A 57,881-nucleotide genomic window follows, 5' to 3' on the forward strand; every position below is an offset into this window, starting at 1 on the left:
ACACTAGATCGCGTGTTTGTTTGTAAACACAACACGTCTGGTGTGTAACGAAGCGATGGGAAACAAGGAAGAGGCATTTCTGTGAATGTAGTGATGCAACAACGAATTCATTTGAGGGCTATCCGTTTCTGCAATTAGTAGGCGTGAGTAATTTATTGAAAGTGCCGCTACTACGCGTCTGTCAATGTAGAACTATGTGTGTTACAGAAGGCACTGTTCGGATATTTTGTCAGTGAGTAGGGAGAAATTGTGTTTTTAATTACACTTGTTACAGAGAGAGAAAAAGAAGAGTTTTATGTTATTCCCATTCCATTCGAAACGCGTCTGTTCTCACTCCAAGGGCGCCCATACGAGAGACAGTTTGTACAGGGCGTGGGGGCCGGCTGAATCTGGAGGTATGGTGTACTTTTAATATTTTGGAAGACGATTAGCGAGCTTGTAAAGTAGCCATAAACAGATTTGAAGTTCCGAACCTGTGTTAAAGACGTGTGTAATACAGACTTTTTGACTCTATTTCTTGCAAGAAAAACACCTGATAACACTGCGTTTTCTACTTTCCCTGAGAGCCCCGAGTACAGGCGCCCTTGTCCCACTCAGCTACCACCAAAGATATTTCCTGCGATCACCACGCCGATGTTTGTAATTGCACTTGGCCGTTTTTCGTCCTCCCAGTGTTGTAACTGTTCATTACCAAGCCTTAACTTTTTTTTCCCGGCGTCTGCAAATTTGTCACATGAAACACAACGTCTGCGACGACAAGACATTCCTTACAGAAAGTAAACGCTCACTGTCGTGGCCTAATAAACAGCCTACAGCGGTTCTCGTCCCATCACCGAATTTAAGCAACGCTGGCCCTTGTCATCGTGGCCGCCTGCTAGCACAAGCTGCTGTTGCCTAGAATTTCTCTTCCCCGTTTTCGGTACAGTTGGCCACGTCATTTCACATCCCAGCAAGCTCGTCAAGTGCCGCAAGTCTGCAAGTCTTGAGACGCTACGCTAGACGCTTGCTTCCCGCCCCTCATGTACCTGGCCACAGGCGACACAGCGTTCGGCTGGGCGACGCCTCGTGAACGCCGGCTCGCGCCACCGCGGTCGCCGTGCGTTCAGGGAATGCCGCGCCGTCCAATTGCGTTTGGCGCGCATTCCCCTGATGGACAGAGAAAGCCAAAAGTCGCCGTACGACCATTAATGGGGGTGTCGTACCAGAGTTAGACCGCTTGTGCCATCTCGCGGCTGCCGCTGCTACTAGTGGTGCGCGTCCGCCGCGCTTATCGAACAGACAGTGTGCTCTGGCTCTGGGTTTGACGCCAGGTCGACGCAGACGTGTGGTACGCGCCTAGCGCGAGTGCTGCTGCGTGTGGCAGTGCCTTGCAGCACACGTTGGTGGCCGAAAGCTCAGACGCACTGGTTGCCGACTGCTATCACAGAATACTGCTTTTGCAATTGAAATAAACACCGGGACAGCGCGAACGCAAGTCCCGACTACCAAAAATTATGCGCCCGAGTTACTCACATTTGGAGTAATCGCGGGGGTCAGCTCGACCGAAGTGCAATGGAAGAGCCTCACCCCGGAGGAACCGCCTTCATGATCACGGTATCCCCTACGCCAGGTAAGTATGCTTTGGTCGCGCCACAGGCGAGAATTTGTAGTGCCTCGCGCCATCGAGATGTAACGAGAGCTCCCGACGTTTTCGCAGTCGGTGAACAGAATGGTGACCGTCCATGTACCTGTCTCCTTACAAAAGAGCTATTGGCTGTCGAGTTAGATGGCAGACAGTCGCAACAACGCTCCTCTGCCGAGAAAAACGATGCATTTTGTGCGAGCAGCGCCACACTGCTCGCGGCGCCGGCCGCTGCTGGGGTTAATTTACCGTTCCCTCCGGAAGATGGCGGGCCAAGTCCGGGCTGCCGCCTCCGGGCCCTCCTCTCCGTCTCAAACGAGCCCTCTTTCTCGGCTGTTGAAACCGCGAATGAGATCTGCGCAATGAGTGCTTTTTGCAGCCACACTTTACTTTCGCTCCTTCCAGCAGAGCCCTTAGTGCTAGCAAATACGGCAGCATTGTCGCGCACGGTCGTCTGTCGCCGAGCAACTGAAGGACCACAGCTCACACTGTCAGATGTTCTAAGAGAGCTGGATGCAGTCGTGAGTGTTGTGCGCGACGAACAAACAGGACGGCCGTGAACTCCAAGAACGAACATCAATCGGCACGTTCGACATTCGACGCCGAGTAACAGAAGGCACTTAAAAGGTAACACTCCTTTTTGCTTCTCCTTCCGAGTAGGGCGTGGAAAGCTCGATCGAATATTTGTGCAGATATTTTCTATACGCATAAGAGAGAAAAAATAAAGTTTCATTCATGGCAACATTTCGGCGGGCTAATTTCGAAGATGCAGATTAATTTTGCGGTATTTGGTAAACTAGCCATCTTTGCTTAGAAGTAGATTAGGTAAGGATAAAACCAAATTGCTTTTTGTTTGTAAACACAACACGTCTGGTGTGTAACGAAGCGATGGGAAACAAGGAAGAGGCATTTCTGTGAATGTAGTGATGCAACAACGAATTCATTTGAGGGCTATCCGTTTCTGCAATTAGTAGGCGTGAGTAATTTATTGAAAGTGCCGCTACTACGCGTCTGTCAATGTAGAACTATGTGTGTTACAGAAGGCACTGTTCGGATATTTTGTCAGTGAGTAGGGAGAAATTGTGTTTTTAATTACACTTGTTACAGAGAGAGAAAAAGAAGAGTTTTATGTTATTCCCATTCCATTCGAAACGCGTCTGTTCTCACTCCAAGGGCGCCCATACGAGAGACAGTTTGTACAGGGCGTGGGGGCCGGCTGAATCTGGAGGTATGGTGTACTTTTAATATTTTGGAAGACGATTAGCGAGCTTGTAAAGTAGCCATAAACAGATTTGAAGTTCCGAACCTGTGTTAAAGACGTGTGTAATACAGACTTTTTGACTCTATTTCTTGCAAGAAAAACACCTGATAACACTGCGTTTTCTACTTTCCCTGAGAGCCCCGAGTACAGGCGCCCTTGTCCCACTCAGCTACCACCAAAGATATTTCCTGCGATCACCACGCCGATGTTTGTAATTGCACTTGGCCGTTTTTCGTCCTCCCAGTGTTGTAACTGTTCATTACCAAGCCTTAACTTTTTTTTTCCCGGCGTCTGCAAATTTGTCACATGAAACACAACGTCTGCGACGACAAGACATTCCTTACAGAAAGTAAACGCTCACTGTCGTGGCCTAATAAACAGCCTACAGCGGTTCTCGTCCCATCACCGAATTTAAGCAACGCTGGCCCTTGTCATCGTGGCCGCCTGCTAGCACAAGCTGCTGTTGCCTAGAATTTCTCTTCCCCGTTTTCGGTACAGTTGGCCACGTCATTTCACATCCCAGCAAGCTCGTCAAGTGCCGCAAGTCTGCAAGTCTTGAGACGCTACGCTAGACGCTTGCTTCCCGCCCCTCATGTACCTGGCCACAGGCGACACAGCGTTCGGCTGGGCGACGCCTCGTGAACGCCGGCTCGCGCCACCGCGGTCGCCGTGCGTTCAGGGAATGCCGCGCCGTCCAATTGCGTTTGGCGCGCATTCCCCTGATGGACAGAGAAAGCCAAAAGTCGCCGTACGACCATTAATGGGGGTGTCGTACCAGAGTTAGACCGCTTGTGCCATCTCGCGGCTGCCGCTGCTACTAGTGGTGCGCGTCCGCCGCGCTTATCGAACAGACAGTGTGCTCTGGCTCTGGGTTTGACGCCAGGTCGACGCAGACGTGTGGTACGCGCCTAGCGCGAGTGCTGCTGCGTGTGGCAGTGCCTTGCAGCACACGTTGGTGGCCGAAAGCTCAGACGCACTGGTTGCCGACTGCTATCACAGAATACTGCTTTTGCAATTGAAATAAACACCGGGACAGCGCGAACGCAAGTCCCGACTACCAAAAATTATGCGCCCGAGTTACTCACATTTGGAGTAATCGCGGGGGTCAGCTCGACCGAAGTGCAATGGAAGAGCCTCACCCCGGAGGAACCGCCTTCATGATCACGGTATCCCCTACGCCAGGTAAGTATGCTTTGGTCGCGCCACAGGCGAGAATTTGTAGTGCCTCGCGCCATCGAGATGTAACGAGAGCTCCCGACGTTTTCGCAGTCGGTGAACAGAATGGTGACCGTCCATGTACCTGTCTCCTTACAAAAGAGCTATTGGCTGTCGAGTTAGATGGCAGACAGTCGCAACAACGCTCCTCTGCCGAGAAAAACGATGCATTTTGTGCGAGCAGCGCCACACTGCTCGCGGCGCCGGCCGCTGCTGGGGTTAATTTACCGTTCCCTCCGGAAGATGGCGGGCCAAGTCCGGGCTGCCGCCTCCGGGCCCTCCTCTCCGTCTCAAACGAGCCCTCTTTCTCGGCTGTTGAAACCGCGAATGAGATCTGCGCAATGAGTGCTTTTTGCAGCCACACTTTACTTTCGCTCCTTCCAGCAGAGCCCTTAGTGCTAGCAAATACGGCAGCATTGTCGCGCACGGTCGTCTGTCGCCGAGCAACTGAAGGACCACAGCTCACACTGTCAGATGTTCTAAGAGAGCTGGATGCAGTCGTGAGTGTTGTGCGCGACGAACAAACAGGACGGCCGTGAACTCCAAGAACGAACATCAATCGGCACGTTCGACATTCGACGCCGAGTAACAGAAGGCACTTAAAAGGTAACACTCCTTTTTGCTTCTCCTTCCGAGTAGGGCGTGGAAAGCTCGATCGAATATTTGTGCAGATATTTTCTATACGCATAAGAGAGAAAAAATAAAGTTTCATTCATGGCAACATTTCGGCGGGCTAATTTCGAAGATGCAGATTAATTTTGCGGTATTTGGTAAACTAGCCATCTTTGCTTAGAAGTAGATTAGGTAAGGATAAAACCAAATTGCTTTTTGTTTGTAAACACAACACGTCTGGTGTGTAACGAAGCGATGGGAAACAAGGAAGAGGCATTTCTGTGAATGTAGTGATGCAACAACGAATTCATTTGAGGGCTATCCGTTTCTGCAATTAGTAGGCGTGAGTAATTTATTGAAAGTGCCGCTACTACGCGTCTGTCAATGTAGAACTATGTGTGTTACAGAAGGCACTGTTCGGATATTTTGTCAGTGAGTAGGGAGAAATTGTGTTTTTAATTACACTTGTTACAGAGAGAGAAAAAGAAGAGTTTTATGTTATTCCCATTCCATTCGAAACGCGTCTGTTCTCACTCCAAGGGCGCCCATACGAGAGACAGTTTGTACAGGGCGTGGGGGCCGGCTGAATCTGGAGGTATGGTGTACTTTTAATATTTTGGAAGACGATTAGCGAGCTTGTAAAGTAGCCATAAACAGATTTGAAGTTCCGAACCTGTGTTAAAGACGTGTGTAATACAGACTTTTTGACTCTATTTCTTGCAAGAAAAACACCTGATAACACTGCGTTTTCTACTTTCCCTGAGAGCCCCGAGTACAGGCGCCCTTGTCCCACTCAGCTACCACCAAAGATATTTCCTGCGATCACCACGCCGATGTTTGTAATTGCACTTGGCCGTTTTTCGTCCTCCCAGTGTTGTAACTGTTCATTACCAAGCCTTAACTTTTTTTTTCCCGGCGTCTGCAAATTTGTCACATGAAACACAACGTCTGCGACGACAAGACATTCCTTACAGAAAGTAAACGCTCACTGTCGTGGCCTAATAAACAGCCTACAGCGGTTCTCGTCCCATCACCGAATTTAAGCAACGCTGGCCCTTGTCATCGTGGCCGCCTGCTAGCACAAGCTGCTGTTGCCTAGAATTTCTCTTCCCCGTTTTCGGTACAGTTGGCCACGTCATTTCACATCCCAGCAAGCTCGTCAAGTGCCGCAAGTCTGCAAGTCTTGAGACGCTACGCTAGACGCTTGCTTCCCGCCCCTCATGTACCTGGCCACAGGCGACACAGCGTTCGGCTGGGCGACGCCTCGTGAACGCCGGCTCGCGCCACCGCGGTCGCCGTGCGTTCAGGGAATGCCGCGCCGTCCAATTGCGTTTGGCGCGCATTCCCCTGATGGACAGAGAAAGCCAAAAGTCGCCGTACGACCATTAATGGGGGTGTCGTACCAGAGTTAGACCGCTTGTGCCATCTCGCGGCTGCCGCTGCTACTAGTGGTGCGCGTCCGCCGCGCTTATCGAACAGACAGTGTGCTCTGGCTCTGGGTTTGACGCCAGGTCGACGCAGACGTGTGGTACGCGCCTAGCGCGAGTGCTGCTGCGTGTGGCAGTGCCTTGCAGCACACGTTGGTGGCCGAAAGCTCAGACGCACTGGTTGCCGACTGCTATCACAGAATACTGCTTTTGCAATTGAAATAAACACCGGGACAGCGCGAACGCAAGTCCCGACTACCAAAAATTATGCGCCCGAGTTACTCACATTTGGAGTAATCGCGGGGGTCAGCTCGACCGAAGTGCAATGGAAGAGCCTCACCCCGGAGGAACCGCCTTCATGATCACGGTATCCCCTACGCCAGGTAAGTATGCTTTGGTCGCGCCACAGGCGAGAATTTGTAGTGCCTCGCGCCATCGAGATGTAACGAGAGCTCCCGACGTTTTCGCAGTCGGTGAACAGAATGGTGACCGTCCATGTACCTGTCTCCTTACAAAAGAGCTATTGGCTGTCGAGTTAGATGGCAGACAGTCGCAACAACGCTCCTCTGCCGAGAAAAACGATGCATTTTGTGCGAGCAGCGCCACACTGCTCGCGGCGCCGGCCGCTGCTGGGGTTAATTTACCGTTCCCTCCGGAAGATGGCGGGCCAAGTCCGGGCTGCCGCCTCCGGGCCCTCCTCTCCGTCTCAAACGAGCCCTCTTTCTCGGCTGTTGAAACCGCGAATGAGATCTGCGCAATGAGTGCTTTTTGCAGCCACACTTTACTTTCGCTCCTTCCAGCAGAGCCCTTAGTGCTAGCAAATACGGCAGCATTGTCGCGCACGGTCGTCTGTCGCCGAGCAACTGAAGGACCACAGCTCACACTGTCAGATGTTCTAAGAGAGCTGGATGCAGTCGTGAGTGTTGTGCGCGACGAACAAACAGGACGGCCGTGAACTCCAAGAACGAACATCAATCGGCACGTTCGACATTCGACGCCGAGTAACAGAAGGCACTTAAAAGGTAACACTCCTTTTTGCTTCTCCTTCCGAGTAGGGCGTGGAAAGCTCGATCGAATATTTGTGCAGATATTTTCTATACGCATAAGAGAGAAAAAATAAAGTTTCATTCATGGCAACATTTCGGCGGGCTAATTTCGAAGATGCAGATTAATTTTGCGGTATTTGGTAAACTAGCCATCTTTGCTTAGAAGTAGATTAGGTAAGGATAAAACCAAATTGCTTTTTGTTTGTAAACACAACACGTCTGGTGTGTAACGAAGCGATGGGAAACAAGGAAGAGGCATTTCTGTGAATGTAGTGATGCAACAACGAATTCATTTGAGGGCTATCCGTTTCTGCAATTAGTAGGCGTGAGTAATTTATTGAAAGTGCCGCTACTACGCGTCTGTCAATGTAGAACTATGTGTGTTACAGAAGGCACTGTTCGGATATTTTGTCAGTGAGTAGGGAGAAATTGTGTTTTTAATTACACTTGTTACAGAGAGAGAAAAAGAAGAGTTTTATGTTATTCCCATTCCATTCGAAACGCGTCTGTTCTCACTCCAAGGGCGCCCATACGAGAGACAGTTTGTACAGGGCGTGGGGGCCGGCTGAATCTGGAGGTATGGTGTACTTTTAATATTTTGGAAGACGATTAGCGAGCTTGTAAAGTAGCCATAAACAGATTTGAAGTTCCGAACCTGTGTTAAAGACGTGTGTAATACAGACTTTTTGACTCTATTTCTTGCAAGAAAAACACCTGATAACACTGCGTTTTCTACTTTCCCTGAGAGCCCCGAGTACAGGCGCCCTTGTCCCACTCAGCTACCACCAAAGATATTTCCTGCGATCACCACGCCGATGTTTGTAATTGCACTTGGCCGTTTTTCGTCCTCCCAGTGTTGTAACTGTTCATTACCAAGCCTTAACTTTTTTTTTCCCGGCGTCTGCAAATTTGTCACATGAAACACAACGTCTGCGACGACAAGACATTCCTTACAGAAAGTAAACGCTCACTGTTGTGGCCTAATAAACAGCCTACAGCGGTTCTCGTCCCATCACCGAATTTAAGCAACGCTGGCCCTTGTCATCGTGGCCGCCTGCTAGCACAAGCTGCTGTTGCCTAGAATTTCTCTTCCCCGTTTTCGGTACAGTTGGCCACGTCATTTCACATCCCAGCAAGCTCGTCAAGTGCCGCAAGTCTGCAAGTCTTGAGACGCTACGCTAGACGCTTGCTTCCCGCCCCTCATGTACCTGGCCACAGGCGACACAGCGTTCGGCTGGGCGACGCCTCGTGAACGCCGGCTCGCGCCACCGCGGTCGCCGTGCGTTCAGGGAATGCCGCGCCGTCCAATTGCGTTTGGCGCGCATTCCCCTGATGGACAGAGAAAGCCAAAAGTCGCCGTACGACCATTAATGGGGGTGTCGTACCAGAGTTAGACCGCTTGTGCCATCTCGCGGCTGCCGCTGCTACTAGTGGTGCGCGTCCGCCGCGCTTATCGAACAGACAGTGTGCTCTGGCTCTGGGTTTGACGCCAGGTCGACGCAGACGTGTGGTACGCGCCTAGCGCGAGTGCTGCTGCGTGTGGCAGTGCCTTGCAGCACACGTTGGTGGCCGAAAGCTCAGACGCACTGGTTGCCGACTGCTATCACAGAATACTGCTTTTGCAATTGAAATAAACACCGGGACAGCGCGAACGCAAGTCCCGACTACCAAAAATTATGCGCCCGAGTTACTCACATTTGGAGTAATCGCGGGGGTCAGCTCGACCGAAGTGCAATGGAAGAGCCTCACCCCGGAGGAACCGCCTTCATGATCACGGTATCCCCTACGCCAGGTAAGTATGCTTTGGTCGCTTTTTTTTTTTTTTTTTTTTTTTTTTTTTTTTTTCCTTTATTGTGATTTTAATACCTGTGACAAACAGGTAGGCCGGCAGCGGACCAAGTATGCCGCTCTTCGGCCTCAGAGTATACACAGAACAGAGATGAGTGAGATATAAAAACAATCAAGACGGCGGGGTACAAACAGTAGACAAAACAGAGTTAAAACGGAGTCGGTCACGTGCGTAGCACAATGGATAAAAGCGGAGAAACACGGTGCACAAACGCAGATGGCAGATGGCCACACGTGAACCAGCGGAGCACAAACGACGAAACACAAACACACTGCAGGAGAATCGAGGCACAAACACATGCGATGGTCTTCGGCGTAGGACGATGAAAGTAACTGATGGAAGACAGCAGAGTCGTGGCCTGCCAAGGGGAAAAGGTGTGGGGAAGAGGAGAGAGAGGGGGAGGGGAAGATGCCAGTGGAGGAGAGGGATGGAGGAGAAGGGGGAGGGTAGGGGGAGTGGAAGCCCAAGGAGAAAGGGGAGGGGAGGGAGGGAGAGAAGGGAGAGAGGGTGCCCACAGGAAAAGGAGAGGAGAGGGAAGGTAAGGCTCAAAGTTGGTAGGAGGGGTAGATGGAGGGGAGGAGGGCATCATCAGGGAGGGGGAGTTGACGGAAGCCACCGAGGGAGAGGGTGTGGAGGGTGTAAAGATGGAGAGCAGGTGGGATATAGGAATGCAGGCGCGGCAGCGGGTTGGGGTGGGAGAGGATGGGAGAGACAAGAGGGTGTGGAGGATCAAGCTTGCGGGAGGTGTAGAGGATCCGTAACCGTTCGAGGAAAAGGAGGAGGTGCGGGAAGGGAATCAGGTCATAGAGGATCCGCGTGGGGGAAGGGAGACGGATGCGATAGGCGAGGCGGAGCGCATGGCGTTCTAGGATCTGAATGGACTTGTAGAAGGTAGGAGGGGCAGAGATCCAGGCGGGATGAGCATAGCAAAGGATAGGACGGATGAGGGACTTGTAGGTGTAGAGGATGGTGGAAGGGTCCAGACCCCATGTACGGCCAGAAAGGAGCTTAAGGAGGCGGAGGCGGGAGCGTGCCTTGGCTTGGATCGTCCGGAGATGTGGGTTCCAGGAGAGGCGACGGTCGAGGGTGACACCAAGGTACTTGAGAGTAGGTGTGAGGGTGATGGGACGGCCATAAATAGTAAGATAGAAATCAAGGAGACGGAAGGAACGAGTGGTTTTGCCTACAATGATCGCCTGGGTCTTGGAAGGATTGGCCTTGAGCAACCACTGGTTACACCAAGTGGTGAACCGGTCAAGATAGGATTGGAGAAGGTGCTGGGAGCGTTGCAGGGTGGGAGCGAGGGCAAGGAAGGCAGTGTCATCGGCGTACTGGAGAAGGTGTAGGGGAGGTGCAGGTGGAGGCATGTCTGCCGTGTAAAGGAGGTAGAGAAGAGGGGAAAGGACGGAACCTTGGGGCACACCGGCGGAGGGGTAGAAGGTGTAGGAATCAGTGTTGTGGATGGTGACATAGGAAGGACGGTGGGAAAGGAAGGAAGCGACCAGACGGACATAGTTGAGAGGAAGAGCAAAGGTTTGGAGCTTGAAAAGGAGACCGGAATGCCACACACGGTCATATGCGCGTTCGAGGTCGAGGGAAAGGAAGATGGCGGAACGACGGGAATTGAGTTGTTCGGAGAGGAGGTGAGTGAGGTGAAGGAGGAGGTCATCGGCTGAGAAGGACGGCCGAAAGCCACATTGGGTAGGGGGGAGGAGGCGGTGTTGGTGAAGGTGCTTGTGTAGGCGGCGGGTAAGAATGGATTCCAGGACCTTGCTGAAGACCGAGGTAAGGCTGATGGGACGGTAGGAGGAGACAGCGGAAGGCGGTTTGTCGGGCTTGAGGAACATCAGGATCCGGGAGGTTTTCCACAGGTCGGGGTAGTAGCCGGTGGACAGGACCACATTGTAGAGCCTGGCCAATGTGGAGAGGAAGGAGGCAGGAGCTTCACGGAGGTGACGGTAAGTAACACGATCGTGACCGGGAGCAGTGTTGCGTTTAGGGCGAAGTGTAGCAATGATATCTTGAGTGGTGATTGGGGTATTTAGTTCTGTGTGAGTGATGTTGTCCAAGTACTGGAAGCCAGGAGCAAGCGGGGGGACAGAGGTATCAGTTCGATCACGGACATCAGGAAAGAGGGAATAATCGAACTGGGGATCGTCAGGGATGGTAAGGATATCGGAGAGGTAGGAGGCGAAATGGTTGGCCTTACTAAGGGCATCAGGGAAGGGGTGGTCATCATGAAGGAGAGGGTAGTAGGGAGAGGGTTTAGATCCGGTAAGGCGGCGGAAGGCTGACCAGTACTTGGACGAGTTGATAGGTAAGGTGGCATTAAGACGGGTGCATGTCTGTCGCCAGTCCCGGCGTTTCTTTGCCGTGAGTAAGTTCCTGATGTGTCGCTGTAGTTGCCGGTGGCGTCGTAGTGTGTCCTGGTCACGTGTGTGAAGGAAGGCACGGTAGAGCCGGCGGGATTCACGCAGGAGAAGGACGGCCTGTGGGGGTAAGGTGGGGCGGTGCGGATGGATGGCAATGGTAGGGACGTGGGCCTCCACGGCCTCAGACAAGGTCTGCTGGAGAAAGGAGGCAGCACGGGTAACGTCATCAGGTTGGTGGTAGGTGAGGGGGTGGCTATCGACCTGGAGAGCAAGGGAGTCCCGGTAGGCATTCCAGTTGGCACGGGAGTAGTCATGGACATATTTCGGGGGAGGGTCATGGCGCGGGTCGGGACGGGGGCGACGACCGTCTGATACAGTGAGGAGGACAGGGAGATGGTCACTGCCAATGGGATCAAGGACGTCCACCGCTATGCGGCCAAGCAGGGTGGGGGAGGCTAGGACGACATCGGGAGTGGTATTGGATTCAGGGCGGGTGTGTTGGGGAATTGGAAGGACGTCGCCGTGGAGGGTGGCAAGGAACCGATGCCACCGCCGTAACTGGGCGGCAGAACGACTATGGATGTTAAGGTCGGCGGCGATCACGTAGGAGGAGAAGGTACGGTCGATGTGGGAAAGGAAGTCGAAAGGAATAGGTGCAGCGGGGCGGACATAGATGGTGGCACAGGTAAGGGTAAGGCCGGGGAAGAAGAGACTAAGGATCAAGTGTTCTGTGGGGTCAGGAAGGAGGGGTTGGAGCCGGACAGGGATCTGGCGGTGGTGGCCAATGGCAACTCCGCCACGCGCTATCTGGAGTGGATTGTCAGACCGGTGAAGGAGGTAGGGCGAGGTGTGGACGGTGTGGTGGGGCTGAAGAAAGGTTTCGTTCAGAAGGAAGGCATTCACACGGTGGATCGTAAGGGTATGCATAAGGAGGTGCTTGTTGGTGGGAAGGGAGCGGATGTTATTGAACAGGATACGGTGCTGTCGTGCCATAATGGGAATTTAAACGAGGGTGTCGAGACGGGAGAAGGTGAAATGGGCCTGGTTGTGGGAATAGGTGGCGTAGGTGTTGAGGTGGAACACGGAACGGGCAGCGAGGGAAATCTGGTGGAGGGTGTGGGGACGCTGAAAGGGATGGACGTTCTGGAGCACTATTGTGACGAACCTGATGATGTCCTCTGCGGTGGGGGGAGGACGGAGGGAATTGCCAGGAGGGGTGGGGTCATCCAAAGGGCGGAGAGGAACAGTGAGTTCAGGAGCGGATGGAGGAGGTCGAGCCTTGCATTTCTGGGAGTAGGTAGGGTGTTGGAGGTTGCAGGTATTGCAGGAGGGAGGAGACTGAAGGTTGGGGCACTGCCGGAGGAAGTGCGCTTGCTTACAATGCGGGCAGACTGGGGCCTCGCGGCACTCTGATGTTGGGTGTGCGTTATAACGCAGACACCTCTGGCAGCGAATGGATTGTGGTGGGGAGCGGGAGGGGTCAACCTTATACCGGCGGTGGAAGAGGAGGGCACCCTCCTTAAGGAGATGGTCGATGGAGGGAGCGTGTTCGGAGAAAACTCGCATAAGGCGAGTGGGGCCCGCAGAGTTGAAAATGCGGCGAACAGCTCGCACCTCCAGGTACGGGTGGGCCTTCAACTCCGCCAGCACCTCCTCCTCCGTGATCGTCGGGCTAAGCCGAGTGATCACGGCGGTGAGGGTCGGCGGGCGACGTGGGGGTTGGGGTTGACGGGGGGAGGAAGGGGAAGGAGCAGGGGCAAGGGAGGCATTAGGTCCAAATCGGGTGAGAGGAATTCGGGAGAGGATGTCGGAGTGTAGGGTAGGGCTTGGGGAGGTGATCAAGACAGAGTCCCTACGGGGGGTAAGAAGGGAGATGGGGGCTGCAGGGAAGTATTGGCGGAGGAGCAAGGTCAGGTTGCGGGCCTCCAGGAGAGAGGGATCAGGACGGGAGAGGAGATACTTGTAGGAGGGGGAGTTAGAAGAGGAAGTAGAGGGGGCTGGAGGGGAGACATCCATGGCATCTAGGGGTGGGGGAGGGGGAAGATGCTGGGACTTCTTGGGTGCAGAGGAGGCGGGGGTGCCACTGGGACGCTTAACAGCGGGGACAGGATGGGAGGAGGCGTGGGGCACAGGAGTGACGGGGAGATGACGGGAAGCGGCAGGTCCCGGTGTCGGTGCTGGTGCTGGTGCTGCTGTTGGTGCTGCTGTTGGTGCTGCTGCTGGTTGTGGCGCTGCTGCAGGTGGTGGTGCTGGCGCCGGCGATGGTGCGGCATGGGTCGTAGCCCGACGAGACACAACCCTGGCAGGGGCCGCATGAGTGGTGTGGGGGAGTGGGGGAAAGGGGTCGTGTGTGGAGGCTTGGGGAGAGGGAGCAGGGGATGGGGCGACAAAGGGAGCTGGGGTGGGAAGGGTGAGGAGGGGCGGGATATAGTAGGACGGGGGCGACTGAGCACACCAAGTAAGAGTAGTGGCAGCGAGGGAGGGCGTCGTATAGACGATGGCGGTGGTAGTGGCGGTGGTGGTGGGGGTGGTCATGATGGCAGTAAGGAAAACTGGAAACACAGAAAAGAAGAATGGGGACAGACAAGGGACAAAGTCAGGAACAGATTACAGATGACAGATGAGAGACGTCGAGGAGCGAAAGGATGAAGGCAAAGACGAAGACGAGAATAGCGACGACAACGAAAGCAGGAGAGGAAGACGAAGCACTGGGTCCTGGCGGCGGCGGCGGCGGCGGCGGCGGCGGCGGGGGCCGGAAGCTGCAGGCGGCGGCGGCGGCGGCGGCGGCGGCGGGGGCCGGAAGCTGCGGCGGCGGCGGCGGCGGCGGCGGCTGGGTCCGGAAGCTGCGGCTGGGTCCGGCGACGACTGCTACTGCAAAACTGGCGGCACTGGAAACTGCTGCTGCTGCTGCTGCTGCTGCTGGCGGTTCCGGAACTGCGACTGCGACTGCGACTGCGACTGCGACTGCGACTTCTGCGAAGCCCTAACACTTCGATACGTAGCAGTACTCTGCAAGGTATCGAAGGGCGGAACTCTTCCGAGGTCCGCCGAAGAATGCTTTGGTCGCGCCACAGGCGAGAATTTGTAGTGCCTCGCGCCATCGAGATGTAACGAGAGCTCCCGACGTTTTCGCAGTCGGTGAACAGAATGGTGACCGTCCATGTACCTGTCTCCTTACAAAAGAGCTATTGGCTGTCGAGTTAGATGGCAGACAGTCGCAACAACGCTCCTCTGCCGAGAAAAACGATGCATTTTGTGCGAGCAGCGCCACACTGCTCGCGGCGCCGGCCGCTGCTGGGGTTAATTTACCGTTCCCTCCGGAAGATGGCGGGCCAAGTCCGGGCTGCCGCCTCCGGGCCCTCCTCTCCGTCTCAAACGAGCCCTCTTTCTCGGCTGTTGAAACCGCGAATGAGATCTGCGCAATGAGTGCTTTTTGCAGCCACACTTTACTTTCGCTCCTTCCAGCAGAGCCCTTAGTGCTAGCAAATACGGCAGCATTGTCGCGCACGGTCGTCTGTCGCCGAGCAACTGAAGGACCACAGCTCACACTGTCAGATGTTCTAAGAGAGCTGGATGCAGTCGTGAGTGTTGTGCGCGACGAACAAACAGGACGGCCGTGAACTCCAAGAACGAACATCAATCGGCACGTTCGACATTCGACGCCGAGTAACAGAAGGCACTTAAAAGGTAACACTCCTTTTTGCTTCTCCTTCCGAGTAGGGCGTGGAAAGCTCGATCGAATATTTGTGCAGATATTTTCTATACGCATAAGAGAGAAAAAATAAAGTTTCATTCATGGCAACATTTCGGCGGGCTAATTTCGAAGATGCAGATTAATTTTGCGGTATTTGGTAAACTAGCCATCTTTGCTTAGAAGTAGATTAGGTAAGGATAAAACCAAATTGCTTTTTGTTTGTAAACACAACACGTCTGGTGTGTAACGAAGCGATGGGAAACAAGGAAGAGGCATTTCTGTGAATGTAGTGATGCAACAACGAATTCATTTGAGGGCTATCCGTTTCTGCAATTAGTAGGCGTGAGTAATTTATTGAAAGTGCCGCTACTACGCGTCTGTCAATGTAGAACTATGTGTGTTACAGAAGGCACTGTTCGGATATTTTGTCAGTGAGTAGGGAGAAATTGTGTTTTTAATTACACTTGTTACAGAGAGAGAAAAAGAAGAGTTTTATGTTATTCCCATTCCATTCGAAACGCGTCTGTTCTCACTCCAAGGGCGCCCATACGAGAGACAGTTTGTACAGGGCGTGGGGGCCGGCTGAATCTGGAGGTATGGTGTACTTTTAATATTTTGGAAGACGATTAGCGAGCTTGTAAAGTAGCCATAAACAGATTTGAAGTTCCGAACCTGTGTTAAAGACGTGTGTAATACAGACTTTTTGACTCTATTTCTTGCAAGAAAAACACCTGATAACACTGCGTTTTCTACTTTCCCTGAGAGCCCCGAGTACAGGCGCCCTTGTCCCACTCAGCTACCACCAAAGATATTTCCTGCGATCACCACGCCGATGTTTGTAATTGCACTTGGCCGTTTTTCGTCCTCCCAGTGTTGTAACTGTTCATTACCAAGCCTTAACTTTTTTTTTCCCGGCGTCTGCAAATTTGTCACATGAAACACAACGTCTGCGACGACAAGACATTCCTTACAGAAAGTAAACGCTCACTGTCGTGGCCTAATAAACAGCCTACAGCGGTTCTCTTTTTTTTTTTTTTTTTTCCTTTATTGTGATTTTAATACCTGTGACAAACAGGTAGGCCGGCAGCGGACCAAGTATGCCGCTCTTCGGCCTCAGAGTATACACAGAACAGAGATGAGTGAGATATAAAAACAATCAAGACGGCGGGGTACAAACAGTAGACAAAACAGAGTTAAAACGGAGTCGGTCACGTGCGTAGTACAATGGATAAAAACGGAGAAACACGGTGCACAAACGCAGATGGCAGATGGCCACACGTGAACCAGCGGAGCACAAACGACGAAACACAAACACACTGCAGGAGAGTCGAGGCACAAACACATGCGATGGTCTTCGGCGTAGGACGATGAAAGTAACTGATGGAAGACAGCAGAGTCGTGGCCTGCCAAGGGGAAAAGGTGTGGGGAAGAGGAGAGAGAGGGGGAGGGGAAGATGCCAGTGGAGGAGAGGGATGGAGGAGAAGGGGGAGGGTAGGGGGAGTGGAAGCCCAAGGAGAAAGGGGAGGGGAGGGAGGGAGAGAAGGGAGAGAGGGTGCCCACAGGAAAAGGAGAGGAGAGGGAAGGTAAGGCTCAAAGTTGGTAGGAGGGGTAGATGGAGGGGAGGAGGGCATCATCAGGGAGGGGGAGTTGACGGAAGCCACCGAGGGAGAGGGTGTGGAGGGTGTAAAGATGGAGAGCAGGTGGGATATAGGAATGCAGGCGCGGCAGCGGGTTGGGGTGGGAGAGGATGGGAGAGACAAGAGGGTGTGGAGGATCAAGCTTGCGGGAGGTGTAGAGGATCCGTAACCGTTCGAGGAAAAGGAGGAGGTGCGGGAAGGGAATCAGGTCATAGAGGATCCGCGTGGGGGAAGGGAGACGGATGCGATAGGCGAGGCGGAGCGCATGGCGTTCTAGGATCTGAATGGACTTGTAGAAGGTAGGAGGGGCAGAGATCCAGGCGGGATGAGCATAGCAAAGGATAGGACGGATGAGGGACTTGTAGGTGTAGAGGATGGTGGAAGGGTCCAGACCCCATGTACGGCCAGAAAGGAGCTTAAGGAGGCGGAGGCGGGAGCGTGCCTTGGCTTGGATCGTCCGGAGATGTGGGTTCCAGGAGAGGCGACGGTCGAGGGTGACACCAAGGTACTTGAGAGTAGGTGTGAGGGTGATGGGACGGCCATAAATAGTAAGATAGAAATCAAGGAGACGGAAGGAACGAGTGGTTTTGCCTACAATGATCGCCTGGGTCTTGGAAGGATTGACCTTGAGCAACCACTGGTTACACCAAGTGGTGAACCGGTCAAGATAGGATTGGAGAAGGTGCTGGGAGCGTTGCAGGGTGGGAGCGAGGGCAAGGAAGGCAGTGTCATCGGCGTACTGGAGAAGGTGTAGGGGAGGTGCAGGTGGAGGCATGTCTGCCGTGTAAAGGAGGTAGAGAAGAGGGGAAAGGACGGAACCTTGGGGCACACCGGCGGAGGGGTAGAAGGTGTAGGAATCAGTGTTGTGGATGGTGACATAGGAAGGACGGTGGGAAAGGAAGGAAGCGACCAGACGGACATAGTTGAGAGGAAGAGCAAAGGTTTGGAGCTTGAAAAGGAGACCGGAATGCCACACACGGTCATATGCGCGTTCGAGGTCGAGGGAAAGGAAGATGGCGGAACGACGGGAATTGAGTTGTTCGGAGAGGAGGTGAGTGAGGTGAAGGAGGAGGTCATCGGCTGAGAAGGACGGCCGAAAGCCACATTGGGTAGGGGGGAGGAGGCGGTGTTGGTGAAGGTGCTTGTGTAGGCGGCGGGTAAGAATGGATTCCAGGACCTTGCTGAAGACCGAGGTAAGGCTGATGGGACGGTAGGAGGAGACAGCGGAAGGCGGTTTGTCGGGCTTGAGGAACATCAGGATCCGGGAGGTTTTCCACAGGTCGGGGTAGTAGCCGGTGGACAGGACCACATTGTAGAGCCTGGCCAATGTGGAGAGGAAGGAGGCAGGAGCTTCACGGAGGTGACGGTAAGTAACACGATCGTGACCGGGAGCAGTGTTGCGTTTAGGGCGAAGTGTAGCAATGATATCTTGAGTGGTGATGGGGGTATTTAGTTCTGTGTGTGGGATGTTGTCCAAGTACTGGAAGCCAGGAGCAAGCGGGGGGACAGAGGTATCAGTTCGATCACGGACATCAGGAAAGAGGGAATAATCGAACTGGGGATCGTCAGGGATGGTAAGGATATCGGAGAGGTAGCGGTTCTCGTCCCATCACCGAATTTAAGCAACGCTGGCCCTTGTCATCGTGGCCGCCTGCTAGCACAAGCTGCTGTTGCCTAGAATTTCTCTTCCCCGTTTTCGGTACAGTTGGCCACGTCATTTCACATCCCAGCAAGCTCGTCAAGTGCCGCAAGTCTGCAAGTCTTGAGACGCTACGCTAGACGCTTGCTTCCCGCCCCTCATGTACCTGGCCACAGGCGACACAGCGTTCGGCTGGGCGACGCCTCGTGAACGCCGGCTCGCGCCACCGCGGTCGCCGTGCGTTCAGGGAATGCCGCGCCGTCCAATTGCGTTTGGCGCGCATTCCCCTGATGGACAGAGAAAGCCAAAAGTCGCCGTACGACCATTAATGGGGGTGTCGTACCAGAGTTAGACCGCTTGTGCCATCTCGCGGCTGCCGCTGCTACTAGTGGTGCGCGTCCGCCGCGCTTATCGAACAGACAGTGTGCTCTGGCTCTGGGTTTGACGCCAGGTCGACGCAGACGTGTGGTACGCGCCTAGCGCGAGTGCTGCTGCGTGTGGCAGTGCCTTGCAGCACACGTTGGTGGCCGAAAGCTCAGACGCACTGGTTGCCGACTGCTATCACAGAATACTGCTTTTGCAATTGAAATAAACACCGGGACAGCGCGAACGCAAGTCCCGACTACCAAAAATTATGCGCCCGAGTTACTCACATTTGGAGTAATCGCGGGGGTCAGCTCGACCGAAGTGCAATGGAAGAGCCTCACCCCGGAGGAACCGCCTTCATGATCACGGTATCCCCTACGCCAGGTAAGTATGCTTTGGTCGCGCCACAGGCGAGAATTTGTAGTGCCTCGCGCCATCGAGATGTAACGAGAGCTCCCGACGTTTTCGCAGTCGGTGAACAGAATGGTGACCGTCCATGTACCTGTCTCCTTACAAAAGAGCTATTGGCTGTCGAGTTAGATGGCAGACAGTCGCAACAACGCTCCTCTGCCGAGAAAAACGATGCATTTTGTGCGAGCAGCGCCACACTGCTCGCGGCGCCGGCCGCTGCTGGGGTTAATTTACCGTTCCCTCCGGAAGATGGCGGGCCAAGTCCGGGCTGCCGCCTCCGGGCCCTCCTCTCCGTCTCAAACGAGCCCTCTTTCTCGGCTGTTGAAACCGCGAATGAGATCTGCGCAATGAGTGCTTTTTGCAGCCACACTTTACTTTCGCTCCTTCCAGCAGAGCCCTTAGTGCTAGCAAATACGGCAGCATTGTCGCGCACGGTCGTCTGTCGCCGAGCAACTGAAGGACCACAGCTCACACTGTCAGATGTTCTAAGAGAGCTGGATGCAGTCGTGAGTGTTGTGCGCGACGAACAAACAGGACGGCCGTGAACTCCAAGAACGAACATCAATCGGCACGTTCGACATTCGACGCCGAGTAACAGAAGGCACTTAAAAGGTAACACTCCTTTTTGCTTCTCCTTCCGAGTAGGGCGTGGAAAGCTCGATCGAATATTTGTGCAGATATTTTCTATACGCATAAGAGAGAAAAAATAAAGTTTCATTCATGGCAACATTTCGGCGGGCTAATTTCGAAGATGCAGATTAATTTTGCGGTATTTGGTAAACTAGCCATCTTTGCTTAGAAGTAGATTAGGTAAGGATAAAACCAAATTGCTTTTTGTTTGTAAACACAACACGTCTGGTGTGTAACGAAGCGATGGGAAACAAGGAAGAGGCATTTCTGTGAATGTAGTGATGCAACAACGAATTCATTTGAGGGCTATCCGTTTCTGCAATTAGTAGGCGTGAGTAATTTATTGAAAGTGCCGCTACTACGCGTCTGTCAATGTAGAACTATGTGTGTTACAGAAGGCACTGTTCGGATATTTTGTCAGTGAGTAGGGAGAAATTGTGTTTTTAATTACACTTGTTACAGAGAGAGAAAAAGAAGAGTTTTATGTTATTCCCATTCCATTCGAAACGCGTCTGTTCTCACTCCAAGGGCGCCCATACGAGAGACAGTTTGTACAGGGCGTGGGGGCCGGCTGAATCTGGAGGTATGGTGTACTTTTAATATTTTGGAAGACGATTAGCGAGCTTGTAAAGTAGCCATAAACAGATTTGAAGTTCCGAACCTGTGTTAAAGACGTGTGTAATACAGACTTTTTGACTCTATTTCTTGCAAGAAAAACACCTGATAACACTGCGTTTTCTACTTTCCCTGAGAGCCCCGAGTACAGGCGCCCTTGTCCCACTCAGCTACCACCAAAGATATTTCCTGCGATCACCACGCCGATGTTTGTAATTGCACTTGGCCGTTTTTCGTCCTCCCAGTGTTGTAACTGTTCATTACCAAGCCTTAACTTTTTTTTTCCCGGCGTCTGCAAATTTGTCACATGAAACACAACGTCTGCGACGACAAGACATTCCTTACAGAAAGTAAACGCTCACTGTTGTGGCCTAATAAACAGCCTACAGCGGTTCTCGTCCCATCACCGAATTTAAGCAACGCTGGCCCTTGTCATCGTGGCCGCCTGCTAGCACAAGCTGCTGTTGCCTAGAATTTCTCTTCCCCGTTTTCGGTACAGTTGGCCACGTCATTTCACATCCCAGCAAGCTCGTCAAGTGCCGCAAGTCTGCAAGTCTTGAGACGCTACGCTAGACGCTTGCTTCCCGCCCCTCATGTACCTGGCCACAGGCGACACAGCGTTCGGCTGGGCGACGCCTCGTGAACGCCGGCTCGCGCCACCGCGGTCGCCGTGCGTTCAGGGAATGCCGCGCCGTCCAATTGCGTTTGGCGCGCATTCCCCTGATGGACAGAGAAAGCCAAAAGTCGCCGTACGACCATTAATGGGGGTGTCGTACCAGAGTTAGACCGCTTGTGCCATCTCGCGGCTGCCGCTGCTACTAGTGGTGCGCGTCCGCCGCGCTTATCGAACAGACAGTGTGCTCTGGCTCTGGGTTTGACGCCAGGTCGACGCAGACGTGTGGTACGCGCCTAGCGCGAGTGCTGCTGCGTGTGGCAGTGCCTTGCAGCACACGTTGGTGGCCGAAAGCTCAGACGCACTGGTTGCCGACTGCTATCACAGAATACTGCTTTTGCAATTGAAATAAACACCGGGACAGCGCGAACGCAAGTCCCGACTACCAAAAATTATGCGCCCGAGTTACTCACATTTGGAGTAATCGCGGGGGTCAGCTCGACCGAAGTGCAATGGAAGAGCCTCACCCCGGAGGAACCGCCTTCATGATCACGGTATCCCCTACGCCAGGTAAGTATGCTTTGGTCGCGCCACAGGCGAGAATTTGTAGTGCCTCGCGCCATCGAGATGTAACGAGAGCTCCCGACGTTTTCGCAGTCGGTGAACAGAATGGTGACCGTCCATGTACCTGTCTCCTTACAAAAGAGCTATTGGCTGTCGAGTTAGATGGCAGACAGTCGCAACAACGCTCCTCTGCCGAGAAAAACGATGCATTTTGTGCGAGCAGCGCCACACTGCTCGCGGCGCCGGCCGCTGCTGGGGTTAATTTACCGTTCCCTCCGGAAGATGGCGGGCCAAGTCCGGGCTGCCGCCTCCGGGCCCTCCTCTCCGTCTCAAACGAGCCCTCTTTCTCGGCTGTTGAAACCGCGAATGAGATCTGCGCAATGAGTGCTTTTTGCAGCCACACTTTACTTTCGCTCCTTCCAGCAGAGCCCTTAGTGCTAGCAAATACGGCAGCATTGTCGCGCACGGTCGTCTGTCGCCGAGCAACTGAAGGACCACAGCTCACACTGTCAGATGTTCTAAGAGAGCTGGATGCAGTCGTGAGTGTTGTGCGCGACGAACAAACAGGACGGCCGTGAACTCCAAGAACGAACATCAATCGGCACGTTCGACATTCGACGCCGAGTAACAGAAGGCACTTAAAAGGTAACACTCCTTTTTGCTTCTCCTTCCGAGTAGGGCGTGGAAAGCTCGATCGAATATTTGTGCAGATATTTTCTATACGCATAAGAGAGAAAAAATAAAGTTTCATTCATGGCAACATTTCGGCGGGCTAATTTCGAAGATGCAGATTAATTTTGCGGTATTTGGTAAACTAGCCATCTTTGCTTAGAAGTAGATTAGGTAAGGATAAAACCAAATTGCTTTTTGTTTGTAAACACAACACGTCTGGTGTGTAACGAAGCGATGGGAAACAAGGAAGAGGCATTTCTGTGAATGTAGTGATGCAACAACGAATTCATTTGAGGGCTATCCGTTTCTGCAATTAGTAGGCGTGAGTAATTTATTGAAAGTGCCGCTACTACGCGTCTGTCAATGTAGAACTATGTGTGTTACAGAAGGCACTGTTCGGATATTTTGTCAGTGAGTAGGGAGAAATTGTGTTTTTAATTACACTTGTTACAGAGAGAGAAAAAGAAGAGTTTTATGTTATTCCCATTCCATTCGAAACGCGTCTGTTCTCACTCCAAGGGCGCCCATACGAGAGACAGTTTGTACAGGGCGTGGGGGCCGGCTGAATCTGGAGGTATGGTGTACTTTTAATATTTTGGAAGACGATTAGCGAGCTTGTAAAGTAGCCATAAACAGATTTGAAGTTCCGAACCTGTGTTAAAGACGTGTGTAATACAGACTTTTTGACTCTATTTCTTGCAAGAAAAACACCTGATAACACTGCGTTTTCTACTTTCCCTGAGAGCCCCGAGTACAGGCGCCCTTGTCCCACTCAGCTACCACCAAAGATATTTCCTGCGATCACCACGCCGATGTTTGTAATTGCACTTGGCCGTTTTTCGTCCTCCCAGTGTTGTAACTGTTCATTACCAAGCCTTAACTTTTTTTTTCCCGGCGTCTGCAAATTTGTCACATGAAACACAACGTCTGCGACGACAAGACATTCCTTACAGAAAGTAAACGCTCACTGTTGTGGCCTAATAAACAGCCTACAGCGGTTCTCGTCCCATCACCGAATTTAAGCAACGCTGGCCCTTGTCATCGTGGCCGCCTGCTAGCACAAGCTGCTGTTGCCTAGAATTTCTCTTCCCCGTTTTCGGTACAGTTGGCCACGTCATTTCACATCCCAGCAAGCTCGTCAAGTGCCGCAAGTCTGCAAGTCTTGAGACGCTACGCTAGACGCTTGCTTCCCGCCCCTCATGTACCTGGCCACAGGCGACACAGCGTTCGGCTGGGCGACGCCTCGTGAACGCCGGCTCGCGCCACCGCGGTCGCCGTGCGTTCAGGGAATGCCGCGCCGTCCAATTGCGTTTGGCGCGCATTCCCCTGATGGACAGAGAAAGCCAAAAGTCGCCGTACGACCATTAATGGGGGTGTCGTACCAGAGTTAGACCGCTTGTGCCATCTCGCGGCTGCCGCTGCTACTAGTGGTGCGCGTCCGCCGCGCTTATCGAACAGACAGTGTGCTCTGGCTCTGGGTTTGACGCCAGGTCGACGCAGACGTGTGGTACGCGCCTAGCGCGAGTGCTGCTGCGTGTGGCAGTGCCTTGCAGCACACGTTGGTGGCCGAAAGCTCAGACGCACTGGTTGCCGACTGCTATCACAGAATACTGCTTTTGCAATTGAAATAAACACCGGGACAGCGCGAACGCAAGTCCCGACTACCAAAAATTATGCGCCCGAGTTACTCACATTTGGAGTAATCGCGGGGGTCAGCTCGACCGAAGTGCAATGGAAGAGCCTCACCCCGGAGGAACCGCCTTCATGATCACGGTATCCCCTACGCCAGGTAAGTATGCTTTGGTCGCGCCACAGGCGAGAATTTGTAGTGCCTCGCGCCATCGAGATGTAACGAGAGCTCCCGACGTTTTCGCAGTCGGTGAACAGAATGGTGACCGTCCATGTACCTGTCTCCTTACAAAAGAGCTATTGGCTGTCGAGTTAGATGGCAGACAGTCGCAACAACGCTCCTCTGCCGAGAAAAACGATGCATTTTGTGCGAGCAGCGCCACACTGCTCGCGGCGCCGGCCGCTGCTGGGGTTAATTTACCGTTCCCATCCGGAAGATGGCGGGCCAAGTCCGGGCTGCCGCCTCCGGGCCCTCCTCTCCGTCTCAAACGAGCCCTCTTTCTCGGCTGTTGAAACCGCGAATGAGATCTGCGCAATGAGTGCTTTTTGCAGCCACACTTTACTTTCGCTCCTTCCAGCAGAGCCCTTAGTGCTAGCAAATACGGCAGCATTGTCGCGCACGGTCGTCTGTCGCCGAGCAACTGAAGGACCACAGCTCACACTGTCAGATGTTCTAAGAGAGCTGGATGCAGTCGTGAGTGTTGTGCGCGACGAACAAACAGGACGGCCGTGAACTCCAAGAACGAACATCAATCGGCACGTTCGACATTCGACGCCGAGTAACAGAAGGCACTTAAAAGGTAACACTCCTTTTTGCTTCTCCTTCCGAGTAGGGCGTGGAAAGCTCGATCGAATATTTGTGCAGATATTTTCTATACGCATAAGAGAGAAAAAATAAAGTTTCATTCATGGCAACATTTCGGCGGGCTAATTTCGAAGATGCAGATTAATTTTGCGGTATTTGGTAAACTAGCCATCTTTGCTTAGAAGTAGATTAGGTAAGGATAAAACCAAATTGCTTTTTGTTTGTAAACACAACACGTCTGGTGTGTAACGAAGCGATGGGAAACAAGGAAGAGGCATTTCTGTGAATGTAGTGATGCAACAACGAATTCATTTGAGGGCTATCCGTTTCTGCAATTAGTAGGCGTGAGTAATTTATTGAAAGTGCCGCTACTACGCGTCTGTCAATGTAGAACTATGTGTGTTACAGAAGGCACTGTTCGGATATTTTGTCAGTGAGTAGGGAGAAATTGTGTTTTTAATTACACTTGTTACAGAGAGAGAAAAAGAAGAGTTTTATGTTATTCCCATTCCATTCGAAACGCGTCTGTTCTCACTCCAAGGGCGCCCATACGAGAGACAGTTTGTACAGGGCGTGGGGGCCGGCTGAATCTGGAGGTATGGTGTACTTTTAATATTTTGGAAGACGATTAGCGAGCTTGTAAAGTAGCCATAAACAGATTTGAAGTTCCGAACCTGTGTTAAAGACGTGTGTAATACAGACTTTTTGACTCTATTTCTTGCAAGAAAAACACCTGATAACACTGCGTTTTCTACTTTCCCTGAGAGCCCCGAGTACAGGCGCCCTTGTCCCACTCAGCTACCACCAAAGATATTTCCTGCGATCACCACGCCGATGTTTGTAATTGCACTTGGCCGTTTTTCGTCCTCCCAGTGTTGTAACTGTTCATTACCAAGCCTTAACTTTTTTTTTCCCGGCGTCTGCAAATTTGTCACATGAAACACAACGTCTGCGACGACAAGACATTCCTTACAGAAAGTAAACGCTCACTGTTGTGGCCTAATAAACAGCCTACAGCGGTTCTCGTCCCATCACCGAATTTAAGCAACGCTGGCCCTTGTCATCGTGGCCGCCTGCTAGCACAAGCTGCTGTTGCCTAGAATTTCTCTTCCCCGTTTTCGGTACAGTTGGCCACGTCATTTCACATCCCAGCAAGCTCGTCAAGTGCCGCAAGTCTGCAAGTCTTGAGACGCTACGCTAGACGCTTGCTTCCCGCCCCTCATGTACCTGGCCACAGGCGACACAGCGTTCGGCTGGGCGACGCCTCGTGAACGCCGGCTCGCGCCACCGCGGTCGCCGTGCGTTCAGGGAATGCCGCGCCGTCCAATTGCGTTTGGCGCGCATTCCCCTGATGGACAGAGAAAGCCAAAAGTCGCCGTACGACCATTAATGGGGGTGTCGTACCAGAGTTAGACCGCTTGTGCCATCTCGCGGCTGCCGCTGCTACTAGTGGTGCGCGTCCGCCGCGCTTATCGAACAGACAGTGTGCTCTGGCTCTGGGTTTGACGCCAGGTCGACGCAGACGTGTGGTACGCGCCTAGCGCGAGTGCTGCTGCGTGTGGCAGTGCCTTGCAGCACACGTTGGTGGCCGAAAGCTCAGACGCACTGGTTGCCGACTGCTATCACAGAATACTGCTTTTGCAATTGAAATAAACACCGGGACAGCGCGAACGCAAGTCCCGACTACCAAAAATTATGCGCCCGAGTTACTCACATTTGGAGTAATCGCGGGGGTCAGCTCGACCGAAGTGCAATGGAAGAGCCTCACCCCGGAGGAACCGCCTTCATGATCACGGTATCCCCTACGCCAGGTAAGTATGCTTTGGTCGCGCCACAGGCGAGAATTTGTAGTGCCTCGCGCCATCGAGATGTAACGAGAGCTCCCGACGTTTTCGCAGTCGGTGAACAGAATGGTGACCGTCCATGTACCTGTCTCCTTACAAAAGAGCTATTGGCTGTCGAGTTAGATGGCAGACAGTCGCAACAACGCTCCTCTGCCGAGAAAAACGATGCATTTTGTGCGAGCAGCGCCACACTGCTCGCGGCGCCGGCCGCTGCTGGGGTTAATTTACCGTTCCCTCCGGAAGATGGCGGGCCAAGTCCGGGCTGCCGCCTCCGGGCCCTCCTCTCCGTCTCAAACGAGCCCTCTTTCTCGGCTGTTGAAACCGCGAATGAGATCTGCGCAATGAGTGCTTTTTGCAGCCACACTTTACTTTCGCTCCTTCCAGCAGAGCCCTTAGTGCTAGCAAATACGGCAGCATTGTCGCGCACGGTCGTCTGTCGCCGAGCAACTGAAGGACCACAGCTCACACTGTCAGATGTTCTAAGAGAGCTGGATGCAGTCGTGAGTGTTGTGCGCGACGAACAAACAGGACGGCCGTGAACTCCAAGAACGAACATCAATCGGCACGTTCGACATTCGACGCCGAGTAACAGAAGGCACTTAAAAGGTAACACTCCTTTTTGCTTCTCCTTCCGAGTAGGGCGTGGAAAGCTCGATCGAATATTTGTGCAGATATTTTCTATACGCATAAGAGAGAAAAAATAAAGTTTCATTCATGGCAACATTTCGGCGGGCTAATTTCGAAGATGCAGATTAATTTTGCGGTATTTGGTAAACTAGCCATCTTTGCTTAGAAGTAGATTAGGTAAGGATAAAACCAAATTGCTTTTTGTTTGTAAACACAACACGTCTGGTGTGTAACGAAGCGATGGGAAACAAGGAAGAGGCATTTCTGTGAATGTAGTGATGCAACAACGAATTCATTTGAGGGCTATCCGTTTCTGCAATTAGTAGGCGTGAGTAATTTATTGAAAGTGCCGCTACTACGCGTCTGTCAATGTAGAACTATGTGTGTTACAGAAGGCACTGTTCGGATATTTTGTCAGTGAGTAGGGAGAAATTGTGTTTTTAATTACACTTGTTACAGAGAGAGAAAAAGAAGAGTTTTATGTTATTCCCATTCCATTCGAAACGCGTCTGTTCTCACTCCAAGGGCGCCCATACGAGAGACAGTTTGTACAGGGCGTGGGGGCCGGCTGAATCTGGAGGTATGGTGTACTTTTAATATTTTGGAAGACGATTAGCGAGCTTGTAAAGTAGCCATAAACAGATTTGAAGTTCCGAACCTGTGTTAAAGACGTGTGTAATACAGACTTTTTGACTCTATTTCTTGCAAGAAAAACACCTGATAACACTGCGTTTTCTACTTTCCCTGAGAGCCCCGAGTACAGGCGCCCTTGTCCCACTCAGCTACCACCAAAGATATTTCCTGCGATCACCACGCCGATGTTTGTAATTGCACTTGGCCGTTTTTCGTCCTCCCAGTGTTGTAACTGTTCATTACCAAGCCTTAACTTTTTTTTTCCCGGCGTCTGCAAATTTGTCACATGAAACACAACGTCTGCGACGACAAGACATTCCTTACAGAAAGTAAACGCTCACTGTTGTGGCCTAATAAACAGCCTACAGCGGTTCTCGTCCCATCACCGAATTTAAGCAACGCTGGCCCTTGTCATCGTGGCCGCCTGCTAGCACAAGCTGCTGTTGCCTAGAATTTCTCTTCCCCGTTTTCGGTACAGTTGGCCACGTCATTTCACATCCCAGCAAGCTCGTCAAGTGCCGCAAGTCTGCAAGTCTTGAGACGCTACGCTAGACGCTTGCTTCCCGCCCCTCATGTACCTGGCCACAGGCGACACAGCGTTCGGCTGGGCGACGCCTCGTGAACGCCGGCTCGCGCCACCGCGGTCGCCGTGCGTTCAGGGAATGCCGCGCCGTCCAATTGCGTTTGGCGCGCATTCCCCTGATGGACAGAGAAAGCCAAAAGTCGCCGTACGACCATTAATGGGGGTGTCGTACCAGAGTTAGACCGCTTGTGCCATCTCGCGGCTGCCGCTGCTACTAGTGGTGCGCGTCCGCCGCGCTTATCGAACAGACAGTGTGCTCTGGCTCTGGGTTTGACGCCAGGTCGACGCAGACGTGTGGTACGCGCCTAGCGCGAGTGCTGCTGCGTGTGGCAGTGCCTTGCAGCACACGTTGGTGGCCGAAAGCTCAGACGCACTGGTTGCCGACTGCTATCACAGAATACTGCTTTTGCAATTGAAATAAACACCGGGACAGCGCGAACGCAAGTCCCGACTACCAAAAATTATGCGCCCGAGTTACTCACATTTGGAGTAATCGCGGGGGTCAGCTCGACCGAAGTGCAATGGAAGAGCCTCACCCCGGAGGAACCGCCTTCATGATCACGGTATCCCCTACGCCAGGTAAGTATGCTTTGGTCGCGCCACAGGCGAGAATTTGTAGTGCCTCGCGCCATCGAGATGTAACGAGAGCTCCCGACGTTTTCGCAGTCGGTGAACAGAATGGTGACCGTCCATGTACCTGTCTCCTTACAAAAGAGCTATTGGCTGTCGAGTTAGATGGCAGACAGTCGCAACAACGCTCCTCTGCCGAGAAAAACGATGCATTTTGTGCGAGCAGCGCCACACTGCTCGCGGCGCCGGCCGCTGCTGGGGTTAATTTACCGTTCCCTCCGGAAGATGGCGGGCCAAGTCCGGGCTGCCGCCTCCGGGCCCTCCTCTCCGTCTCAAACGAGCCCTCTTTCTCGGCTGTTGAAACCGCGAATGAGATCTGCGCAATGAGTGCTTTTTGCAGCCACACTTTACTTTCGCTCCTTCCAGCAGAGCCCTTAGTGCTAGCAAATACGGCAGCATTGTCGCGCACGGTCGTCTGTCGCCGAGCAACTGAAGGACCACAGCTCACACTGTCAGATGTTCTAAGAGAGCTGGATGCAGTCGTGAGTGTTGTGCGCGACGAACAAACAGGACGGCCGTGAACTCCAAGAACGAACATCAATCGGCACGTTCGACATTCGACGCCGAGTAACAGAAGGCACTTAAAAGGTAACACTCCTTTTTGCTTCTCCTTCCGAGTAGGGCGTGGAAAGCTCGATCGAATATTTGTGCAGATATTTTCTATACGCATAAGAGAGAAAAAATAAAGTTTCATTCATGGCAACATTTCGGCGGGCTAATTTCGAAGATGCAGATTAATTTTGCGGTATTTGGTAAACTAGCCATCTTTGCTTAGAAGTAGATTAGGTAAGGATAAAACCAAATTGCTTTTTGTTTGTAAACACAACACGTCTGGTGTGTAACGAAGCGATGGGAAACAAGGAAGAGGCATTTCTGTGAATGTAGTGATGCAACAACGAATTCATTTGAGGGCTATCCGTTTCTGCAATTAGTAGGCGTGAGTAATTTATTGAAAGTGCCGCTACTACGCGTCTGTCAATGTAGAACTATGTGTGTTACAGAAGGCACTGTTCGGATATTTTGTCAGTGAGTAGGGAGAAATTGTGTTTTTAATTACACTTGTTACAGAGAGAGAAAAAGAAGAGTTTTATGTTATTCCCATTCCATTCGAAACGCGTCTGTTCTCACTCCAAGGGCGCCCATACGAGAGACAGTTTGTACAGGGCGTGGGGGCCGGCTGAATCTGGAGGTATGGTGTACTTTTAATATTTTGGAAGACGATTAGCGAGCTTGTAAAGTAGCCATAAACAGATTTGAAGTTCCGAACCTGTGTTAAAGACGTGTGTAATACAGACTTTTTGACTCTATTTCTTGCAAGAAAAACACCTGATAACACTGCGTTTTCTACTTTCCCTGAGAGCCCCGAGTACAGGCGCCCTTGTCCCACTCAGCTACCACCAAAGATATTTCCTGCGATCACCACGCCGATGTTTGTAATTGCACTTGGCCGTTTTTCGTCCTCCCAGTGTTGTAACTGTTCATTACCAAGCCTTAACTTTTTTTTTCCCGGCGTCTGCAAATTTGTCACATGAAACACAACGTCTGCGACGACAAGACATTCCTTACAGAAAGTAAACGCTCACTGTTGTGGCCTAATAAACAGCCTACAGCGGTTCTCGTCCCATCACCGAATTTAAGCAACGCTGGCCCTTGTCATCGTGGCCGCCTGCTAGCACAAGCTGCTGTTGCCTAGAATTTCTCTTCCCCGTTTTCGGTACAGTTGGCCACGTCATTTCACATCCCAGCAAGCTCGTCAAGTGCCGCAAGTCTGCAAGTCTTGAGACGCTACGCTAGACGCTTGCTTCCCGCCCCTCATGTACCTGGCCACAGGCGACACAGCGTTCGGCTGGGCGACGCCTCGTGAACGCCGGCTCGCGCCACCGCGGTCGCCGTGCGTTCAGGGAATGCCGCGCCGTCCAATTGCGTTTGGCGCGCATTCCCCTGATGGACAGAGAAAGCCAAAAGTCGCCGTACGACCATTAATGGGGGTGTCGTACCAGAGTTAGACCGCTTGTGCCATCTCGCGGCTGCCGCTGCTACTAGTGGTGCGCGTCCGCCGCGCTTATCGAACAGACAGTGTGCTCTGGCTCTGGGTTTGACGCCAGGTCGACGCAGACGTGTGGTACGCGCCTAGCGCGAGTGCTGCTGCGTGTGGCAGTGCCTTGCAGCACACGTTGGTGGCCGAAAGCTCAGACGCACTGGTTGCCGACTGCTATCACAGAATACTGCTTTTGCAATTGAAATAAACACCGGGACAGCGCGAACGCAAGTCCCGACTACCAAAAATTATGCGCCCGAGTTACTCACATTTGGAGTAATCGCGGGGGTCAGCTCGACCGAAGTGCAATGGAAGAGCCTCACCCCGGAGGAACCGCCTTCATGATCACGGTATCCCCTACGCCAGGTAAGTATGCTTTGGTCGCGCCACAGGCGAGAATTTGTAGTGCCTCGCGCCATCGAGATGTAACGAGAGCTCCCGACGTTTTCGCAGTCGGTGAACAGAATGGTGACCGTCCATGTACCTGTCTCCTTACAAAAGAGCTATTGGCTGTCGAGTTAGATGGCAGACAGTCGCAACAACGCTCCTCTGCCGAGAAAAACGATGCATTTTGTGCGAGCAGCGCCACACTGCTCGCGGCGCCGGCCGCTGCTGGGGTTAATTTACCGTTCCCTCCGGAAGATGGCGGGCCAAGTCCGGGCTGCCGCCTCCGGGCCCTCCTCTCCGTCTCAAACGAGCCCTCTTTCTCGGCTGTTGAAACCGCGAATGAGATCTGCGCAATGAGTGCTTTTTGCAGCCACACTTTACTTTCGCTCCTTCCAGCAGAGCCCTTAGTGCTAGCAAATACGGCAGCATTGTCGCGCACGGTCGTCTGTCGCCGAGCAACTGAAGGACCACAGCTCACACTGTCAGATGTTCTAAGAGAGCTGGATGCAGTCGTGAGTGTTGTGCGCGACGAACAAACAGGACGGCCGTGAACTCCAAGAACGAACATCAATCGGCACGTTCGACATTCGACGCCGAGTAACAGAAGGCACTTAAAAGGTAACACTCCTTTTTGCTTCTCCTTCCGAGTAGGGCGTGGAAAGCTCGATCGAATATTTGTGCAGATATTTTCTATACGCATAAGAGAGAAAAAATAAAGTTTCATTCATGGCAACATTTCGGCGGGCTAATTTCGAAGATGCAGATTAATTTTGCGGTATTTGGTAAACTAGCCATCTTTGCTTAGAAGTAGATTAGGTAAGGATAAAACCAAATTGCTTTTTGTTTGTAAACACAACACGTCTGGTGTGTAACGAAGCGATGGGAAACAAGGAAGAGGCATTTCTGTGAATGTAGTGATGCAACAACGAATTCATTTGAGGGCTATCCGTTTCTGCAATTAGTAGGCGTGAGTAATTTATTGAAAGTGCCGCTACTACGCGTCTGTCAATGTAGAACTATGTGTGTTACAGAAGGCACTGTTCGGATATTTTGTCAGTGAGTAGGGAGAAATTGTGTTTTTAATTACACTTGTTACAGAGAGAGAAAAAGAAGAGTTTTATGTTATTCCCATTCCATTCGAAACGCGTCTGTTCTCACTCCAAGGGCGCCCATACGAGAGACAGTTTGTACAGGGCGTGGGGGCCGGCTGAATCTGGAGGTATGGTGTACTTTTAATATTTTGGAAGACGATTAGCGAGCTTGTAAAGTAGCCATAAACAGATTTGAAGTTCCGAACCTGTGTTAAAGACGTGTGTAATACAGACTTTTTGACTCTATTTCTTGCAAGAAAAACACCTGATAACACTGCGTTTTCTACTTTCCCTGAGAGCCCCGAGTACAGGCGCCCTTGTCCCACTCAGCTACCACCAAAGATATTTCCTGCGATCACCACGCCGATGTTTGTAATTGCACTTGGCCGTTTTTCGTCCTCCCAGTGTTGTAACTGTTCATTACCAAGCCTTAACTTTTTTTTTCCCGGCGTCTGCAAATTTGTCACATGAAACACAACGTCTGCGACGACAAGACATTCCTTACAGAAAGTAAACGCTCACTGTTGTGGCCTAATAAACAGCCTACAGCGGTTCTCGTCCCATCACCGAATTTAAGCAACGCTGGCCCTTGTCATCGTGGCCGCCTGCTAGCACAAGCTGCTGTTGCCTAGAATTTCTCTTCCCCGTTTTCGGTACAGTTGGCCACGTCATTTCACATCCCAGCAAGCTCGTCAAGTGCCGCAAGTCTGCAAGTCTTGAGACGCTACGCTAGACGCTTGCTTCCCGCCCCTCATGTACCTGGCCACAGGCGACACAGCGTTCGGCTGGGCGACGCCTCGTGAACGCCGGCTCGCGCCACCGCGGTCGCCGTGCGTTCAGGGAATGCCGCGCCGTCCAATTGCGTTTGGCGCGCATTCCCCTGATGGACAGAGAAAGCCAAAAGTCGCCGTACGACCATTAATGGGGGTGTCGTACCAGAGTTAGACCGCTTGTGCCATCTCGCGGCTGCCGCTGCTACTAGTGGTGCGCGTCCGCCGCGCTTATCGAACAGACAGTGTGCTCTGGCTCTGGGTTTGACGCCAGGTCGACGCAGACGTGTGGTACGCGCCTAGCGCGAGTGCTGCTGCGTGTGGCAGTGCCTTGCAGCACACGTTGGTGGCCGAAAGCTCAGACGCACTGGTTGCCGACTGCTATCACAGAATACTGCTTTTGCAATTGAAATAAACACCGGGACAGCGCGAACGCAAGTCCCGACTACCAAAAATTATGCGCCCGAGTTACTCACATTTGGAGTAATCGCGGGGGTCAGCTCGACCGAAGTGCAATGGAAGAGCCTCACCCCGGAGGAACCGCCTTCATGATCACGGTATCCCCTACGCCAGGTAAGTATGCTTTGGTCGCGCCACAGGCGAGAATTTGTAGTGCCTCGCGCCATCGAGATGTAACGAGAGCTCCCGACGTTTTCGCAGTCGGTGAACAGAATGGTGACCGTCCATGTACCTGTCTCCTTACAAAAGAGCTATTGGCTGTCGAGTTAGATGGCAGACAGTCGCAACAACGCTCCTCTGCCGAGAAAAACGATGCATTTTGTGCGAGCAGCGCCACACTGCTCGCGGCGCCGGCCGCTGCTGGGGTTAATTTACCGTTCCCTCCGGAAGATGGCGGGCCAAGTCCGGGCTGCCGCCTCCGGGCCCTCCTCTCCGTCTCAAACGAGCCCTCTTTCTCGGCTGTTGAAACCGCGAATGAGATCTGCGCAATGAGTGCTTTTTGCAGCCACACTTTACTTTCGCTCCTTCCAGCAGAGCCCTTAGTGCTAGCAAATACGGCAGCATTGTCGCGCACGGTCGTCTGTCGCCGAGCAACTGAAGGACCACAGCTCACACTGTCAGATGTTCTAAGAGAGCTGGATGCAGTCGTGAGTGTTGTGCGCGACGAACAAACAGGACGGCCGTGAACTCCAAGAACGAACATCAATCGGCACGTTCGACATTCGACGCCGAGTAACAGAAGGCACTTAAAAGGTAACACTCCTTTTTGCTTCTCCTTCCGAGTAGGGCGTGGAAAGCTCGATCGAATATTTGTGCAGATATTTTCTATACGCATAAGAGAGAAAAAATAAAGTTTCATTCATGGCAACATTTCGGCGGGCTAATTTCGAAGATGCAGATTAATTTTGCGGTATTTGGTAAACTAGCCATCTTTGCTTAGAAGTAGATTAGGTAAGGATAAAACCAAATTGCTTTTTGTTTGTAAACACAACACGTCTGGTGTGTAACGAAGCGATGGGAAACAAGGAAGAGGCATTTCTGTGAATGTAGTGATGCAACAACGAATTCATTTGAGGGCTATCCGTTTCTGCAATTAGTAGGCGTGAGTAATTTATTGAAAGTGCCGCTACTACGCGTCTGTCAATGTAGAACTATGTGTGTTACAGAAGGCACTGTTCGGATATTTTGTCAGTGAGTAGGGAGAAATTGTGTTTTTAATTACACTTGTTACAGAGAGAGAAAAAGAAGAGTTTTATGTTATTCCCATTCCATTCGAAACGCGTCTGTTCTCACTCCAAGGGCGCCCATACGAGAGACAGTTTGTACAGGGCGTGGGGGCCGGCTGAATCTGGAGGTATGGTGTACTTTTAATATTTTGGAAGACGATTAGCGAGCTTGTAAAGTAGCCATAAACAGATTTGAAGTTCCGAACCTGTGTTAAAGACGTGTGTAATACAGACTTTTTGACTCTATTTCTTGCAAGAAAAACACCTGATAACACTGCGTTTTCTACTTTCCCTGAGAGCCCCGAGTACAGGCGCCCTTGTCCCACTCAGCTACCACCAAAGATATTTCCTGCGATCACCACGCCGATGTTTGTAATTGCACTTGGCCGTTTTTCGTCCTCCCAGTGTTGTAACTGTTCATTACCAAGCCTTAACTTTTTTTTTCCCGGCGTCTGCAAATTTGTCACATGAAACACAACGTCTGCGACGACAAGACATTCCTTACAGAAAGTAAACGCTCACTGTTGTGGCCTAATAAACAGCCTACAGCGGTTCTCGTCCCATCACCGAATTTAAGCAACGCTGGCCCTTGTCATCGTGGCCGCCTGCTAGCACAAGCTGCTGTTGCCTAGAATTTCTCTTCCCCGTTTTCGGTACAGTTGGCCACGTCATTTCACATCCCAGCAAGCTCGTCAAGTGCCGCAAGTCTGCAAGTCTTGAGACGCTACGCTAGACGCTTGCTTCCCGCCCCTCATGTACCTGGCCACAGGCGACACAGCGTTCGGCTGGGCGACGCCTCGTGAACGCCGGCTCGCGCCACCGCGGTCGCCGTGCGTTCAGGGAATGCCGCGCCGTCCAATTGCGTTTGGCGCGCATTCCCCTGATGGACAGAGAAAGCCAAAAGTCGCCGTACGACCATTAATGGGGGTGTCGTACCAGAGTTAGACCGCTTGTGCCATCTCGCGGCTGCCGCTGCTACTAGTGGTGCGCGTCCGCCGCGCTTATCGAACAGACAGTGTGCTCTGGCTCTGGGTTTGACGCCAGGTCGACGCAGACGTGTGGTACGCGCCTAGCGCGAGTGCTGCTGCGTGTGGCAGTGCCTTGCAGCACACGTTGGTGGCCGAAAGCTCAGACGCACTGGTTGCCGACTGCTATCACAGAATACTGCTTTTGCAATTGAAATAAACACCGGGACAGCGCGAACGCAAGTCCCGACTACCAAAAATTATGCGCCCGAGTTACTCACATTTGGAGTAATCGCGGGGGTCAGCTCGACCGAAGTGCAATGGAAGAGCCTCACCCCGGAGGAACCGCCTTCATGATCACGGTATCCCCTACGCCAGGTAAGTATGCTTTGGTCGCGCCACAGGCGAGAATTTGTAGTGCCTCGCGCCATCGAGATGTAACGAGAGCTCCCGACGTTTTCGCAGTCGGTGAACAGAATGGTGACCGTCCATGTACCTGTCTCCTTACAAAAGAGCTATTGGCTGTCGAGTTAGATGGCAGACAGTCGCAACAACGCTCCTCTGCCGAGAAAAACGATGCATTTTGTGCGAGCAGCGCCACACTGCTCGCGGCGCCGGCCGCTGCTGGGGTTAATTTACCGTTCCCTCCGGAAGATGGCGGGCCAAGTCCGGGCTGCCGCCTCCGGGCCCTCCTCTCCGTCTCAAACGAGCCCTCTTTCTCGGCTGTTGAAACCGCGAATGAGATCTGCGCAATGAGTGCTTTTTGCAGCCACACTTTACTTTCGCTCCTTCCAGCAGAGCCCTTAGTGCTAGCAAATACGGCAGCATTGTCGCGCACGGTCGTCTGTCGCCGAGCAACTGAAGGACCACAGCTCACACTGTCAGATGTTCTAAGAGAGCTGGATGCAGTCGTGAGTGTTGTGCGCGACGAACAAACAGGACGGCCGTGAACTCCAAGAACGAACATCAATCGGCACGTTCGACATTCGACGCCGAGTAACAGAAGGCACTTAAAAGGTAACACTCCTTTTTGCTTCTCCTTCCGAGTAGGGCGTGGAAAGCTCGATCGAATATTTGTGCAGATATTTTCTATACGCATAAGAGAGAAAAAATAAAGTTTCATTCATGGCAACATTTCGGCGGGCTAATTTCGAAGATGCAGATTAATTTTGCGGTATTTGGTAAACTAGCCATCTTTGCTTAGAAGTAGATTAGGTAAGGATAAAACCAAATTGCTTTTTGTTTGTAAACACAACACGTCTGGTGTGTAACGAAGCGATGGGAAACAAGGAAGAGGCATTTCTGTGAATGTAGTGATGCAACAACGAATTCATTTGAGGGCTATCCGTTTCTGCAATTAGTAGGCGTGAGTAATTTATTGAAAGTGCCGCTACTACGCGTCTGTCAATGTAGAACTATGTGTGTTACAGAAGGCACTGTTCGGATATTTTGTCAGTGAGTAGGGAGAAATTGTGTTTTTAATTACACTTGTTACAGAGAGAGAAAAAGAAGAGTTTTATGTTATTCCCATTCCATTCGAAACGCGTCTGTTCTCACTCCAAGGGCGCCCATACGAGAGACAGTTTGTACAGGGCGTGGGGGCCGGCTGAATCTGGAGGTATGGTGTACTTTTAATATTTTGGAAGACGATTAGCGAGCTTGTAAAGTAGCCATAAACAGATTTGAAGTTCCGAACCTGTGTTAAAGACGTGTGTAATACAGACTTTTTGACTCTATTTCTTGCAAGAAAAACACCTGATAACACTGCGTTTTCTACTTTCCCTGAGAGCCCCGAGTACAGGCGCCCTTGTCCCACTCAGCTACCACCAAAGATATTTCCTGCGATCACCACGCCGATGTTTGTAATTGCACTTGGCCGTTTTTCGTCCTCCCAGTGTTGTAACTGTTCATTACCAAGCCTTAACTTTTTTTTTCCCGGCGTCTGCAAATTTGTCACATGAAACACAACGTCTGCGACGACAAGACATTCCTTACAGAAAGTAAACGCTCACTGTTGTGGCCTAATAAACAGCCTACAGCGGTTCTCGTCCCATCACCGAATTTAAGCAACGCTGGCCCTTGTCATCGTGGCCGCCTGCTAGCACAAGCTGCTGTTGCCTAGAATTTCTCTTCCCCGTTTTCGGTACAGTTGGCCACGTCATTTCACATCCCAGCAAGCTCGTCAAGTGCCGCAAGTCTGCAAGTCTTGAGACGCTACGCTAGACGCTTGCTTCCCGCCCCTCATGTACCTGGCCACAGGCGACACAGCGTTCGGCTGGGCGACGCCTCGTGAACGCCGGCTCGCGCCACCGCGGTCGCCGTGCGTTCAGGGAATGCCGCGCCGTCCAATTGCGTTTGGCGCGCATTCCCCTGATGGACAGAGAAAGCCAAAAGTCGCCGTACGACCATTAATGGGGGTGTCGTACCAGAGTTAGACCGCTTGTGCCATCTCGCGGCTGCCGCTGCTACTAGTGGTGCGCGTCCGCCGCGCTTATCGAACAGACAGTGTGCTCTGGCTCTGGGTTTGACGCCAGGTCGACGCAGACGTGTGGTACGCGCCTAGCGCGAGTGCTGCTGCGTGTGGCAGTGCCTTGCAGCACACGTTGGTGGCCGAAAGCTCAGACGCACTGGTTGCCGACTGCTATCACAGAATACTGCTTTTGCAATTGAAATAAACACCGGGACAGCGCGAACGCAAGTCCCGACTACCAAAAATTATGCGCCCGAGTTACTCACATTTGGAGTAATCGCGGGGGTCAGCTCGACCGAAGTGCAATGGAAGAGCCTCACCCCGGAGGAACCGCCTTCATGATCACGGTATCCCCTACGCCAGGTAAGTATGCTTTGGTCGCGCCACAGGCGAGAATTTGTAGTGCCTCGCGCCATCGAGATGTAACGAGAGCTCCCGACGTTTTCGCAGTCGGTGAACAGAATGGTGACCGTCCATGTACCTGTCTCCTTACAAAAGAGCTATTGGCTGTCGAGTTAGATGGCAGACAGTCGCAACAACGCTCCTCTGCCGAGAAAAACGATGCATTTTGTGCGAGCAGCGCCACACTGCTCGCGGCGCCGGCCGCTGCTGGGGTTAATTTACCGTTCCCTCCGGAAGATGGCGGGCCAAGTCCGGGCTGCCGCCTCCGGGCCCTCCTCTCCGTCTCAAACGAGCCCTCTTTCTCGGCTGTTGAAACCGCGAATGAGATCTGCGCAATGAGTGCTTTTTGCAGCCACACTTTACTTTCGCTCCTTCCAGCAGAGCCCTTAGTGCTAGCAAATACGGCAGCATTGTCGCGCACGGTCGTCTGTCGCCGAGCAACTGAAGGACCACAGCTCACACTGTCAGATGTTCTAAGAGAGCTGGATGCAGTCGTGAGTGTTGTGCGCGACGAACAAACAGGACGGCCGTGAACTCCAAGAACGAACATCAATCGGCACGTTCGACATTCGACGCCGAGTAACAGAAGGCACTTAAAAGGTAACACTCCTTTTTGCTTCTCCTTCCGAGTAGGGCGTGGAAAGCTCGATCGAATATTTGTGCAGATATTTTCTATACGCATAAGAGAGAAAAAATAAAGTTTCATTCATGGCAACATTTCGGCGGGCTAATTTCGAAGATGCAGATTAATTTTGCGGTATTTGGTAAACTAGCCATCTTTGCTTAGAAGTAGATTAGGTAAGGATAAAACCAAATTGCTTTTTGTTTGTAAACACAACACGTCTGGTGTGTAACTAAGCGATGGGAAACAAGGAAGAGGCATTTCTGTGAATGTAGTGATGCAACAACGAATTCATTTGAGGGCTATCCGTTTCTGCAATTAGTAGGCGTGAGTAATTTATTGAAAGTGCCGCTACTACGCGTCTGTCAATGTAGAACTATGTGTGTTACAGAAGGCACTGTTCGGATATTTTGTCAGTGAGTAGGGAGAAATTGTGTTTTTAATTACACTTGTTACAGAGAGAGAAAAAGAAGAGTTTTATGTTATTCCCATTCCATTCGAAACGCGTCTGTTCTCACTCCAAGGGCGCCCATACGAGAGACAGTTTGTACAGGGCGTGGGGGCCGGCTGAATCTGGAGGTATGGTGTACTTTTAATATTTTGGAAGACGATTAGCGAGCTTGTAAAGTAGCCATAAACAGATTTGAAGTTCCGAACCTGTGTTAAAGACGTGTGTAATACAGACTTTTTGACTCTATTTCTTGCAAGAAAAACACCTGATAACACTGCGTTTTCTACTTTCCCTGAGAGCCCCGAGTACAGGCGCCCTTGTCCCACTCAGCTACCACCAAAGATATTTCCTGCGATCACCACGCCGATGTTTGTAATTGCACTTGGCCGTTTTTCGTCCTCCCAGTGTTGTAACTGTTCATTACCAAGCCTTAACTTTTTTTTTCCCGGCGTCTGCAAATTTGTCACATGAAACACAACGTCTGCGACGACAAGACATTCCTTACAGAAAGTAAACGCTCACTGTTGTGGCCTAATAAACAGCCTACAGCGGTTCTCGTCCCATCACCGAATTTAAGCAACGCTGGCCCTTGTCATCGTGGCCGCCTGCTAGCACAAGCTGCTGTTGCCTAGAATTTCTCTTCCCCGTTTTCGGTACAGTTGGCCACGTCATTTCACATCCCAGCAAGCTCGTCAAGTGCCGCAAGTCTGCAAGTCTTGAGACGCTACGCTAGACGCTTGCTTCCCGCCCCTCATGTACCTGGCCACAGGCGACACAGCGTTCGGCTGGGCGACGCCTCGTGAACGCCGGCTCGCGCCACCGCGGTCGCCGTGCGTTCAGGGAATGCCGCGCCGTCCAATTGCGTTTGGCGCGCATTCCCCTGATGGACAGAGAAAGCCAAAAGTCGCCGTACGACCATTAATGGGGGTGTCGTACCAGAGTTAGACCGCTTGTGCCATCTCGCGGCTGCCGCTGCTACTAGTGGTGCGCGTCCGCCGCGCTTATCGAACAGACAGTGTGCTCTGGCTCTGGGTTTGACGCCAGGTCGACGCAGACGTGTGGTACGCGCCTAGCGCGAGTGCTGCTGCGTGTGGCAGTGCCTTGCAGCACACGTTGGTGGCCGAAAGCTCAGACGCACTGGTTGCCGACTGCTATCACAGAATACTGCTTTTGCAATTGAAATAAACACCGGGACAGCGCGAACGCAAGTCCCGACTACCAAAAATTATGCGCCCGAGTTACTCACATTTGGAGTAATCGCGGGGGTCAGCTCGACCGAAGTGCAATGGAAGAGCCTCACCCCGGAGGAACCGCCTTCATGATCACGGTATCCCCTACGCCAGGTAAGTATGCTTTGGTCGCGCCACAGGCGAGAATTTGTAGTGCCTCGCGCCATCGAGATGTAACGAGAGCTCCCGACGTTTTCGCAGTCGGTGAACAGAATGGTGACCGTCCATGTACCTGTCTCCTTACAAAAGAGCTATTGGCTGTCGAGTTAGATGGCAGACAGTCGCAACAACGCTCCTCTGCCGAGAAAAACGATGCATTTTGTGCGAGCAGCGCCACACTGCTCGCGGCGCCGGCCGCTGCTGGGGTTAATTTACCGTTCCCTCCGGAAGATGGCGGGCCAAGTCCGGGCTGCCGCCTCCGGGCCCTCCTCTCCGTCTCAAACGAGCCCTCTTTCTCGGCTGTTGAAACCGCGAATGAGATCTGCGCAATGAGTGCTTTTTGCAGCCACACTTTACTTTCGCTCCTTCCAGCAGAGCCCTTAGTGCTAGCAAATACGGCAGCATTGTCGCGCACGGTCGTCTGTCGCCGAGCAACTGAAGGACCACAGCTCACACTGTCAGATGTTCTAAGAGAGCTGGATGCAGTCGTGAGTGTTGTGCGCGACGAACAAACAGGACGGCCGTGAACTCCAAGAACGAACATCAATCGGCACGTTCGACATTCGACGCCGAGTAACAGAAGGCACTTAAAAGGTAACACTCCTTTTTGCTTCTCCTTCCGAGTAGGGCGTGGAAAGCTCGATCGAATATTTGTGCAGATATTTTCTATACGCATAAGAGAGAAAAAATAAAGTTTCATTCATGGCAACATTTCGGCGGGCTAATTTCGAAGATGCAGATTAATTTTGCGGTATTTGGTAAACTAGCCATCTTTGCTTAGAAGTAGATTAGGTAAGGATAAAACCAAATTGCTTTTTGTTTGTAAACACAACACGTCTGGTGTGTAACGAAGCGATGGGAAACAAGGAAGAGGCATTTCTGTGAATGTAGTGATGCAACAACGAATTCATTTGAGGGCTATCCGTTTCTGCAATTAGTAGGCGTGAGTAATTTATTGAAAGTGCCGCTACTACGCGTCTGTCAATGTAGAACTATGTGTGTTACAGAAGGCACTGTTCGGATATTTTGTCAGTGAGTAGGGAGAAATTGTGTTTTTAATTACACTTGTTACAGAGAGAGAAAAAGAAGAGTTTTATGTTATTCCCATTCCATTCGAAACGCGTCTGTTCTCACTCCAAGGGCGCCCATACGAGAGACAGTTTGTACAGGGCGTGGGGGCCGGCTGAATCTGGAGGTATGGTGTACTTTTAATATTTTGGAAGACGATTAGCGAGCTTGTAAAGTAGCCATAAACAGATTTGAAGTTCCGAACCTGTGTTAAAGACGTGTGTAATACAGACTTTTTGACTCTATTTCTTGCAAGAAAAACACCTGATAACACTGCGTTTTCTACTTTCCCTGAGAGCCCCGAGTACAGGCGCCCTTGTCCCACTCAGCTACCACCAAAGATATTTCCTGCGATCACCACGCCGATGTTTGTAATTGCACTTGGCCGTTTTTCGTCCTCCCAGTGTTGTAACTGTTCATTACCAAGCCTTAACTTTTTTTTTCCCGGCGTCTGCAAATTTGTCACATGAAACACAACGTCTGCGACGACAAGACATTCCTTACAGAAAGTAAACGCTCACTGTTGTGGCCTAATAAACAGCCTACAGCGGTTCTCGTCCCATCACCGAATTTAAGCAACGCTGGCCCTTGTCATCGTGGCCGCCTGCTAGCACAAGCTGCTGTTGCCTAGAATTTCTCTTCCCCGTTTTCGGTACAGTTGGCCACGTCATTTCACATCCCAGCAAGCTCGTCAAGTGCCGCAAGTCTGCAAGTCTTGAGACGCTACGCTAGACGCTTGCTTCCCGCCCCTCATGTACCTGGCCACAGGCGACACAGCGTTCGGCTGGGCGACGCCTCGTGAACGCCGGCTCGCGCCACCGCGGTCGCCGTGCGTTCAGGGAATGCCGCGCCGTCCAATTGCGTTTGGCGCGCATTCCCCTGATGGACAGAGAAAGCCAAAAGTCGCCGTACGACCATTAATGGGGGTGTCGTACCAGAGTTAGACCGCTTGTGCCATCTCGCGGCTGCCGCTGCTACTAGTGGTGCGCGTCCGCCGCGCTTATCGAACAGACAGTGTGCTCTGGCTCTGGGTTTGACGCCAGGTCGACGCAGACGTGTGGTACGCGCCTAGCGCGAGTGCTGCTGCGTGTGGCAGTGCCTTGCAGCACACGTTGGTGGCCGAAAGCTCAGACGCACTGGTTGCCGACTGCTATCACAGAATACTGCTTTTGCAATTGAAATAAACACCGGGACAGCGCGAACGCAAGTCCCGACTACCAAAAATTATGCGCCCGAGTTACTCACATTTGGAGTAATCGCGGGGGTCAGCTCGACCGAAGTGCAATGGAAGAGCCTCACCCCGGAGGAACCGCCTTCATGATCACGGTATCCCCTACGCCAGGTAAGTATGCTTTGGTCGCGCCACAGGCGAGAATTTGTAGTGCCTCGCGCCATCGAGATGTAACGAGAGCTCCCGACGTTTTCGCAGTCGGTGAACAGAATGGTGACCGTCCATGTACCTGTCTCCTTACAAAAGAGCTATTGGCTGTCGAGTTAGATGGCAGACAGTCGCAACAACGCTCCTCTGCCGAGAAAAACGATGCATTTTGTGCGAGCAGCGCCACACTGCTCGCGGCGCCGGCCGCTGCTGGGGTTAATTTACCGTTCCCTCCGGAAGATGGCGGGCCAAGTCCGGGCTGCCGCCTCCGGGCCCTCCTCTCCGTCTCAAACGAGCCCTCTTTCTCGGCTGTTGAAACCGCGAATGAGATCTGCGCAATGAGTGCTTTTTGCAGCCACACTTTACTTTCGCTCCTTCCAGCAGAGCCCTTAGTGCTAGCAAATACGGCAGCATTGTCGCGCACGGTCGTCTGTCGCCGAGCAACTGAAGGACCACAGCTCACACTGTCAGATGTTCTAAGAGAGCTGGATGCAGTCGTGAGTGTTGTGCGCGACGAACAAACAGGACGGCCGTGAACTCCAAGAACGAACATCAATCGGCACGTTCGACATTCGACGCCGAGTAACAGAAGGCACTTAAAAGGTAACACTCCTTTTTGCTTCTCCTTCCGAGTAGGGCGTGGAAAGCTCGATCGAATATTTGTGCAGATATTTTCTATACGCATAAGAGAGAAAAAATAAAGTTTCATTCATGGCAACATTTCGGCGGGCTAATTTCGAAGATGCAGATTAATTTTGCGGTATTTGGTAAACTAGCCATCTTTGCTTAGAAGTAGATTAGGTAAGGATAAAACCAAATTGCTTTTTGTTTGTAAACACAACACGTCTGGTGTGTAACGAAGCGATGGGAAACAAGGAAGAGGCATTTCTGTGAATGTAGTGATGCAACAACGAATTCATTTGAGGGCTATCCGTTTCTGCAATTAGTAGGCGTGAGTAATTTATTGAAAGTGCCGCTACTACGCGTCTGTCAATGTAGAACTATGTGTGTTACAGAAGGCACTGTTCGGATATTTTGTCAGTGAGTAGGGAGAAATTGTGTTTTTAATTACACTTGTTACAGAGAGAGAAAAAGAAGAGTTTTATGTTATTCCCATTCCATTCGAAACGCGTCTGTTCTCACTCCAAGGGCGCCCATACGAGAGACAGTTTGTACAGGGCGTGGGGGCCGGCTGAATCTGGAGGTATGGTGTACTTTTAATATTTTGGAAGACGATTAGCGAGCTTGTAAAGTAGCCATAAACAGATTTGAAGTTCCGAACCTGTGTTAAAGACGTGTGTAATACAGACTTTTTGACTCTATTTCTTGCAAGAAAAACACCTGATAACACTGCGTTTTCTACTTTCCCTGAGAGCCCCGAGTACAGGCGCCCTTGTCCCACTCAGCTACCACCAAAGATATTTCCTGCGATCACCACGCCGATGTTTGTAATTGCACTTGGCCGTTTTTCGTCCTCCCAGTGTTGTAACTGTTCATTACCAAGCCTTAACTTTTTTTTTCCCGGCGTCTGCAAATTTGTCACATGAAACACAACGTCTGCGACGACAAGACATTCCTTACAGAAAGTAAACGCTCACTGTTGTGGCCTAATAAACAGCCTACAGCGGTTCTCGTCCCATCACCGAATTTAAGCAACGCTGGCCCTTGTCATCGTGGCCGCCTGCTAGCACAAGCTGCTGTTGCCTAGAATTTCTCTTCCCCGTTTTCGGTACAGTTGGCCACGTCATTTCACATCCCAGCAAGCTCGTCAAGTGCCGCAAGTCTGCAAGTCTTGAGACGCTACGCTAGACGCTTGCTTCCCGCCCCTCATGTACCTGGCCACAGGCGACACAGCGTTCGGCTGGGCGACGCCTCGTGAACGCCGGCTCGCGCCACCGCGGTCGCCGTGCGTTCAGGGAATGCCGCGCCGTCCAATTGCGTTTGGCGCGCATTCCCCTGATGGACAGAGAAAGCCAAAAGTCGCCGTACGACCATTAATGGGGGTGTCGTACCAGAGTTAGACCGCTTGTGCCATCTCGCGGCTGCCGCTGCTACTAGTGGTGCGCGTCCGCCGCGCTTATCGAACAGACAGTGTGCTCTGGCTCTGGGTTTGACGCCAGGTCGACGCAGACGTGTGGTACGCGCCTAGCGCGAGTGCTGCTGCGTGTGGCAGTGCCTTGCAGCACACGTTGGTGGCCGAAAGCTCAGACGCACTGGTTGCCGACTGCTATCACAGAATACTGCTTTTGCAATTGAAATAAACACCGGGACAGCGCGAACGCAAGTCCCGACTACCAAAAATTATGCGCCCGAGTTACTCACATTTGGAGTAATCGCGGGGGTCAGCTCGACCGAAGTGCAATGGAAGAGCCTCACCCCGGAGGAACCGCCTTCATGATCACGGTATCCCCTACGCCAGGTAAGTATGCTTTGGTCGCGCCACAGGCGAGAATTTGTAGTGCCTCGCGCCATCGAGATGTAACGAGAGCTCCCGACGTTTTCGCAGTCGGTGAACAGAATGGTGACCGTCCATGTACCTGTCTCCTTACAAAAGAGCTATTGGCTGTCGAGTTAGATGGCAGACAGTCGCAACAACGCTCCTCTGCCGAGAAAAACGATGCATTTTGTGCGAGCAGCGCCACACTGCTCGCGGCGCCGGCCGCTGCTGGGGTTAATTTACCGTTCCCTCCGGAAGATGGCGGGCCAAGTCCGGGCTGCCGCCTCCGGGCCCTCCTCTCCGTCTCAAACGAGCCCTCTTTCTCGGCTGTTGAAACCGCGAATGAGATCTGCGCAATGAGTGCTTTTTGCAGCCACACTTTACTTTCGCTCCTTCCAGCAGAGCCCTTAGTGCTAGCAAATACGGCAGCATTGTCGCGCACGGTCGTCTGTCGCCGAGCAACTGAAGGACCACAGCTCACACTGTCAGATGTTCTAAGAGAGCTGGATGCAGTCGTGAGTGTTGTGCGCGACGAACAAACAGGACGGCCGTGAACTCCAAGAACGAACATCAATCGGCACGTTCGACATTCGACGCCGAGTAACAGAAGGCACTTAAAAGGTAACACTCCTTTTTGCTTCTCCTTCCGAGTAGGGCGTGGAAAGCTCGATCGAATATTTGTGCAGATATTTTCTATACGCATAAGAGAGAAAAAATAAAGTTTCATTCATGGCAACATTTCGGCGGGCTAATTTCGAAGATGCAGATTAATTTTGCGGTATTTGGTAAACTAGCCATCTTTGCTTAGAAGTAGATTAGGTAAGGATAAAACCAAATTGCTTTTTGTTTGTAAACACAACACGTCTGGTGTGTAACGAAGCGATGGGAAACAAGGAAGAGGCATTTCTGTGAATGTAGTGATGCAACAACGAATTCATTTGAGGGCTATCCGTTTCTGCAATTAGTAGGCGTGAGTAATTTATTGAAAGTGCCGCTACTACGCGTCTGTCAATGTAGAACTATGTGTGTTACAGAAGGCACTGTTCGGATATTTTGTCAGTGAGTAGGGAGAAATTGTGTTTTTAATTACACTTGTTACAGAGAGAGAAAAAGAAGAGTTTTATGTTATTCCCATTCCATTCGAAACGCGTCTGTTCTCACTCCAAGGGCGCCCATACGAGAGACAGTTTGTACAGGGCGTGGGGGCCGGCTGAATCTGGAGGTATGGTGTACTTTTAATATTTTGGAAGACGATTAGCGAGCTTGTAAAGTAGCCATAAACAGATTTGAAGTTCCGAACCTGTGTTAAAGACGTGTGTAATACAGACTTTTTGACTCTATTTCTTGCAAGAAAAACACCTGATAACACTGCGTTTTCTACTTTCCCTGAGAGCCCCGAGTACAGGCGCCCTTGTCCCACTCAGCTACCACCAAAGATATTTCCTGCGATCACCACGCCGATGTTTGTAATTGCACTTGGCCGTTTTTCGTCCTCCCAGTGTTGTAACTGTTCATTACCAAGCCTTAACTTTTTTTTTCCCGGCGTCTGCAAATTTGTCACATGAAACACAACGTCTGCGACGACAAGACATTCCTTACAGAAAGTAAACGCTCACTGTTGTGGCCTAATAAACAGCCTACAGCGGTTCTCGTCCCATCACCGAATTTAAGCAACGCTGGCCCTTGTCATCGTGGCCGCCTGCTAGCACAAGCTGCTGTTGCCTAGAATTTCTCTTCCCCGTTTTCGGTACAGTTGGCCACGTCATTTCACATCCCAGCAAGCTCGTCAAGTGCCGCAAGTCTGCAAGTCTTGAGACGCTACGCTAGACGCTTGCTTCCCGCCCCTCATGTACCTGGCCACAGGCGACACAGCGTTTCGGCTGGGCGACGCCTCGTGAACGCCGGCTCGCGCCACCGCGGTCGCCGTGCGTTCAGGGAATGCCGCGCCGTCCAATTGCGTTTGGCGCGCATTCCCCTGATGGACAGAGAAAGCCAAAAGTCGCCGTACGACCATTAATGGGGGTGTCGTACCAGAGTTAGACCGCTTGTGCCATCTCGCGGCTGCCGCTGCTACTAGTGGTGCGCGTCCGCCGCGCTTATCGAACAGACAGTGTGCTCTGGCTCTGGGTTTGACGCCAGGTCGACGCAGACGTGTGGTACGCGCCTAGCGCGAGTGCTGCTGCGTGTGGCAGTGCCTTGCAGCACACGTTGGTGGCCGAAAGCTCAGACGCACTGGTTGCCGACTGCTATCACAGAATACTGCTTTTGCAATTGAAATAAACACCGGGACAGCGCGAACGCAAGTCCCGACTACCAAAAATTATGCGCCCGAGTTACTCACATTTGGAGTAATCGCGGGGGGTCAGCTCGACCGAAGTGCAATGGAAGAGCCTCACCCCGGAGGAACCGCCTTCATGATCACGGTATCCCCTACGCCAGGTAAGTATGCTTTGGTCGCGCCACAGGCGAGAATTTGTAGTGCCTCGCGCCATCGAGATGTAACGAGAGCTCCCGACGTTTTCGCAGTCGGTGAACAGAATGGTGACCGTCCATGTACCTGTCTCCTTACAAAAGAGCTATTGGCTGTCGAGTTAGATGGCAGGACAGTCGCAACAACGCTCCTCTGCCGAGAAAAACGATGCATTTTGTGCGAGCAGCGCCACACTGCTCGCGGCGCCGGCCGCTGCTGGGGTTAATTTACCGTTCCCTCCGGAAGATGGCGGGCCAAGTCCGGGCTGCCGCCTCCGGGCCCTCCTCTCCGTCTCAAACGAGCCCTCTTTCTCGGCTGTTGAAACCGCGAATGAGATCTGCGCAATGAGTGCTTTTTGCAGCCCACACTTTACTTTCGCTCCTTCCAGCAGAGCCCTTAGTGCTAGCAAATACGGCAGCATTGTCGCGCACCGGTCGTCTGTCGCCGAGCAACTGAAGGACCACAGCTCACACTGTCAGATGTTCTAAGAGAGCTGGATGCAGTCGTGAGTGTTGTGCGCGACGAACAAACAGGACGGCCGTGAACTCCAAGAACGAACATCAATCGGCACGTTCGACATTCGACGCCGAGTAACAGAAGGCACTTAAAAGGTAACACTCCTTTTTGCTTCTCCTTCCGAGTAGGGCGTGGAAAGCTCGATCGAATATTTGTGCAGATATTTTCTATACGCATAAGAGAGAAAAAATAAAGTTTCATTCATGGCAACATTTCGGCGGGCTAATTTCGAAGATGCAGATTAATTTTGCGGTATTTGGTAAACTAGCCATCTTTGCTTAGAAGTAGATTAGGTAAGGATAAAACCAAATTGCTTTTTGTTTGTAAACACAACACGTCTGGTGTGTAACGAAGCGATGGGAAACAAGGAAGAGGCATTTCTGTGAATGTAGTGATGCAACAACGAATTCATTTGAGGGCTATCCGTTTCTGCAATTAGTAGGCGTGAGTAATTTATTGAAAGTGCCGCTACTACGCGTCTGTCAATGTAGAACTATGTGTGTTACAGAAGGCACTGTTCGGATATTTTGTCAGTGAGTAGGGAGAAATTGTGTTTTTAATTACACTTGTTACAGAGAGAGAAAAAGAAGAGTTTTATGTTATTCCCATTCCATTCGAAAACGCGTCTGTTCTCACTCCAAGGGCGCCCATACGAGAGACAGTTTGTACAGGGCGTGGGGGCCGGCTGAATCTGGAGGTATGGTGTACTTTTAATATTTTGGAAGACGATTAGCGAGCTTGTAAAGTAGCCATAAACAGATTTGAAGTTCCGAACCTGTGTTAAAGACGTGGTGTAATACAGACTTTTTTGACTCTATTTCTTGCAAGAAAAACACCTGATAACACTGCGTTTTTCTACTTTCCCTGAGAGCCCCGAGTACAGGCGCCCTTGTCCCACTCAGCTACCACCAAAGATATTTTCCTGCGATCACCACGCCGATGTTTGTAATTGCACTTGGCCGTTTTTCGTCCTCCCAGTGTTGTAACTGTTCATTACCAAGCCTTAACTTTTTTTTTCCCGGCGTCTGCAAATTTGTCACATGAAACACAACGTCTGCGACGACAAGACATTCCTTACAGAAAGTAAACGCTCACTGTTGTGGCCTAATAAACAGCCTACAGCGGTTCTCGTCCCATCACCGAATTTAAGCAACGCTGGCCCTTGTCATCGTGGCCGCCTGCTAGCACAAGCTGCTGTTGCCTAGAATTTCTCTTCCCCGTTTTCGGTACAGTTGGCCACGTCATTTCACATCCCAGCAAGCTCGTCAAGTGCCCGCAAGTCTGCAAGTCTTGAGACGCTACGCTAGACGCTTGCTTCCCGCCCCTCATGTACCTGGCCACAGGCGACACAGCGTTCGGCTGGGCGACGCCTCGTGAACGCCGGCTCGCGCCACCGCGGTCGCCGTGCGTTCAGGGAATGCCGCGCCGTCCAATTGCGTTTGGCGCGCATTCCCCTGATGGACAGAGGAAAGCCAAAAGTCGCCGTACGACCATTAATGGGGGTGTCGTACCAGAGTTAGACCGCTTGTGCCATCTCGCGGCTGCCGCTGCTACTAGTGGTGCGCGTCCGCCGCGCTTATCGAACAGACAGTGTGCTCTGGCTCTGGGTTTGACGCCAGGTCGACGCAGACGTGTGGTACGCGCCTAGCGCGAGTGCTGCTGCGTGTGGCAGTGCCTTGCAGCACACGTTGGTGGCCGAAAGCTCAGACGCACTGGTTGCCGACTGCTATCACAGAATACTGCTTTTGCAATTGAAATAAACACCGGGACAGCGCGAACGCAAGTCCCGACTACCAAAAATTATGCGCCCGAGTTACTCACATTTGGAGTAATCGCGGGGGGTCAGCTCGACCGAAGTGCAATGGAAGAGCCTCACCCCGGAGGAACCGCCTTCATGATCACGGTATCCCCTACGCCAGGTAAGTATGCTTTGGTCGCGCCACAGGCGAGAATTTGTAGTGCCTCGCGCCATCGAGATGTAACGAGAGCTCCCGACGTTTTCGCAGTCGGGTGAACAGAATGGTGACCGTCCATGTACCTGTCTCCTTACAAAAGAGCTATTGGCTGTCGAGTTAGATGGCAGACAGTCGCAACAACGCTCCTCTGCCGAGAAAAACGATGCATTTTGTGCGAGCAGCGCCACACTGCTCGCGGCGCCGGCCGCTGCTGGGGTTAATTTACCGTTCCCTCCGGAAGATGGCGGGCCAAGTCCGGGCTGCCGCCTCCGGGCCCTCCTCTCCGTCTCAAACGAGCCCTCTTTCTCGGCTGTTGAAACCGCGAATGAGATCTGCGCAATGAGTGCTTTTTGCAGCCACACTTTACTTTCGCTCCTTCCAGCAGAGCCCTTAGTGCTAGCAAATACGGCAGCATTGTCGCGCACGGTCGTCTGTCGCCGAGCAACTGAAGGACCACAGCTCACACTGTCAGATGTTCTAAGAGAGCTGGATGCAGTCGTGAGTGTTGTGCGCGACGAACAAACAGGACGGCCGTGAACTCCAAGAACGAACATCAATCGGCACGTTCGACATTCGGACGCCGAGTAACAGAAGGCACTTAAAAGGTAACACTCCTTTTTGCTTCTCCTTCCGAGTAGGGCGTGGAAAGCTCGATCGAATATTTGTGCAGATATTTTCTATACGCATAAGAGAGAAAAAATAAAGTTTCATTCATGGCAACATTTCGGCGGGCTAATTTCGAAGATGCAGATTAATTTTGCGGTATTTGGTAAACTAGCCATCTTTGCTTAGAAGTAGATTAGGTAAGGATAAAACCAAATTGCTTTTTGTTTGTAAACACAACACGTCTGGTGTGTAACGAAGCGATGGGAAACAAGGAAGAGGCATTTCTGTGAATTGTAGTGATGCAACAACGAATTCATTTGAGGGCTATCCGTTTCTGCAATTAGTAGGCGTGAGTAATTTATTGAAAGTGCCGCTACTACGCGTCTGTCAATGTAGAACTATGTGTGTTACAGAAGGCACTGTTCGGATATTTTGTCAGTGAGTAGGGAGAAATTGTGTTTTTTAATTACACTTGTTACAGAGAGAGAAAAAGAAGAGTTTTATGTTATTCCCATTCCATTCGAAACGCGTCTGTTCTCACTCCAAGGGCGCCCATACGAGAGACAGTTTGTACAGGGCGTGGGGGCCGGCTGAATCTGGAGGTATGGTGTACTTTTAATATTTTGGAAGACGATTAGCGAGCTTGTAAAGTAGCCATAAACAGATTTGAAGTTCCGAACCTGTGTTAAAGGACGTGTGTAATACAGACTTTTTGACTCTATTTCTTGCAAGAAAAACACCTGATAACACTGCGTTTTCTACTTTCCCTGAGAGCCCCGAGTACAGGCGCCCTTGTCCCACTCAGCTACCACCAAAGATATTTCCTGCGATCACCACGCCGATGTTTGTAATTGCACTTGGCCGTTTTTCGTCCTCCCAGTGTTGTAACTGTTCATTACCAAGCCTTAACTTTTTTTTTCCCGGCGTCTGCAAATTTGTCACATGAAACACAACGTCTGCGACGACAAGACATTCCTTACAGAAAGTAAACGCTCACTGTTGTGGCCTAATAAACAGCCTACAGCGGTTCTCGTCCCATCACCGAATTTAAGCAACGCTGGCCCTTGTCATCGTGGCCGCCTGCTAGCACAAGCTGCTGTTGCCTAGAATTTCTCTTCCCCCGTTTTCGGTACAGTTGGCCACGTCATTTCACATCCCAGCAAGCTCGTCAAGTGCCGCAAGTCTGCAAGTCTTGAGACGCTACGCTAGACGCTTGCTTCCCGCCCCTCATGTACCTGGGCCACAGGCGACACAGCGTTCGGCTGGGCGACGCCCTCGTGAACGCCGGCTCGCGCCACCGCGGTCGCCGTGCGTTCAGGGAATGCCGCGCCGTCCAATTGCGTTTGGCGCGCATTCCCCCTGATGGACAGAGAAAGCCAAAAGTCGCCCGTACGACCATTAATGGGGGTGTCGTACCAGAGTTAGACCGCTTGTGCCATCTCGCGGCTGCCGCTGCTACTAGTGGTGCGCGTCCGCCGCGCTTATCGAACAGACAGTGTGCTCTGGCTCTGGGTTTGACGCCAGGTCGACGCAGACGTGTGGTACGCGCCTAGCGCGAGTGCTGCTGCGTGTGGCAGTGCCTTGCAGCACACGTTGGTGCCGAAAGCTCAGACGCACTGGTTGGCCGACTGCTATCACAGAATACTGCTTTTGCAATTGAAATAAACACCGGGACAGCGCGAACGCAAGTCCCGACTACCAAAAATTATGCGCCCGAGTTACTCACATTTGGAGTAATCGCGGGGGTCAGCTCGACCGAAGTGCAATGGAAGAGCCTCACCCCGGAGGAACCGCCTTCATGATCACGGTATCCCCTACGCCAGGTAAGTATGCTTTGGTCGCGCCACAGGCGAGAATTTGTAGTGCCTCGCGCCATCGAGATGTAACGAGAGCTCCCGACGTTTTCGCAGTCGGTGAACAGAATGGTGACCGTCCATGTACCTGTCTCCTTACAAAAGAGCTATTGGCTGTCGAGTTAGATGGCAGACAGTCGCAAACAACGCTCCTCTGCCGAGAAAAACGATGCATTTTGTGCGAGCAGCGCCACACTGCTCGCGGCGCCGGCCGCTGCTGGGGTTAATTTACCGTTCCCTCCGGAAGATGGCGGGCCAAGTCCGGGCTGCCGCCTCCGGGCCCTCCTCTCCGTCTCAAACGAGCCCTCTTTCTCGGCTGTTGAAACCGCGAATGAGATCTGCGCAATGAGTGCTTTTTGCAGCCACACTTTACTTTCGCTCCTTCCAGCAGAGCCCTTAGTGCTAGCAAATACGGCAGCATTGTCGCGCACGGTCGTCTGTCGCCGAGCAACTGAAGGACCACAGCTCACACTGTCAGATGTTCTAAGAGAGCTGGATGCAGTCGTGAGTGTTGTGCGCGACGAACAAACAGGACGGCCGTGAACTCCAAGAACGAACATCAATCGGCACGTTCGACATTCGACGCCGAGTAACAGAAGGCACTTAAAAGGTAACACTCCTTTTTGCTTCTCCTTCGAGTAGGGCGTGGAAAGCTCGATCGAATATTTGTGCAGATATTTTCTATACGCATAAGAGAGAAAAAATAAAGTTTCATTCATGGCAACATTTCGGCGGGCTAATTTCGAAGATGCAGATTAATTTTGCGGTATTTGGTAAACTAGCCATCTTTGCTTAGAAGTAGATTAGGTAAGGATAAAACCAAATTGCTTTTTGTTTGTAAACACAACACGTCTGGTGTGTAACGAAGCGATGGGAAACAAGGAAGAGGCATTTCTGTGAATGTAGTGATGCAACAACGAATTCATTTGAGGGCTATCCGTTTCTGCAATTAGTAGGCGTGAGTAATTTATTGAAAGTGCCGCTACTACGCGTCTGTCAATGTAGAACTATGTGTGTTACAGAAGGCACTGTTCGGATATTTTGTCAGTGAGTAGGGAGAAATTGTGTTTTTAATTACACTTGTTACAGAGAGAGAAAAAGAAGAGTTTTATGTTATTCCCATTCCATTCGAAACGCGTCTGTTCTCACTCCAAGGGCGCCCATACGAGAGACAGTTTGTACAGGGCGTGGGGGCCGGCTGAATCTGGAGGTATGGTGTACTTTTAATATTTTGGAAGACGATTAGCGAGCTTGTAAAGTAGCCATAAACAGATTTGAAGTTCCGAACCTGTGTTAAAGACGTGTGTAATACAGACTTTTTGACTCTATTTCTTGCAAGAAAAACACCTGATAACACTGCGTTTTCTACTTTCCCTGAGAGCCCCGAGTACAGGCGCCCTTGTCCCACTCAGCTACCACCAAAGATATTTCCTGCGATCACCACGCCGATGTTTGTAATTGCACTTGGCCGTTTTTCGTCCTCCCAGTGTTGTAACTGTTCATTACCAAGCCTTAACTTTTTTTTTTCCCGGCGTCTGCAAATTTGTCACATGAAACACAACGTCTGCGACGACAAGACATTCCTTACAGAAAGTAAACGCTCACTGTTGTGGCCTAATAAACAGCCTACAGCGGTTCTCGTCCCATCACCGAATTTAAGCAACGCTGGCCCTTGTCATCGTGGCCGCCTGCTAGCACAAGCTGCTGTTGCCTAGAATTTCTCTTCCCCGTTTTCGGTACAGTTGGCCACGTCATTTCACATCCCAGCAAGCTCGTCAAGTGCCGCAAGTCTGCAAGTCTTGAGACGCTACGCTAGACGCTTGCTTCCCGCCCCTCATGTACCTGGCCACAGGCGACACAGCGTTCGGCTGGGCGACGCCTCGTGAACGCCGGCTCGCGCCACCGCGGTCGCCGTGCGTTTCAGGGAATGCCGCGCCGTCCAATTGCGTTTGGCGCGCATTCCCCCTGATGGACAGAGAAAGCCAAAAGTCGCCGTACGACCATTAATGGGGGTGTCGTACCAGAGTTAGACCGCTTGTGCCATCTCGCGGCTGCCGCTGCTACTAGTGGTGCGCGTCCGCCGCGCTTATCGAACAGACAGTGTGCTCTGGCCTCTGGGTTTGACGCCAGGTCGACGCAGACGTGTGGTACGCGCCTAGCGCGAGTGCTGCTGCGTGTGGCAGTGCCTTGCAGCACACGTTGGTGGCCGAAAGCTCAGACGCACTGGTTGCCGACTGCTATCACAGAATACTGCTTTTGCAATTGAAATAAACACCGGGACAGCGCGAACGCAAGTCCCCGACTACCAAAAATTATGCGCCCCGAGTTACTCACATTTGGAGTAATCGCGGGGGTCAGCTCGACCGAAGTGCAATGGAAGAGCCTCACCCCGGAGGAACCGCCTTCATGATCACGGTATCCCCTACGCCAGGTAAGTATGCTTTGGTCGCGCCACAGGCGAGAATTTGTAGTGCCTCGCGCCATCGAGATGTAACGAGAGCTCCCGACGTTTTCGCAGTCGGTGAACAGAATGGTGACCGTCCATGTACCTGTCTCCTTACAAAAGAGCTATTGGCTGTCGAGTTAGATGGCAGACAGTCGCAACAACGCTCCTCTGCCGAGAAAAACGATGCATTTTGTGCGAGCAGCGCCACACTGCTCGCGGCGCCGGCCGCTGCTGGGGTTAATTTACCGTTCCCTCCGGAAGATGGCGGGCCAAGTCCGGGCTGCCGCCTCCGGGCCCTCCTCTCCGTCTCAAACGAGCCCTCTTTCTCGGCTGTTGAAACCGCGAATGAGATCTGCGCAATGAGTGCTTTTTGCAGCCACACTTTACTTTCGCTCCTTCCAGCAGAGCCCTTAGTGCTAGCAAATACGGCAGCATTGTCGCGCACGGTCGTCTGTCGCCGAGCAACTGAAGGACCCACAGCTCACACTGTCAGATGTTCTAAGAGAGCTGGATGCAGTCGTGAGTGTTGTGCGCGACGAACAAACAGGACGGCCGTGAACTCCAAGAACGAACATCAATCGGCACGTTCGACATTCGGACGCCGAGTAACAGAAGGCACTTAAAAGGTAACACTCCTTTTTGCTTCTCCTTCCGAGTAGGGCGTGGAAAGCTCGATCGAATATTTGTGCAGATATTTTCTATACGCATAAGAGAGAAAAAATAAAGTTTCATTCATGGCAACATTTCGGCGGGCTAATTTCGAAGATGCAGATTAATTTTGCGGTATTTGGTAAACTAGCCATCTTTGCTTAGAAGTAGATTAGGTAAGGATAAAACCAAATTGCTTTTTGTTTGTAAACACAACACGTCTGGTGTGTAACGAAGCGATGGGAAACAAGGAAGAGGCATTTCTGTGAATGTAGTGATGCAACAACGAATTCATTTGAGGGCTATCCGTTTCTGCAATTAGTAGGCGTGAGTAATTTATTGAAAGTGCCGCTACTACGCGTCTGTCAATGTAGAACTATGTGTGTTACAGAAGGCACTGTTCGGATATTTTGTCAGTGAGTAGGGAGAAATTGTGTTTTTAATTACACTTGTTACAGAGAGAGAAAAAGAAGAGTTTTATGTTATTCCCATTCCATTCGAAACGCGTCTGTTCTCACTCCAAGGGCGCCCTATACGAGAGACAGTTTGTACAGGGCGTGGGGGCCGGCTGAATCTGGAGGTATGGTGTACTTTTAATATTTTGGAAGACGATTAGCGAGCTTGTAAAGTAGCCATAAACAGATTTGAAGTTCCGAACCTGTGTTAAAGACGTGTGTAATACAGACTTTTTGACTCTATTTCTTGCAAGAAAAACACCTGATAACACTGCGTTTTTCTACTTTCCCTGAGAGCCCCGAGTACAGGCGCCCTTGTCCCACTCAGCTACCACCAAAGATATTTCCTGCGATCACCACGCCGATGTTTGTAATTGCACTTGGCCGTTTTTCGTCCTCCCAGTGTTGTAACTGTTCATTACCAAGCCTTAACTTTTTTTTTCCCGGCGGTCTGCAAATTTGTCACATGAAACACAACGTCTGCGACGACAAGACATTCCTTACAGAAAGTAAACGCTCACTGTTTGTGGCCTAATAAACAGCCTACAGCGGTTCTCGTCCCATCACCGAATTTAAGCAACGCTGGCCCTTGTCATCGTGGCCGCCTGCTAGCACAAGCTGCTGTTGCCTAGAATTTCTCTTCCCCCGTTTTCGGTACAGTTGGGCCACGTCATTTCACATCCCAGCAAGCTCGTCAAGTGCCGCAAGTCTGCAAGTCTTGAGACGCTACGCTAGACGCTTGCTTCCCGCCCCTCATGTACCTGGCCAAACACGCGATCTAGTGT

At 51.8% G+C, this 57,881-nt stretch overlaps 20 non-coding genes across 20 annotated transcripts; all 20 read right to left on the bottom strand.

The window, feature by feature from the left end:
• Positions 1-1,454: 1,454 nt before the first annotated feature.
• LOC126331456 (U1 spliceosomal RNA) lies at positions 1,455-1,617 on the bottom strand. Its single transcript, XR_007563258.1, has one exon. It is a non-coding gene; the product is annotated as a U1 spliceosomal RNA (small nuclear RNA).
• A 2,292-nt stretch (positions 1,618-3,909) lies between these two features.
• Positions 3,910-4,072, bottom strand: LOC126331468 (U1 spliceosomal RNA). Its single transcript, XR_007563269.1, has one exon. It is a non-coding gene; the product is annotated as a U1 spliceosomal RNA (small nuclear RNA).
• A 2,292-nt stretch (positions 4,073-6,364) lies between these two features.
• On the bottom strand, positions 6,365-6,527 carry LOC126331474 (U1 spliceosomal RNA). The gene has a single exon (XR_007563275.1). It is a non-coding gene; the product is annotated as a U1 spliceosomal RNA (small nuclear RNA).
• Positions 6,528-8,819: 2,292 nt separating this feature from the next.
• Positions 8,820-8,982, bottom strand: LOC126331475 (U1 spliceosomal RNA). The gene has a single exon (XR_007563276.1). It is a non-coding gene; the product is annotated as a U1 spliceosomal RNA (small nuclear RNA).
• A 9,986-nt stretch (positions 8,983-18,968) lies between these two features.
• On the bottom strand, positions 18,969-19,131 carry LOC126331477 (U1 spliceosomal RNA). Its single transcript, XR_007563277.1, has one exon. It is a non-coding gene; the product is annotated as a U1 spliceosomal RNA (small nuclear RNA).
• Positions 19,132-21,423: 2,292 nt separating this feature from the next.
• On the bottom strand, positions 21,424-21,586 carry LOC126331457 (U1 spliceosomal RNA). The gene has a single exon (XR_007563259.1). It is a non-coding gene; the product is annotated as a U1 spliceosomal RNA (small nuclear RNA).
• Positions 21,587-23,878: 2,292 nt separating this feature from the next.
• On the bottom strand, positions 23,879-24,041 carry LOC126331458 (U1 spliceosomal RNA). The gene has a single exon (XR_007563260.1). It is a non-coding gene; the product is annotated as a U1 spliceosomal RNA (small nuclear RNA).
• Positions 24,042-26,334: 2,293 nt separating this feature from the next.
• Positions 26,335-26,497, bottom strand: LOC126331459 (U1 spliceosomal RNA). Its single transcript, XR_007563261.1, has one exon. It is a non-coding gene; the product is annotated as a U1 spliceosomal RNA (small nuclear RNA).
• Positions 26,498-28,789: 2,292 nt separating this feature from the next.
• On the bottom strand, positions 28,790-28,952 carry LOC126331460 (U1 spliceosomal RNA). Its single transcript, XR_007563262.1, has one exon. It is a non-coding gene; the product is annotated as a U1 spliceosomal RNA (small nuclear RNA).
• A 2,292-nt stretch (positions 28,953-31,244) lies between these two features.
• Positions 31,245-31,407, bottom strand: LOC126331461 (U1 spliceosomal RNA). Its single transcript, XR_007563263.1, has one exon. It is a non-coding gene; the product is annotated as a U1 spliceosomal RNA (small nuclear RNA).
• A 2,292-nt stretch (positions 31,408-33,699) lies between these two features.
• LOC126331462 (U1 spliceosomal RNA) lies at positions 33,700-33,862 on the bottom strand. Its single transcript, XR_007563264.1, has one exon. It is a non-coding gene; the product is annotated as a U1 spliceosomal RNA (small nuclear RNA).
• Positions 33,863-36,154: 2,292 nt separating this feature from the next.
• On the bottom strand, positions 36,155-36,317 carry LOC126331463 (U1 spliceosomal RNA). The gene has a single exon (XR_007563265.1). It is a non-coding gene; the product is annotated as a U1 spliceosomal RNA (small nuclear RNA).
• A 2,292-nt stretch (positions 36,318-38,609) lies between these two features.
• On the bottom strand, positions 38,610-38,772 carry LOC126331464 (U1 spliceosomal RNA). Its single transcript, XR_007563266.1, has one exon. It is a non-coding gene; the product is annotated as a U1 spliceosomal RNA (small nuclear RNA).
• Positions 38,773-41,064: 2,292 nt separating this feature from the next.
• Positions 41,065-41,227, bottom strand: LOC126331466 (U1 spliceosomal RNA). Its single transcript, XR_007563267.1, has one exon. It is a non-coding gene; the product is annotated as a U1 spliceosomal RNA (small nuclear RNA).
• Positions 41,228-43,519: 2,292 nt separating this feature from the next.
• Positions 43,520-43,682, bottom strand: LOC126331467 (U1 spliceosomal RNA). Its single transcript, XR_007563268.1, has one exon. It is a non-coding gene; the product is annotated as a U1 spliceosomal RNA (small nuclear RNA).
• Positions 43,683-45,974: 2,292 nt separating this feature from the next.
• LOC126331469 (U1 spliceosomal RNA) lies at positions 45,975-46,137 on the bottom strand. Its single transcript, XR_007563270.1, has one exon. It is a non-coding gene; the product is annotated as a U1 spliceosomal RNA (small nuclear RNA).
• Positions 46,138-48,430: 2,293 nt separating this feature from the next.
• Positions 48,431-48,594, bottom strand: LOC126331472 (U1 spliceosomal RNA). The gene has a single exon (XR_007563273.1). It is a non-coding gene; the product is annotated as a U1 spliceosomal RNA (small nuclear RNA).
• Positions 48,595-50,896: 2,302 nt separating this feature from the next.
• On the bottom strand, positions 50,897-51,060 carry LOC126331473 (U1 spliceosomal RNA). The gene has a single exon (XR_007563274.1). It is a non-coding gene; the product is annotated as a U1 spliceosomal RNA (small nuclear RNA).
• Positions 51,061-53,362: 2,302 nt separating this feature from the next.
• On the bottom strand, positions 53,363-53,525 carry LOC126331470 (U1 spliceosomal RNA). Its single transcript, XR_007563271.1, has one exon. It is a non-coding gene; the product is annotated as a U1 spliceosomal RNA (small nuclear RNA).
• A 2,295-nt stretch (positions 53,526-55,820) lies between these two features.
• On the bottom strand, positions 55,821-55,986 carry LOC126331471 (U1 spliceosomal RNA). The gene has a single exon (XR_007563272.1). It is a non-coding gene; the product is annotated as a U1 spliceosomal RNA (small nuclear RNA).
• Between the last annotated feature and the right edge of the window lie 1,895 nt (positions 55,987-57,881).

The sequence above is a fragment of the Schistocerca gregaria genome, unplaced genomic scaffold, assembly GCF_023897955.1.
Source record: "Schistocerca gregaria isolate iqSchGreg1 unplaced genomic scaffold, iqSchGreg1.2 ptg001373l, whole genome shotgun sequence".
NCBI lineage: Eukaryota > Metazoa > Arthropoda > Insecta > Orthoptera > Acrididae > Schistocerca > Schistocerca gregaria.